The sequence below is a fragment of the Nyctibius grandis genome, chromosome 1, assembly GCF_013368605.1.
Source record: "Nyctibius grandis isolate bNycGra1 chromosome 1, bNycGra1.pri, whole genome shotgun sequence".
NCBI classification, from domain to species: Eukaryota; Metazoa; Chordata; class Aves; order Nyctibiiformes; family Nyctibiidae; genus Nyctibius; species Nyctibius grandis.
In genome coordinates this window covers 28,480,622-28,552,710 of record NC_090658.1, presented here as the reverse complement: position 1 = coordinate 28,552,710, position 72,089 = coordinate 28,480,622, and the positions used below count along the sequence as shown (strand labels likewise).

The 72,089-nt window shown below is 40.7% G+C and overlaps 1 long non-coding RNA gene across 1 annotated transcript; it reads left to right on the top strand.

Moving 5' to 3' along the window:
* The first annotated feature begins 23,966 nt into the window (after nucleotides 1–23,966).
* LOC137665964 (uncharacterized) lies at nucleotides 23,967–71,783 on the top strand. Its single transcript, XR_011048568.1, has 3 exons — nucleotides 23,967–24,242; nucleotides 65,192–65,260; nucleotides 70,549–71,783. It is a non-coding gene; the product is annotated as an uncharacterized lncRNA (long non-coding RNA).
* Nucleotides 71,784–72,089: the final 306 nt, after the last annotated feature.

Below are 72,089 nucleotides of genomic sequence, written 5' to 3'. Positions count from 1 at the left end.
TCCTGGAGCAGCCCTCACTTCAGAAAGAAAAGTAATCTTAAGTCATTGAGGTGAACCCTGAATTTCGTGAGACGCGACTCTTGTTTTGGTTTGTAGAGCTGTGCTGGAATTGAAAAGACTCTTGGTACAATATAGGCCTGAATAACAGCTTTGAGATTTGGCCCCTAGGAATTTCCTGTTTAAAGAATGCTGGGCTTGGCCATGAAGTTCATATATGCAACGCACACAACGCCAGATGCATTTACTCTCTTTTCAAAGCTGAGGGAACTGAAGGCACTTCTGGATTTTAGCAGGATCTGCAGAAGCTCTGACAGCTGATAGATACTAATGTTGTATCCATAGCTTGTGAGTTGCCATAATAACATACACAGTACTGCATAGCAATCAAGTATAATCTGTAGCTTTACTTAGGATAGCTGGAGTTTAAATATAACTCTTAGTACAAAACATTTTTTTTTTTTCTGCTTTTTTGATTTATTTCCTACATACGTAATTTTCAGGATATGGAGCAGCAAAGCATGATTTAAAATGTTAATTTGGAAATAAGTGTGTAAGCTTCCTGTGGTTCTTTGAAATAAAGTAAAATGAGTACATGATCGCAGGATAATTTTTACCCCTCTAAAACTGGTTGATCCTGAGGTGTTGCAGAAGCTGTGTCAGAATCGTCACCTGACTATCTATTCTTAAAACAAAGCTTTGATCCAATTACAATGTGCCAGACATTTAAAAGCACATCTGATATAGCCCTGAATCCAATAAACATTTAAGCAGAATTTACCAAAAACCCCAACAAAACCACCTAGGAGAAACTGTCACCCAACTGGATGCTTCAGCCCCTGGGACAGGAGGAGCTAATGGCCAAAGGCTCAGCACAGAGGGATTCAGGCAGAACTTGGATTGTTTCTCTTTTGTATGGAATCTCACAACCTTTCCACTTACCTTGGAGGTATCAGATGTACAAAGTTCCCTCAAAATACATGGCAGATGCTGTTTTGCACCTGCAGTGTATTATAGGATAGGGCAACTGTTTCTGTTGAATTATTCCAGGCTGATTGGTGGGGGTTTTTAGGAGTTGAGCAGCCCCCCTGTAGCTTTGTATGGTTCATGTTTCTAGTACTAGTGGCTTTTTTACACAACCAGCTTTGTGTCTGTCTTGTGATTGTTTCCCTAATCTGTTTATAAGAATATTAAAGGGCTCAAGTAAGATCTCACAAAAACCAGTGTTTGTGTGTGTATACATAAAGTACATGCATACGCTATCTTCTCCTTATGGATATATCTCATTAGTCAACAGAAGAAATTAGATTAATGTTGCTTTTGTTCTTATTGGCAATCACCATTTCTCAACCCATTGCACGCTTTAGGCTTGTGGTGCCTGCTGGTGTTTGGTGCAACAGTTTCTGAGCGGTTCACAGCTGGCCTCCTACCTGAATAAGTTAAAATAAAACACGTGGTAATGGTCTGACATGTATGATTACATTACTTTTAGGGTTCCTGGTGGCCTTTTCAGTTCAAGACTTCAGAAATGACTGTTGTAGATCTGTTTACAAATTGCTTCGTCATCTATGTGATACACAGATAGATATTAACAGGTCATAGTTCCTGCTGTCCTCCAATGCTGTTACTTTTCTACTCCCTAGATCTTCTCCTGCCTTTTCTCACCTTTAGGCTTTGCACTCTTTGTTCTCTTTTGAGCTTTTGGTGGAGACATTTGAAATTGTTGAAGCTTTCTAAAGAAAACTCAGTCAATCCCTGCTGGCTAGAATTAATCTTGTCTAAATATTATTAAGGTGTTCTGGCTGCTATTCCTTCTCCCCTTAAGTATCTTAACGGGTTTAAGCATATTTTCACAGTTAACACTCTGTAGTAGGAGGAGGAAAGCTCCATCTCCATTGGGCTGTGGTAATGGTGGGATCAGCTATAGTTTGTGATAAAAGGCAGGTGTAGTTTCCTACTAGCTGGAGATATTTCAGGGCTGTGAGCCCTTACAGATGATCATATTGCTCAGCGCCACCTCCTTTTCTGCATTTCCTCTTGACTAACTTGGGTGGCTTCTTGCCTGACATTTTTTGTCTGAATTGCTGTCTTTGACACTAATTACTTCTGATGTGCTCTGCAGAGAGTGTTGGGTCCTAATTGAGAATTTTGGATTTCACTAGACACCCGTCAGTTTTTAAGCACAGGGCTGAAGATGAACTTACTTACTGTTGAGTCAGGCAGCCTTGAAAACTATACCATCATCGGACTAAAAGTTTTCCACTATGTTTGTGCTTGAACTGGCAAAACCTCATGACTACTCAAAAAAAGAAAAAAAATTGCTCTTACCCAACTGCAGGATGATAAAGCACTCTGTTTAACAATTAATCTCTTTGAGCTAAGCTGGGTTTACTTTTCCTGACAGTATCTCCTCCCAGAGTTTTACTGAGGCCTTGTCCATGCTTGCAAACTTTGCTAACGCTGTCTGGGAGCTTTAAAAAATAACAAAAACAACAATAAAAAAAAAATCCAGGAACTATGCTGGGTAAATTTGGATTCAGAGACGGTGGCTGAAAACTCCTTTTGCCACTAGTGCTTGCTTTGTTCAAGCAGTGATATACATAGGGAAAGGGACCATTTAGTAGGTGTCGGCTTTACCTCCACTGAAAGGATTTGATGGCAGACAGATAGGAGCTCTGCTTAAACTGTCTGCATGTGAAGTATGGATTATGCAGGGCTTCAAAATGGATCTACTAACTTGGCTGAGAAAGGCCTCTTCCTTCCCCCCAAGGGGGCACATTCAGGGTATGATTACAAATAACAAAATGACAGCCCTGCACTGGATGTAACGCACCACAGGTCATGCTCATACACTCCACAAGCAAAAACAACTGGAAGCAGGAGCACAGTAAAAGAGAAAAGGGGAAAAAGTCAGTTCCTTAACTTTTATTGCACCTTCAAATGATTTTTTGTAGGCACACAGTAATATTGGCACCAGGATTCCTTGTTCCTACAGTTGTCATCAAATACATAGGGATGTACTGAAAACATATGAAGTGAGAGACTTTTTAAACTGAGTCCATTTTCTCAACCCTGTTAAAATGCGAGAAGAAAAAGAAATAAAGGGGGAATGGAGAATTAAAGAAAGGAAATGAGGAACAAATAGAAAATTGCAGAGAACATGAAGGATAAATGACAATGGAAGTGGGATGATATTAGAGATGGGTAGAATGAATGACTGAGAAGGTCCACATCAGTATTTTATACATTCTTCACAGTGAATGAAGGGTTTCATTGAGTACTGCACCCTCCTCCAGGGCTATATGCTACTAAGTATTATAATTCTCTCTTGGTTTTGTCCCCCTTTCCCTCATAGGAGAAAAGCAATGAAATACAGTTTTCTGGCAAAATCTTCAGGATGACTCTGAATAAAATATTTGCTTTTGTTCTTTTTTCCTGTCCAGATTTTAGCAACGTGAGACCTCTTTGCTGTGAATGTCAGACATGGGTAGCTGAGTCATACTGAATAAAAGGGAAGTACAGTTGACCTGCCATTGTTAGAGTGCCCTCATCACAGCTGTTTTTCTTACTCATATGAGGTCTTTTCTTCTTTGCACTACTAGTCTAGGTCTGTCCACTTAATTGTGTTGAAAACTAGTCCCTTTCTCTAAACCATCTAAACATTCACGGTGCAGAAAACTACAAGTAGACTAAAAGCTTAGATGCAGATCTGAAAAGGTACAAAATGTCCCACTTCTACTTACATAAATTTCACTGGGGACCAGAGCCCTATTGTGGACTGTAGAAGCAGCATCAGTGAATGCTGAATTGGCATCATCCTACACCTGAATAATCCTCAGTGGCTGAGGACAGTGATAAATACGTTCTGTCTCTTTTCTGCCCACTCGCACAGTCCCAGGTCCTAGGGACCAATAACTGTCACAGTGGGATCCAAAAAGGGAGGGAGAGGACTTCACAGGTAGATCCCTCCCTATGTTGCCCACATTTCTCACAAGTCCCACAGTGAGATCCTCTTGCCATTAATTCTGGAGAGACGTGTTGATGCTTATAGGTGTCTGTCCCTAAGAAATTTATTGTTAATGATAAAGAGCATCCACTATAGTGAACTATCCAGATATGCTGTATCTACAGCATTTGAAGAAAACAATTCTTGCTTATTCATGTGATGCCAGCATGTGTAATTTATGTACAGCTGGCTGGAAGGAGTTGAGGAAGACCACAGGTAGGCAATATAAACCTGAATGTTACTTGTGTGCAGTTCACCACGTAGCAGTGCCTGTAAAATATCAGGTAGACAGAAAAACTGGCCCCCTGAAAGAAACAGAGTATGGCAGAGAAAGATGAGTCATGTTGTTGCTAGACAATACTATTCAGTTTGGTTTTCCTCCCACTAACAATTGGAGATTTGGTTCAAAATTCAAAAAGTGCTGTGAGAGATTAGGATGAGATGTTATATAAGAAAAGAATTATTAGAATGATATTTTCAGGCTAGCAATCTTATCTTTTGGGGCGCAACATTGCGTATGCTTTGCAACAAAATGGTAATGAATGTAAACTGTTGACTCAATTTTTAGAAGCTTTTTTTGTTCATGCTTTGTAAACCATTTAATTCCCACCCTCCCACCTGCCTTTCCCAAAGACTTCATGGGTGCAATGGTGTAAAATTAGGTGCTGAATCTTTGGAGGGAAACTACAGGAAATGGATTATATGCTTTCAGGCTGGACTTTCAAAACACTTCCCCAGCAGATCATATTTATTCTGTGTTGGATATTCAAACGGGAAATAGTAAATTATGTTGTTGTGTCCCATGGCTGAGGAACAAACCAAATTGAATTGAATGCATTATGCTGGAGCAGGGAGTGCAGTATTTCTCTGGGGTGGGCTGTGGCTGAAGTTGTTCACTTTGTCCTAGATTCTGGAGTGAATGTCCAGAGAGATGATTTCACATAGCTCTATAATAAACGACATTTGGAAGAAGCTCCTTCAGGAATGCTAAAAATATCTTGCTCTATTTAGCCTTTTTTCGTGTTCTAAACAGGTCAGAGGGCTTGACAAGGAAGAATTTTGGGGGGAAAAAAAAAAAAATGGGGGGTGTGCATCCTTGCATCTGTATTAGGGATATAGGAAATTACTGCCAAGAAGAATTCCTAGACCTTCAGCTGTAATAGCATCTTCAGCTCTGTATTTAGAGTAGCCTTTGTTCTTTCCTCAAGTAGGCATGCTAAGGACAAGATTGATCCCTGTCTCATGTTTTTCCATGCATTAGTAACAACTTATTGATTCATAATGTATTTTCCTTCCATATAACATGACAGTGTGTGGATATACTGAATCATTGCATCATTATCAGGAAGGAGTAGGGGTTCAAGGTATGTTATTTCTGACCTTCTGCCTCTCAATGCAAAAGGCTGCTGTAACTACAGATTCTGGTCAGATTTCGGAGATCATATGGGAAGAAAGTATTTATTCCTCCTTTGAAATAACAGATGATATGTGAACACTGGCATACAGATCAATGTGGACTCTCTTAGTACCTGCACAAGAGGTCAGGCTGTAAGTGAACATTAAGTTCACTGCAAGGCACATGTACAAGGTGGGGGTTTTGATGGCATAAGGGAGTGGGTATCCTGGGAGTTGGAGGCCTGTACATCTGTCCTCTCAGCATGTAAACTTATCTCCTCTCTCTAATTTTCTTTTCTTTTTTAAAAAAAATTAGAATCTCTCAATTGTTTGATATTTCCCATTTTTCTGCATGTGCTTTGACTTAGAAATATGCAAACCAGTTTTTCTTTGATAAGAATCCTCAAGACAATTTTTTTATGCATCTCAGTTTCTCGATCTTTATGCTGTGTCTGGAAGCAGATTCATAGGCTTTTGCTGTAGTTTAACCCAAGCCAGCAACTAAGCACCACACAGCTGCTCACTCACTTCCCCCGCGGTGGGATGGGGGAGAAAATCGGAAGGGTAAAAGTGAGAAAACTCATGGGTTGAGATAAAGACAAATGCCATAACTCCGAACATTCCCTCCTTCCTTCTTCCCAGCTTTATATGGTATGGAATATCCCTTTGGTCAGTTGGGGTCAGCTGTCCCAGCTGTGTGCCCTACCAACTTCTTGTGCACCCTCAGCCTCCTCGCTGGTGGGGTGGTGTGAGAAGCAGAAAAGGCCTTGGCTCTTACACTCAGCAATAATGAAAACATCTATGCATTATCAATGCTGTTTTCAGCACAGAAGCAAAACATAGCCCCATACTAGCTACTATGAAGAAAATTAACTCTATCCAAGCCAAAACCAGTACAGTTTTGAAGACAGAGAGGACTGCTGGGATCACCTCATCAGATCTCTTATGTAAGACTTCCTTGAATTATTTCTGTCTGGAACTAGAGGAAGTCTTTCAAAAACAATGAAGGCAAAAATCTTCCAGTCTTGATTTTAAGTAGAGATTTCCTTTATTAAAAATAAAAAAAAGTTTCTTTGATTTGTTGAGTTTTGGAGAGTCATGTGTAATCCATAGCATTTTAAGGCAGTTCTGATTGTTCATATTTTTAAATTATAACCTTGCTAACAAATTTGTTTCATGAACAATAGGGTTAGGAGAGTCAGCATTTGCTATGGATATGTAACCTTTCAACACCTTTTGCTCTTCCTTTCTCCCTAGTTACTCCCAGATACCCTGGCTGAGCCAGGGACTACTGCACCATGCTAATTCAGAAGAGTTTATGTGTTGACTGCCCTGACATCAAATGGACTTGCTGCTGCTGTTTTCTGCCTGCTTTTCCTCAAGTGGAGAGCACAAAGTGAAATCTCTTAGCCATTGATCTTTGAGATTTCTATCCAGCTTCTAAACTTGAAATTGCCCAGACAATTCAAATCTGACTGGGGAGAGGTACAGGCAGGAGGGGAACAGCCAGACTGGTGATGGTCACGTCTAAGCCCCATTGCCTTCCATGTCTAACTGATACCTGGTAAAATCTTAAAAGTTGGAAGTGTGAAAGATTCAACAGTTCTTTTATGGCTTTGAATTGAGCCCGCAGATTCAGATGTTCCCTAACTATATTTCATTGGAGGTGCAACTTTGCAGCTGGCTCCAGTTCATGGAGGATGTGAGCATGATTATCTTTGGGAAGCCTGAAGTTGAACTACGTGTATCAGGGTCTCTCTAACCATATTGTCCATGTCTTTGCCAATACAGTATGATTTTCTCTCTGGGCTTTTTCATGGCAAATGTAATATCCCATCTTCCAAATTTTGTTTCCAAAAGCTAAATGTGTTGTATCATTTCATTTACAAAATCTAATATAATTTGAGAATTCAGTACCACATAGTCATGATAGACATAGAATTTCACAGACATTAAGATGTTTTATGGCTTTTGGATTTGCTGAGAACTATAATTGTAAGAGGCACCAGCCATTAATGAGCATGAAAATTAAACTGCTGCTACGCTGCGGGAAGGAGAAATTATTCCTCCAGGTCATGGGTGAAGTGATGAAGCAACAAACTGAAAGGAGTTGACAGCATACTGCCCACTGGCAATTACTTTTGGACTGTGGCTATAATGATTTTCCATATGTTACTAAAAAGACCTTCCGTCTTTATTATAGACAGAACCAGCAATAATAATAAGAATTCATCCCATTACTGAAGGTAGAGTCTATTTGGGCAGTTATCAACATTAATTTAAATTCCTCTGCTGGAGATTTAAACTGGCACAGGCAACTATTACAGAGGTTATAAGTGAGCTGCATTTCTGTTGTCCTAAGGTGGCTATCCAGTCCGTTGAGTTGCGTGTGTACACACTATTTTTACAGTACTGTCTATTGTTGCCCGTGTTGATGATCCAGAGCACTTCTGCCCAAAGGAAACAGGCTCTAGGAATGAAAGCTATTTCATGAGTCTTTGCCTTTTTCACACACAAAAATAAAAGTAATAATAGCCTTGGCTGGCTTATACAAGGGACCATTAAAATAATCCAATAGAGAACATTGAACTCGCATGTTGGAAACCCAGTTATGAATGGAAATTTGATTAAAAAATAGTTGCTGTCATGTCCAAATTAGCAGAAGGCAAATGAATGTTTCTGTCACTGCTGTTAGATGAAATAGCATATTTGAAGAACTGCCATTTAATCCAGTGACAGGGAGACAGCCACATTAAAAAGAAACAAGTACTGTCATCCTCTTTCTGGCATTGACTTTAAAGTCAATTTTGTGAGTTGTCCTGTGGCTTGAAAGGAAATGTGATGACATTGAGTTTACGTGAAGATGCCATTCTGGATTGGGTCCTATGTACATGCAGGTAAGCCATGCTATATGAGTAATAAGATATGTGGAAGGATGTGTTATGTTCTGAAGCATACATGGCAAACTTATTGATCTCACTTTGTAGAGATCCAATATATGTTATCCTAAGGAGGAGGAGTTTGTGTTCTGTGAATTTTGGATTCCAACTTTCTTTTGAAATTGAAGTAATATATGAAGCTGCTATCCTGGTTTGAGATCAGATTCATGAGAATCACTATGACTGTAAACAAGTTGACTTTTTTTGTATCTAGGAACTAGCTATATTGGTTTAAGGCACTAGCATCCCTAATGCTTCAGCAGTTGCAACCTGCAGTGTGCATAGTTCTTCCCTGGCACACAAAAAGAAACTGTCTGAATTTGCTTGCAGCAATGCTCTAGTGGGTCTTAGGTCAGTAATTGCCAGCATACAGATGGTGATGAGCACCACAAGATGCTTCCATTTTTAGCTTGCCCAGCTCTTGACAAAATTAATACCTTTGTACAGCTTAAGCAAACCTGGATTTCTCTTTGAAATCTGTAACTGAGCTAGATCATTAGAAATTCAGGCTCAGCAGGTTTGACTTTCACGTTGCTATTAAAATACTTCTGTAATTTACGAAACTTCTTTTTTTTTTTTTTTTTTTTTTTGCATGAGCAGCAGTAACCATAATGTTGCTCCTTCCCTGTGCTTGCACAGGTGTTTGGGTGGTTTGGTTTTCAGATCCTGTTTGCCACATACAAGTGTGATGGTGCAGTTTGCACTAAACAGTGTGAAGGTGTGTATGAGTGGCCAAGAGCAGAGATGGCTTAAGATGACTTGTGCAGTATTGTTGCTGAATGTGTAACCACAAGCTCAAGTTCATGCTGCTGCTAGTAACAAGACCAATTCAGAGGCTCTGGTTTCTCCCAGGGTGGTGGCTATGGGAGGGAAGGCTAAAAACAGCTAAAAGGTATTGATAGCTTAATACCTTGAATTTGCTGCAGTTATGACTCCAGTTTACATGACACTCTCATAAGGAAAGTGAGGGAAACAGAAGATGAGATTCTTCCAGACAGTGACAAACTAATTGGAAGGAGAATGTTATCAATGATCCTTTGTCATAACAGCGTGCCCCTGAGAGGGGCTCTGTGGAGGTCTCTCTGGAGCTTGGATTTGTTGAAAATTTATACCATCTAGAAGATCCATTTTAAGTTTGTTGATAACACCAAAACTGAACGTGCTGAGGAATGGCTAAAATTTGAAGAGAAATTGAAGAAACAGTCTGAAGAAATGGGATGTCGTTCAGTAGGAGTAAGAGCAGAGGAGGGATGACTTGAACAGGCAGCAGTACAGATGCAGGACAGAGAGTAATGTAGATAGCCGTTCTGTAGAAAAGAGCCTGGTGCTGTCATGGCTAAGCAGCTGAACAGGAACTGACAGTGTTGTGTGATTGCAAAGAGGAAAAAAAGCAGGTGCTATAGAAGTGTGTAAAAAGACACAGCTTTGCAAGCTGCAGAAAAGGATCCTTCTGATCTCACATTACCCTCCTGGGCTTAAGTTTTGGATGCAGGTACAGATCAGTTGGGGAGAAGAACTAAAATAGAGGCTTAAGGGATTAAAAAAGATCTGCATGGAAAGACTGAAATCAGGCTTTCTTAACCTACATGAGAGAATGAGAGAGGAAATCAGAGTTTTGAAGTAGGTACTAAGCAGCTCCAAAGAGGAAGGGATCAATCTGATAACTATGTCCCTGGTAGTTAGGAGAGGAAGTTAATGGGCATAAACTATCACAAGAAAGGCTCAAGTCAGTTTTTCTACTGGTAAAGATAGATGGTAAAGCAGTGGTAAAAGTTGCCTGGGGAAGCTGTAAAGGACCTCCAGTGATAGAAATCCCAATAGACCAGATAACCATCAGGCAGGAAAGACATAGGTAGAGTTCATCTTGCCTTGGGGCAGTGGAATAACCTGAATGACCTTTTGGAGACTTTTGCAGGCTAATTTTTCTATTAATCTATAACCAGTTGCCCACACTTGTTGAGTAGCAGTGTTATTGCACAACGAAACTCCAGAAAAAATACTGCTTCATGTGCATTCAGTCCAGACATAAACTACTACTTTACCCAACTTAGAGCTGATATGCTCAGTGTATGATGACTTGCTGGCAATGTCCAGAAGCTGTGGTCATTGGCACCATGTTTTCACTTGAGAAAAACAATGGCATTACATACAGGGAAGCAGAGAAGCAAAATTTTAATAAAATGCTTTTTTCGAGACCAAATGGATCAAAAATGAATTTGTTACTTTTTAAAATCCTTATAAAAATGTCATTCAGCTTTAAGAGTTAACCTGGGAAAAATATCTGTATCCACAAATACTTGTTTACTTTGTCATTTATGTGTCGCCACTTTATAAAGCTAATAACATGTCAAGCCAACTGTAATCCTGTTTGAATTTGGGGTGAAGGGTGTTAAATAGACTGAGAATTGTCACAAATACTTGATTCTTGACCTGGGCCAAACAGATTTAATTTGAAGGATTGTCTGGTATATACATTATACCTTTGCGAAGCACGTATTTGTGGCATCCATCTAGGGTAACCTCTGTGTGGAGGCCTGATGCTAATCTGAATAATAATGGGATGCAATCTGACATGCAGTATTTATTACTGAACCTGCAGCTTAGTTGATGTCAAGGCTGGTGTTCCCTGCAATATTGTTTCCAGAAAAATGGTGGGGGATGATGGAGTGGTTAGACACAGAAGAAAACAGTGCATATGTGCTGTTTCCATCTTAAAATGAAGAGGCATATAATACTAGGAGAGAAAGAACTGGTGAATGCTATATGATGCATTCAAAGGGATTCCAAGTAAAGCATCTGAATCTTTCATAAGCCAAGCCATGTCTCTTGAGCTTCTGCCATATTCCCCACAGTTTCCATCTATGCAGAACAAAGTTGCCCAGTTATAGTGCTTGCAGCAAATTTCTGTCACTTATTTCAGCAAAGCTTTGTATTCAGGGTAAAGGTAGATTTACCATACCAAACTGTGAGTACGATTCCCTGTGATATTCCAAATCATGAAGGCATCAAGTGCTGGAAGGAAAAGGGCTTGTACTGAAAGCTGGTGTTTGTGGTGGTGTATGTGCTGTGAAAGACAGTTTGCTGGAATACAGTTGCTCCTTCGTGGACTCTCCCATATTTTTTTAGGGAGACTGACCTTCTTATCTCTTGATCTCTTTTAAATATCTGCAGATTTATAGGAAGAATGAAGGATATTGTACTCTTTTGAGATATACTGTGTCTTTTCTTTCATATGTCTGAAGTCCCTACATTCAGAGGAAAGACAAAACTGTATAGGCTGATCAGAGAATAGCTCATAGCTTAGTATGTGTATCCTTAGCCTGCAAGCTGCACGTCACTGGATATCCCTAGCCTTACACTAGAAACCACAGTGTCTTTTTCAGAATACAGGCAGATTTGTGCAAACCTAATGCTCATTTATCTTGTGGCTGCCTAATAATTCTAGAGTATTTTCTAAGGCAATGCCAACATTTAGCTAGTTTAATGAGTTTAAATGAGCAAACAGATCCATCTTTTAGAGCTGGCAGAACAAGACTGCATAGGAAACTGCTGATGCTGTTGAAATAGCAAAGATGCCTGATATGCCTTGTGCAAGAGTCCAAAAATGTTACATGAGAAAGCTGCTATCACTAGACCTCAAAAGAAAAAGATAGTTACCATGCTGACTTTATGAGGCGAGTCTATTCTTGCAATGACAGCTGCAGGAAACCATGGTGAGGCTTTCCTCATCTCTTCAGATAGTCTCCTGACCCCTCAGTTGGAGTTTGTTTGCTCCTGTCTGTTGGGGAAAAGAAATTTTTGTAGCAGGAAAGTGTACGGTTTAGAGTGCACTGGTGGTATACGAAGTGCTACAAAACAGCCTGTGCACTCAATGTAGTCTGAAGCCACATGCTGTCTCCTGCCTTGCACTGAGCAAAAGCACATGGTGTGTAATACTGGTGGTGAGAAAATTATACTTGCAAATAGTCACAAACTAGCACTGCACCTTCCTCCCCACCAAAGCTATTTGAGCTGATGGATTTCGTCTAGAGGACGGTAATGGTCAGACAAATGTGTAAAGGACCAGACCCTTAGCCATAATCAGCAATTTTAAAGCTCGAGCTTCTGCTCTTCTTAGCAGAAGAATCAGGCCTTCTAATAAGGCATCTTTTTCTGGAATAGATATCATAAGTTTTGTTATTGAACAAAATTCCCATGGAGAACAGTAAGAGGATCTGCCTCAGGGGTGACCCATCTGCCTGACCCTGTGAGCAGTGTATTTCTTATATGATGAAAGACACAAGACCCACACCATCATTAGGGAACCAGAGGCATTTGAAAAGTGGGAGACAACAGGGCTCAAAGCTTCTGCAGAGCCTGCTCAGGTGTACTGGAGTCCTAGCATCGCTGGAGGAGTGGTGGCTCTGGGTCACCTAAAGCTGGGAATTGAGGTTGTACTGCAGCTTCTGCATCAGGAAGGTGTTGCCCCTACACAGAATTCCTGCTTGAACTGCTTGGAAACCACAGGCTGTGGCTGCCTCTGTTGTGATTTGCTGAAGCTTTAGAGAGTAGCTTTTTCCGCTGACCTTAGATCTATAGATCTCTCTGCCATTTCTGTTCTTTCTTTACTTATTGCCTTCATCGTATAAGAAATCTTATTTTTTCTTCTCATGCATGTGGGTGAAAACTCTGTGGATGAGACTTGGACACCTCTCTTCAAACAGAGCAGTGTTTTTTGATGGGGTTTTTAGATACTTCTGAAATGAGTGGAAGAGCTTAAGGCTGTTGAGCCTGAGTAAGATTTTGAAAGTCTGCTCTTTAAAGCTTTGTGATCCAGTTTATTTCCATCGTCAGTCCTAGCGCAGTTGCCAAGAGGGCTTGAAATTCAGGGGGAAGTTCCCTATGGTTCTTATGCTACTGTCATTATCTAATACCAGCCTTTATTGCTTTCCTCTGAATCTTGCTTACTTGATGAACTGCATGATTAGACCTATGTGGGCATCTTATATTTCATAACGAAACACACAAAGGGGGTAGAATTGAGCAATAATAAATATAGCTGAGCAAGATTTTAAATGGACAGCACATGTTATCTACTTTAGAGATTTGTGTTGTTCTGAGCCTTTGGCAGATGCACCAGAAACTATTGCAAGTTTGTGTACCCCACTGTGATACAGGGAAATAAGCTGGGAACATTTTTCTAATTGTACCAGTGCAGTAGTCAATAGTTGATATGTACATCTAATATTGAACTGGAAGAGAAAAACAGTTTTGTAACTTGTTCAGTAGGCACTTGATGCAAAGCACTCTTGAAATCTAAATGGAGATCAGCAGTTTTTGAGATGTGCCTGACCATATTGCGAATAGCTTACGTAAAATGTGGGTTTTTAAAAGCTGTTACCCAGCTGCAGAATAGAGTTTGTGAGTCTTGTTTATTCTCTATGTGGCTTTTCTGGCAAAGTGAAGAATTAGACTTGTATCTAAAGCCTCATTAATAAAGCATGGTTATATTATTATTTTATTATCTAATTGTCAGTAGATGCCAATAGTCAGGAAAAATTAATAACTATTTGGGAAAAAAAATCCAAGTCATGGGAGGTTCCGCATAAATATGAGGAAAAACTTCTTTACGGTGAGGGTGACCGAACACTGGAACAGGCTGCCCAGAGAGGTTGTGGAGTCTCCTTCTCTGGAGACATTCAAAACCCGCCTGGACGCGTTCCTGTGTGATATGGTCTAGGCAATCCTGCTCCGGCAGGGGGATTGGACTAGATGATCTTTCGAGGTCCCTTCCAATCCCTAACATTCTGTGATTCTGTGATACATTTTGAGCTCCAACTGAGGGTCCTGGATGTTCAGTGGAACAAAACAAAAAGCATCTCCTCAGATACACACTATCCCTCTTCACTTTGTCCTTCTCCTGCATCTCCCTTCCTTCCACAAAAGGAAAGAAGTAGCGATATTTTCTGTGAAAATGAAACATTTCCTTCAAGACTTTGTGAGACTTCTAGTTGATCAATGTGAAGACAGATGAACATTCATATGGCACCATTCCTGCTAAACTTGATGCATTTGGGTAGTTCTATTGATCTCTATGGGACTATTCCTGTGCTGTATTTTTCGTTCAGTACTTACCAGTTTGTTCACTTATAGTTTGGAAAGCTATTATAATTGCTACAGGAGAGTCAGAAGGGCAGAGGCAGTATCTGAAGCTAAGAAACAAGTCAACACAAATTCTTAAAAAGGCTTTTCAGAATAAATGTAGAAGACTGGAGCACCTATGGCTGTGCGTCTGCAGTGATGAGGGATTTAATTGGTGCTTTTCAAGCTTTTTACATTTCAATAATAGCAATAGTCGTGAGTGGATATTGCTGTGGTGTGACACAGGACACAACCAGTGCTAAACCTATCCCTGATATCACCATAGTGTAGGGCAGCACAGTTTTAACTTGCACCCCAGAATTCATCAAGCTGAAACAATTGTGGGGCTGCTCACAGGCTGTAAGTTCAGAGCACAGAAAAAGACATTTCAGTATATATAAAGATAATTCAACACAATCTGTCATCTAGGCTTTTCTGTTTATTAAAAGGAGAGTGCTGGGAATAATTATCTCCAAGTTTGGAGAAGCATAATGAAAAGTCTGAGCAAGATCTTCACTTTATTTAAACTTAAGTTATTTTTCTCTGCACTGCTGGTGATTTATCTAAAACACATCACCGCTCACTGGATTCTTGTGGATGAGAATAAAGTTGATAAACTTGTAGATTAGTGATTTTATATCTATAATGATGTATGCACGTGCACATAAACATATACAGACACCATTGAGACAAGTTTCATGCAGCTAGTTCTGCAAATAATCTGCATGGAGATTTCATTTCTCACTCTGCTATAGTTACCAGACTATGTCAGATTTGTCAGGTTGCTGTTTACTGATGAACACTTTGTTGTGACATCCAGATTTATAGTTCTGATCCTTTCATTTTCAAATGTTGCCCACAGCCAAACTAAAGACTAAGAAGCTACACAGCTGCTTATATTCAAATGTTTTGCTGGAGTGGAAAGCCTACCTTTCCTACCCTGTCTTAGAAAGATCCTGAAGCGTCGTAATGATGGCACTCGGCCACTTTCATGTTGCAAAAGGTATGCCATGCCACTGTGTATGTTGCTAACATTACAGTATTAAAATCATTTTGGCAAATCTCTGCCTCCTCTGTAATTAATTCTCTGTGAAGGTGTGGATTTACTGAGTTTCTGTCAGCTTCTTGTGTTGCAGTTGGAGGTGGTGGAGTGTGCCTCTGCCATGTGGTGTGATTGCAGCTACCCGGCTGCTCCAGTCAAATATGGACTGCATTTGCTCTTACCTAACATAAAATATAGCAATGTGCTTTTTGTGTCTCTCTCTTGAATCTCAACTCTTCAGCAGGAATTGAAAACAAGTCCTGCATCTGATTACCTCTTCCCCAATACCTGTACTCTGAGAGTGCCGTGGAAAGTTATGAGCAGGAGAGCCTTTGGGATAGTGAGGGGAGAGTTATGGATTTCGGGGACCAAAAGAAAAGGGAGCTCGGGGATAAACTTCCTCTCTGTGCCTCTGGCGAACATGAAAAATGTTGCACTCTTGCAGAAACATGGTTTTCTTTTTACCCATAACCTGTGGGTTATACATGTGATAACACTATATGTAATATTTCCAAATTGCATGTGCTTAGGTTAGTTGCAAAAGATCAAGGTAATAACAAGGCTCATGTGGAACTTGTTTATTTGAACCTGATATCATCAAGATGCTTACAGGACTTCATTAATGATGGGTGGCTGAATGACCCTGACTTCTGTGGATACCAAGGACTCAGTCCAGTTCTTGCGCTTTCTGCTGTGAATCTTGACAATAGGGATTACAGCTGGAACAGGTTATGAGGCTTTCTGTAATACAAGCCCTAGTCCTGTTAGAGTGATGTGGAGAGGACTTGCTTTTGTAAGACCCTTCTTGTACTTTTCCTTCAATTCAGTTCTTGAACGTGAGGTCACAGTCTGTTCCTCTGCATTTCACTCACTGACATGATCAATGCAATACCGAAAATTTTTGTTTCAATGGAGTTGCTTGTGTGATTCTTTACAAAATCAGGGCTCTAAAGTTTGGTTGCCTGTTCTCCAAAACTGGATTTTTTTGTTTCAAAGCAAGATAAATGAGTAGGTCCACAGATGCAGACCTGAATGATGCTGGAAAGACATTTACAACAAAGATGATTGTCAGGATCAAAACAACAAAAGGCTAAATTTAAATCTGCATTACTTTATTCAAGTGGGTTTTGAAATATTTACCAGCAGTTTTGAAATGTTGCCAACGGGCTGTTCAAAATAATAACAAACAATGATTTCTCACTTAGAGTTCATATAAATAATCACAAAAAGAAACCCCTCAACTTTCCAGCCTTTCATTTTTCCCCTCATGATACAAACCTACTATCTGCTTTGTCACCAATAACTGCATTTCCCCCCTTTATTCATTGTGCTGTTTCTCATTAATGATCTCTTGCTGGCTGCAGTCTTCTATTTTGAGAAAACGAAGAACTTTCAAGAGAATTGTTTTATTAAATGTATGTAAAAGTGTGGTAGGTCAGGTCTGTGGTACGCCACCCTTGACAGTCTTTCTTGACACTTCCCTATGCGTTAAAAATAGAATTACTTGGTATTGTGGTAAGGAATGAGTGAGAGGATGAAGAGAGGAACTTTTATGAGGTGAAGTCAGGGACATGCCTGCTCAACATGACAGAAAATAGATGCCCATTCTAGATGCTTCGTGTTATGGAAATGGTTGTCAAGGCTGTGAAGTGACTTAGCTATGGCAGACAGGCGACTTAGAGCCATTTCCAAAGTACCTTGAAGGCATTCCTTAAAAAAAAAAAATAAAAGATGATGATGGATTTTGAAGATTTTTTTTTTTCTTACCTGTTTGCTGCCAAAAGAGTTGTGTAGATCTTGGCTGATGGCCTGTAGCTCTCGAAGAGACTGAGAGTGCCTATTAGGAAGATCACACCAAGTGCATAGTTTAAGCTTGCATATTTATCTTTTTTTTTTTTTTTTGACGTGTCATACATCCTGTACTTCTGGAGTCTATCAAATACAATTACAATAATGTAAAATGGCCTTCTGTGTTTTGTTTCTTATGATCATTTATGTACATAAAACATATGTGACTCTGGTTGACCAACAGTGCTTGTGATTTACTTATTCCCTACAAAAACAGAGGAAAATATGACAGCCAGGCTCCCCCAAGAAGACTTTACTAAAGCCTTTTGAAATGCCTAGTCAGTAAGCACCCATCTGGGGGCTGGAGTATGCGTTTATTGGGTGAATCCTGAACCTCTAGGACTTGCTGATTGAACTAGTTCATTAAAATTTGGATGCACTCTCTGCATCAGGACTTTGGCTCCCTTTGGCCACTTTACATTTGTCTCTGTCTTATGACTCTCAAACAGTCTGCTCAGCCTGTCTGCTCTTGAACTTGCGTTGAGAAACTCTAGGTGGCATTGCCAAGTGTCCACTAACTCAAGGAAGTTATTTGGTTTTGATTGTCTCTATGACATGCTGTGAACATAGAAAAAGAAAATTGAGCTGGGATTTTGAGATACTTAGAAGTTTAAGGAAACACTCTGCAGATTTATTGAAACAATTTAGAAAAACAGCAGCTGCTGACAGTGTCCCTTTACTTGATACCACAATTGACAAAATCACATGCATTTAATTCAGGGTGTGATCTAAATGGGATTACAGGAGGTCACTCTGAGACTTTGTTTAGTTTCAGAACAGGGATCTCTGTTCTAGGGGTATTAACAATGTCCCGGTCAGTTCAGGTTGTATCTGTGAGGCTCACCTACCATCCTGCACAGAATAAAGAAGAGGGAAGAATTAGAGCAATTCCTTGTGCAAGGAAAGAAAGTTATCCACGAGGTGCCAAGAGACGAGCTGTTCAGAGCACATCTACCAGCTGTTGTTGAGATGATACAATAGAGAAGTGAATTGGGACAGGCGGTGACCCTGGCTTGGGTTTTAAATGGAATTTAGGCATTGTTTGAAAATTGCAAGGCCCAAGTGACTCCAGGGTCTGTCTGGTTTTGGAGCTGATTTATACTTCTGGGTGCAAAGAACATGTCTACACCATGCAAAAGGAGGTGGCAAAAAGATGTCTGAGTTAGCAGAGAAGGTGCTGGAAATGGAAAACTTGTAGCTGGATTAGTGTGGTGCTATAGCGAATGACGCAGGACCTGCTAAATTGCTGTACAGACGCAGCTGTGCGGGTCTTTGGGTGTAAATCGGTGGAGCTGGGCTGTGTGGAGGTCCCGCTTTGAGCTGGTGCAACCTCAGATGTTTTGAGCTGCAATGTGGCTATTGCTCTGGTTTTCCAAAATGTTTCTGAAAAATATTGTTCCTGTTCCTACATGGCTTAGACCTTGCAATACCATCAGAAGCAACTCTTGTGCATCTTATTAGCTGGGTCAAGTGATCTTTTCATTTGGGGAACTCAACCTTTTAACGTGTTGTTATCTTGGGGACCAAAATGAGTCAGAAAATATTTCTTAGCTGTGTAATTTTCTAAATAGTCCTTGTCATGGGGATTTTCTAACATTGTTCGCTTTTAAATGTAATCTGGCTGGTAGAGGCTATTCTATTCCAGGAATAAGTTACTCTCAAAAGACAGTGACTTAGTGTTTCCACCATTACCTTCGTATGGTGGAGGATAAAAGCTATATTTTCACCATAAAATGGGGAATTTTTTTTTTTCTCACATAAGAATATTGATCTTGAGATAACTAGCCCACTGTAAAACCAAAGCAAACCAGAAAATCATTCTTTTCCCTCTGCCAAAAAAAATCCCCTTCTATTCTTCCCCTCTTCCCCAGCAGTGTGATGACAGTTTATACGTCTGACTGTAATTATGCATACTGAGATAAAAATAAGCCACGCTTCTTCTCTGTTACTTATCTCAGTGTAAAATCCTATTTTGATATAACAAAAGATATATTTTACTGTTAATATTCTCTTCACTTACAGGAGAGCTTCTGGTCTTGCGGGGTGTGAGAGGGTGTTTTAGTGACTCTATATAAAGGGACATACTCAATACAGCAACATACAATTTTTGGGCAGCTATGGGATTGCCAACTAATGGGCAATCATATTGGCCTACAAAATAGCGTTTCCATCATTGAAGATCCCCGGAAGGCTGAATTCAACTGCAGTGATGTCAAAGCCCAGAATGACTCAATAAGGCCGAAGCAGCACATGGATGCAAACTGCTTTAGAAAGTAGTGCATGAAAATAGATGGCACCAGATGTTGATAGGAAGATGTAAGGAGATCCAAATGGGTAACTGCATGTGGAACCTACCTGAATGATACGCTCAGAGTATGTGCAAAGTGAGACTGGTGGGACTCTGGCTTTGGAGTTAATGGACCGCTTGAAGCAGATGATTGTGTGTGATTGGCTTTGCATGCAGAAGTAAATATGAATGAGAGGAAGGATGTTTAGATGGGAAATTGAGTTCACAGTCAAGCTTTATTGCTCACATGTAACCACTGTGCCTCAACTTCCCACTTACAGCATGGAACCAAGAGTGCCCCCCATCCCCCAGGTGAGGGTGAGAACAGATTTTACTCTGACAGGGCTTGTTAGAACAAGATCAAACCTTCTTTTAGATCAGTATTGTTATTATTTTACACAGCGTATTGCCCTCAGCCTTCACTTGTGCTCGTGAAATCTGTGTTGTTATTGCATTTGCCTCTGAAGTTTCATTTAAAATGTCTTCACAATTCAAAATGAAACTGTCAAATTTTTCCCCGTTTCACCTAGTTGTGACGTGAAACTGCACATTTCTCATGGCTCTTTAGATCACAAAGCTCTGCTTGAGGTTGGGCCCCAGTTGACTGAATAGTTATGCAAACATTAGCAGATTTTCCCTTGAGCTAAGTTTCACGTTTGCGATGAAACCTGAACTCAGGCAAATTTTGTGTGGTTTTCATTGCAAACATGTAGGCAATGCAAGAAAGCTGTGCGTTTTCCTGTCTGCCCTCTGGAATGATCTCATTTTTCATTTTTCTCAAGCCTCCTATGTTAATGCCATAGCAGAGTTGTCATGGATTTGCAGTTTAATATCTTCATGTTAGCCATTAGGTAGAGTGTTTGCTGTAATTTTGCAAGGCATTTTTAGTAATTTGGGCAATTAGAGTTCGACTGATGCTTTGCATATTAAGATTTTAGCCAAAGCATGAAAAAGTCTCCTTTTTCTTCTTGGCATAATCTGAAAACCCAAATGTACTTTTGTTTGTTTCTTTACAAGCATGTGTCATTTGAAACAGAAGGCCAGCTGATTAGTGTGAAAGTCTAGTCCCCTTCTGCCAGATTTTATATTTGGGCTGGAGTAGTGGGTGGCTGTTGTTTTTGTAGATTGGCAAGAAGTGTAATTACACAGAACCCTTCCACCCCCTTATGGCACACTTGGAGTGTTTAGTGCCATGCTTTTCAGTTCGCAGAAATCTGCCCTCCGTGCAGGAACCCTGCCAGCTCTGACCAGTGCTAATCGAACTTCTGCCACCAGCAATAATTATCAAGAGTTCTACCTCAAATTCCCCAGTTGTACAGTGTACGTAATATGCAAGGTCTAGGTCGTTCCTGCTTTTTTTTTTTCCATTGGAAAATGATTTTTGTTTTCTGCTCCATTTCAGTTCCTTTTTCAGCCAGTTAAGAAAAATTAATTGCTTATGCATATGAACAGCCTATGGGAAATCCTGCACCTTCCCCCCCACCTTCCCTCCCTCCATAAGCTCAAAAACGAGTACTTGTAAGCTAGTGCATGAGTTGGTAATTTTGATTTATTGAGCTGAGATACCTTTGCCTATGTGTTATTAGAGGCAAATTAGGAGTTCTTGTTGGTGCTAGTTTGCAACCCCAGTCACATAGCTTTGAACAGAAAACAGAGCAGCAAAGTTTGCAGCAGTCCCGAAGCTGCAGAAGCTGCGGCTGTTCTTGCCCTGTGCTCTGTCAAAGGCTCTCCCCATTCAACAGGGTTTGAAGAAAGCAGCGTGTGCCCTTAGTGACTTCCAGGCATCGTCTGATCTGTTAGCTTAGATTTCCAGTGGAAGTGATGCATTCACAGCGAAACACAGGCGTTCGCAATGAAGTGGGTAAGGTGCAGACAGTTTTCTTTTATGGGTCCTGCTGCGGTAAGGGAGTAACCTTGTGCAGAGTGATATGCTGGGAGGCTGAGATTACTGTCTGGCCCTTGTAAAACACTTAACTGAAATTACTGGTGAAGTACTATTTATCTAGCAGGACAGTTCATAGTGCATTAGTCTCTGAATTATTTTATCCCTTGCTAGCTAAGGATATATCATAAAAACACAGGAGCTGTGATTCTCCAAATCTGGCTGTTTGTGTCCTAGTACCCAGTGAGCAATGAATATCCAGTGCTTCCCAGCAAGAAAAACTCTTTATGAGCAACTCTTCATTGCACAATGCAGTGTAGAGGGTATAAATTAGACTTGGACTGTTGACGGGAATCAGTTTGTCTCCTGAAGCATAGTATTTAGAGACTTATTTAGATACAGAATGGCCCTATTCTTTTTATTTATAACAAACATAATATTATAACACTTAAATGTATTAAAGAGTTCTCATCCATTCAAGCCCGTGCACAGTAGCCTTCATTGGGGATTTTGTTGGTTATCCCTGTGCTCCCAGAGGCAGAAACGAGGCCATTTGGACTGGGAGCAAAACGAAGCTCACAGGGGGAGGTCCTTTACAAACTTACGGACGTTATTCTTGTTTTCTAATGCATAACAACCAAATACTGTTGTTTTGCTAGTATTATTTTGTTACCTCATCCCTCTTCCCCCCTTTTCCTCACACCTAAATGACCTTTCTCTGTCCACAGTCTTTCATGTGAATATGGATAGTCTTTGAGATGAACATCCGTCTGATGAAAGTAAAACAGAAGGCATCACAGTGACGAAGCTACAGGTTTAAAGTTACTTTAGAGCGTGCAACAAATAGATAAAACCATACAAATACATACATTTATGCTTGTTACAACTCTGTATGGATACGTGATTTTGTACACAAGCTTCTACCCAAACATTTGACACTGTACACTGGTTCATCAAACAGCAACAACCCCCTCCACCTCCTCACTCCCCGTATGTCTATGCAAGTGTTTAGGTGAATTAAATGGCGTGCAGTGTGAAGATAAGGGTTAGATGTAAGAAAATTATGTGAAACATTAATGGAAAATCTTGTTCATTGGTAGTCATGGAGAAAAGCACAGCAGGCAACCGTGTGCTACCTAGATACATGTAGAGCATGTACATACTTGGGCTGTAGCTGTTTAATGAGAACCTGATTATGCCTTTTTGTCCATCTGTCCTCCAGCTTGGCCATGCAGGCATGGAAGAAACTGTAACATGCAGAGGATGTCACTGCAAGCAATATAGTCTCTTAACCTTTGCTTCAAGTACAGAGCCTTGTTCTCTTGGAAAGGCTGCAGTTAGTGACAGCTAGTAGTATCGGAAAAACAAGGCTTTGGGATTTTTCAGGCTTTGCTTGGTCTGTTTGCTGTTCAGCTAATATTGTAATTTTTTACATTTTTAAAAAATTTTTTTAGCATATCTTCCCCGCCTTCCCTTTCTTTGTCTCAGAACTCTGAACCCTGCTTCCACTGCGTCACCTCCACAGCTTACACTAAACCTTTCACCATTTTCATTGCAATGGAAAAATTGGAATTGACACACAAGAAGTCTGTGTGATTCTTGTACCACACTTGGATTGTCTGCATACTGTGGCAGCATTCACTACTCTGCAACAGAGAAAGAAGCAGACTTTTATTGCTGTCATTTTACTCGCATTTTCATGAAGAAGCTAGAGATCTACAAACATGAGATAAAGTTCCTCTGTTAGAGCACATAATGCTTCCCTGCATTTATTCATACTAGCTTTGCAATTTGCTGTGAATTTTTAAAAAAGACTTGTGATTTTGAAATTTATATGTAGTCCCACACTTGTGTACACAAACTTGATCTGAAGTTCACATACCTCCACTGAATGATACAAACTGGACACAATTGCTGTCTGCAATTTTTCTCCTGTAACGTCTTTCTCCAGCTGCTTGAATACCGGGGGAACTTCAGCTCTGAATAGTTTGTTAATGTTTAATGGAGTTCAAAGATCTCTGGTGCAAAGATGCTTGCTTGCAGTGTACAGTTCTGTTTCTATTACAATTACAGGTGAAAGAGGTTCTAACACTTGGAGGATATTTATTGTTTCAGATTAGTATTACTAGCTCAGCTTACTTCGGGCTGATCAGATCACTTGCTTTCTATGAATCTCTTTTCCTGCCTCCCTACACCCACCGTTTGTTCCTATGTTTTTTTTATCTTTTTTTTCTTTTCATCTACACATGTTTTTTCTATTTCTTTGCTGCTTAAATCAGAATTTCCCCTGATTTAACATAGTAAACAAAACCAAGGACAACATGGAAAACATCTGAAAAGATTAATGCCAACTGCAATCATGTCAGCAGTGAAGTTTATATTTAGAGGGGAAGCGTGCTGGAGAAGGGTTGAAGAGTTCAGAGTGGGATTCAACCTGAGTGCTTGGATTGGAGTGAGGAAGGACTGACTGCTGCTAGGATTGAGCTGGCCTTCCCAGCTCAAGTACATAGGGTTGCTTTCAGTCTATTAGCAGAGCTTTTCCCTCTGCAGCCTTAGAAAAGCTGTTTGGAAAGAGAACGATGCACCAACACCCATCCTTTTGCTAAGAAGCTACAAGTTCAGACAAAAAGAGCTTTCGATGCTCTCTGTTCTTGCAAGTTATCCGGCATAAACCTGACTCTTAATTCTGTATTCTACTCAGTGGACCACAAGTCTCCGTACTTACCGTGAGTTTTACTGTCTTGAATCTTACATGCCCCTTTTCAATGTGTGTTGATCACTTACCCCAAAATTCGTGGCTTTATTCCTATAGTTTTCTTTCCATGGAGGGGACTATTTATGGATCGCCATGTTATAGATGAGGCATTGACGCTGACAGAGTGATCACAAAACAAAATTCCAGCAGAGCAAGAACGGAGCAAGCCTCTGAATTTTGATAGAAAAATAGCTGAAATTTTACCCTTTATGAGGTTTTGAACTCGACTATCATATCAGTATCCTTTGTTGCAATATTCCTCTACTTCTTGGTGATCATTTCAGGAGAAAAAAAAAATCCAAGGCTTTTTTCAAATGTTACACTGTGTCTGCTTCTTGCACAATAAGTACAAAAAGAAAGTTCTTTAAACACAGTTAAATGCACGCAGTGAAGCATTTATTAAAAGGGCTTATTTCCTACCTTTTTAAAATAAGAAATTCAATGAGATGTGTTGGCAAGGGAATGTTCTTTCCTCAGTATTGTTTGCACAAATATATTGTTGAAAAGGAAGATTAGAGGTTCCAGTGGAACTGGAAAACCTGAAATAATAGATTTGTAATATTATGATTCAGAAAGATAAGAAAATCATAGCTGCCTGTCTGTTATCACTGCAGCTAGTCTAGCATCTAGAAACCGGAAAAGAAAGCCATTACCTCAGATTTATTGGCTGAAGGAAGTGAAAACTTTCAAAAACTGACCTGGAAGCAGTATAATTAAGCATTTTTTAAATTATTATTTTAATTTTGCATTTTGGGAGACTGGGATGAGCAGGTCTTATGCCTGAATATTTGAGGAAAATAGTTGTCTTAATTGCATCAGTATGGTTTAATGGCAAAAGGCTTTATAACCACAGTGATATCTATTACCTCTTAAATAAGACTTCTAAAATTTCTGAAAATATTAAATCTGAGTGGTAGTGTATATATCACTGTCAGCCAGAAGAAATATCCCTTCCTGAAGTTTCCTAGCATTCCCTCTCCACACCCCCGCATCACCTCATATGGAGGCATCCTGCAGTGAAGGGGTTAAGAATGCACAAGGGTGAGTCTGGTAGCTGAATTTATCTTGGTAACCCAAGATCTTCATGAATGTGGAACACTGTTACTACCGCAGCTATTCTTGTATTGGCTTCCCCACCAAGTCCTGACATGCTTTCGTCCATGCCTGCTTCTTGAGTTTCACTCCAGGGGGAAGTTTGGGGGAGATCTGGTGACAAACAGGCCTCAATCCGTTGCATGCTTACTGAATCAAGTTGTTTATATTTTAAACACATCCTGCTTTTGTTATACTGGAACTTTTATTTCCTTGTACTTTACTGTACTCTTGTGTACTAATTAAGATTGCAAATTATTTGAGTTTCCGTTAGAAAGCAGAAAACAAGTATGAGCCTTGGATTTTTTTATTTATATAATCTAGCATTTAAACAAACAGACATCGGAAAACTGTTGCTCGTGCTCACAAGAGTACAGTGGATTGATGCATTTAGACATGGACTCCTTGTAGATGGCAAGTATAGAGCTGCATTATTGTAGGATCGTGTTGGAACGCTGAGCTTTTCCACTAAATTTGGCAGTTCCTGGCCATCCTGGTGATCTTCCAAAGGGCAATGAATGCTCCTCTGAAGACAGCAATTTCTTATCTTTATCATGTGAAAAAAAATACTAAGTTGTTCTATTTGCTGTGGATACCGGCTCATGCCAAAACCTGATTCAGAAGATGCTGTGGGCTTGGGAGACATTTAAATTGCATTTCTGCAAACTAACTGTCTCCCTTTCGTGTTCATTTTCCCACTAGAATCGTCTTATACATCGGGCTAAATCCTAGATCCAGATATGTCCACCAATACAGTGTTAAACTTCTCTGTCCAGCCAATCTGGCATGGGATATAGCTCTGCCTTCTCCTGGTGCTAGGAGATATGTGTTTTAATATTACTGCCAGAGTGAATATTGTATATGGGAATGTTGCATCGTATTTGCTTACCAGAGTGTTGTATTCAAACACAACTCAGCTAATGTCTAGAAGCACAGTGTTTATGAGGCAAATGAAGTATATTGCATATGCTCAGGCTGTTTTTCAGCTCTTCTTCCAAGCCCTGAAGTTCAGGAAGCAGTCAAACTGGAACAGTTTGTACTGGAATAATAAAATGAAATGTTGGGTTTATAGACTAAGCTAATATTTATCATTTGTGGGATTGGTATTGTAAGAGTGCTGTTGCTACTCTGATACCTGAAGCAGAATTTTGCTAAGTCATCTGAAGTCTTCTCTTGTAAGGGAAATTTAAGATAGACTTTAGATGAAACTCCCCTTTCATCCAGAATAAGAACATCCCCAGAATGAGGATGTTATGCTGTATTTTCTCTTAAGTCTCAGAAATTTATTAACTTCAGTAAAGGGCTTTGTAGGGAGAACAATCTTTGGGATTGACTGGATGAGTGGAGCAATGGAGGTAGTTACCATTGTTCTTGGTCCCTCTCCTAAAAAATGTCTGTGCACAAGTGTGTATGACTGTGGATCATGCTCCTTCTTGTGGGGGAATCTTTCTTTTTATACTTCTTGTCAAACATTCAGTTGTACAGAGTGATAGTTGGTCGCCATCTTATGTGTGCAAACCACTACATGTATATCTGTAAACTTGAATAAATACTTAGGAGAAACTATGCCTAAATAAAGAACTTGTAGCTAAATTATCTTTTAATTTAGCTGGAAGACTTTGCGTTAATCTGAAAAAGATATGAGTGTCAATATTTTCAAACTAAACTTTAATACCCAAAAAGAAGTGCTGAAATTCAGAGATATTGAATATCCATTTTTGAAAATGGATGATGGAAGTTTTCTGTCACAGGAAAAGCAAACAATAAGCTTAGAAGTCTAACTCTAGGCTCCTGGTTTTGACAATAATTCTAGATGCTCCCTTATCTCTAAAATTGGTTATCTATTCAGAAGGAAAGTTGTGAACTTGCATATGCTCTCATTCTGAGAAGTGCTTTGAGATTGGTGGGTATGAAGTGCTGGAGAGCTGTAGCATAGAATTATTCCAAATGAGCAGAACACTTTTTTGATCAGGAGACAATATTTTTAACCTGCTCCCTCAAAGCTGGAATGATGTTTGCTCAACTGCTAACATGATTGTGGTGAAAGATACAAATAACATAAAAAGGAAAAGCAAGTGCCTTGATGAGGTCGGTACTAAATTCATCCAACAATGTTACTATTATGAGGAGACTTCCTTTTTTGGGAGAAAGAAAATTCTATTCAGCACAACATCAGCAGAAGTTCCTTTCCTTCCCAATTCTGTGTGAGAAGAAACTTCACAGTTTACAAGGCTGTGGTCTTTTCAGTAAGCTGATACAAGCAATGCTGACTACATGCCTTGCCCAGCAGTATGTGGTCAAGTGTGTATTAATAAAGAAGAAAACTCTCAGTGGTTTGGCCCAAATGATTTTGGCTCTATAGGCACTCCTGTGCTGCATGTAGGAACGGGAATCGAAATACTTTGAAATCCTACTACAGTTGAGTGCAGTTTTAGACTACTAGACTACTGCGAAAGGTGAGAAAGGGAGCTCTCACTCTGCAGACAGACATCTCTTCTGATTTTTCAGCAACTTGATGTTGCTTGAGATCTACTATCAATAATAATGTCCTTCTAAGGGTAAAATTTGGCAGATTGAAAAAAGTCCATCAAGGGACAGATGGAGTGGGGGAATGCCTAAACTCCAGTGCATTTCTCAAGGGCAACCTAGGAGAGTGCCATTGATTTCCTTCTTTTGCATCTCTGTAAGTTTCTCCCATCTGAGAGCTCTTTGGTGGGATGTTGCTAGGAGTCTCAGCTCTGATTTGACGGCTTGCTCAGCTGGGATGAGTTGCTGAGGTGCCAAGTTCATGGATAATAATATGGATGTTAATGGTATAAATGCCAACTGATAGTATCAACAAGACTGAAAATGATTCCTCCTTCTGTTCCCTAGGATCAAAAGACTAGGGTAAAGAATATGTCACACCTGAGGTTTGTTCCTTTTCTTATAATTTAAAAATGAAGTATAATGAAGGCAAGAGTCCTTATTCAGTAAGATACTAGTGTGGTTAATGAATGGAAATGAAAGCTTCTCAAAGGACCTTTAGCTTTTTACCGTTGTTGAATCTGTTAGGCATGGAGGTCAAAAGAAGGGGTTGCTCACACTTGATTTGTCTAGATGGGCTTAACTCATGCTAAGGTCACAGGATCTGAGTGCAAAATTGTGGGGAGCTTGAGTGTAGTTATTGAAAGACATGCCCATCAAGGGACACCTTAAGGGGCTGGGCTCACCTCAGTGAGCAGGTGTGGGGGTTTCAGTGCTTCATCCCCTTTGAAATGAAAGTACTCTCAAGAGTCCTGCCCTGTGGCCTGATTTTCCCAGGTTGCAGACACCTGACAGCTGCCATTGTGGAGTTGTAAGAGTTTGCTTTAAATTTGAGTATTCATTGCTCTGGAACAGCACTTTCCTGCCTTACCTGGAAAAGGAGAGTGGCTTCCCTGTTCTGGAGACCATTAACAGCTTTGTCCTCCATCATCATGTATCTCTCAGTACGGGAGTGAATGTGAAACACAGGCTGTTAGGAACAGGAAATCAAAGGATGGACTGAAGTGGGGAATGGGAGTGAAGCATGGGAACAGAAATATGCACTGGGAGGATGGCCCATGGGCTGTTCAAGTCAGCGTTGTGAATATAGGCAGGGCAAAATCTTATTTGTGTATAAGTCACTGGGACAACTAGCACGTATTTAGTACATTGAGTTGGGTTAAGTCAGTTGTAGAATCACAGCTGCCTCACGGTATTTTCAAAGCCCTTTGTAACATGAAGGAGAAAGATGAACCTGTGTATTAAGTAAATTTGAGAACACTTGCTATGGTACCTGGTACTTCAGACTCTGCATTTACAGGGTGTGCTTTTCAGTAAGCTCATGTCACCTACCCTCCAAGTGCCAACTCCTTTAGAAAATTCACTGTATTAGAAAACAAAATCAAAAAACAACAGCCCCCCCTTCTCAAACAGTGAGCTCTGTAAAACATGAAAGCTATTTTGAAAAAGCTGACTACCGATCAATTTTCTCAAAAGCTCAGTATTTAAAAAGAATGTATCTGATTCATCTCAGCACTACAGACACATGTCCCACAGAGCCTGAGCTTAAGAGCAGTTGGACCAGATCTCCACGTGCTGTGAATCAGAGCGGATCTCCTGACATGAATGTAGTAGTGCCAACCTGTGGCATCTTAGGATTTGTGTAAAAGCAGGTCCCTTTAACAGAAAGCCAAAATCATGTTCTAATGCAGTAACTGCCTTTTGAACCTTAGCTAATTTTTGTGGTTTTTTTTTCCCTTTGTTAGCTCTTTTTGACCTCTTATGTGAACTTGGGTAATGGTGCTTGAGGAGAAGGGAAAAAAAATCTTTGAAAAGAGGAAAGTAAACCAAAACCATCTATTTTGAAATTATATGGAAGAGCTGACTTAATATTGCCGAATTCTTGTTTCAGAGCTGATGAACAATTTGTCCATAATTTTGTCTTTTCTTTCTTTCTTTATTTCTTTCAAAATCTTCTTTTATTATTGCAGTGTGTGAGATCACATAAATTGCTGTAAGCCTGTCCTTTGCTGAAATGTTACACTATGCTGTTCCTTCAAGAGATGCTGCTCAGACCCTGACACAGGACTCCTCTGCTTATGTACCCCTCTGCTTTTCTCCCCCAGCCTCCAAGCAGGTCCTTTTTACTCTCTTATGACATGTTTGCTATTGTGAAGTAGCAGAATCAGGTCCCAGTTGGCCAGTTAAGACCTTCTCAGGTGTAAAGTGGTGGAGTAACTACTACAATCTCTCTCTCTCTCTTTTCCCAGCCAGGGAAACAGGAGGGTCTGTGTTGGAAATGTTTCAGAGCCAACAGCAGTTATATAGTGCTCTGCTGGCTTTCAGCTGATGTACAGTTCTGGAGTGAAGGCAGCTACATGATGTTTGTTAAAATAGACCCTGTGGCTGGAGATGCACAAGTCCTTTCACGGCAGCAACTGAAACGGCTGAAGAGATTTAATATCTCTGCACCAAATGCAGAGACTAACCCCTACTGAAGGCTACAAACTTCTCTGTGTTGCCAGTTGTGTTTCTCTTGATACAATTCCCAATTACCTTTTTCAGTCAAAATGAGCTGCGTTGGCACAGACCAACATTTAAATTTCTTAAATTATCTGGGCTTTTGAATGAAAGAGACTAGGGATGACCAGTGAAGCAGCTCATCCAGCAGATCCGAGGAGGCAATAACCCTTGGCAGAAGGGCAGTGATGAGTAACTGGTGCTGGGTTAGAGCCTGTAGCCTCCGCAGCTGGCACTGTTGCGACTGGAGGGGGGTGGCTATGGACAGCCCAGTCTGTCCAGCTTCTGTCTGTGAGCTGGGGGCTTGTGTTCACTGCTGGATCCTTGCCTTTGCTGCCTGAGTAAGTCTAAGAGGGGATGCTGGATAACCATCTCTCTGCTCAGTGTGTTTACCAGGCTACACAAAACGCAGCAGTCCTTCCTCTTCCCTCAGAATAAACAACTTTTGTGGCACACCCTTAATGCGCTGCTGGCAACACCAAAACAGTGTGTGGCAACTTTTGCCACACTGCTGTGTGGGGCAAGGTAGAGCTGCAGATACCCTGTACCAAAAGTCCTCTTTCATACTGTTCCTAGGATCTCAGCCCTTTGCATTGTCACTTGGCTTCTCAGAGAGACGAGAAAATTATTTTTCCCCTCTTCCTCCTCGTCACGTATTTCGTAAGGTGCTATAAAAGCCCTCTCCTTCACCTGCTTTCATTCCCTCTCAAGAATGAAACTGCGCTTAAAGCTTCCTCTCTTCTCTGAACAGTCTTGAAATCTCTTCCTTTCGTTTGACAGCTGATTGTTAACCCTTCTTCTCACTAGTGAGCAGTTACTTCAGCAGTGTCCTCCTAGAAGTCTAAGGGACTATATGTCTGTAACTAGCTCTTCTCTGGCAGTACCAAAAGGATCTACAGTTTGAGCCTGTTCAAATGCTTACATCACTTGTTTTTGTGTTTTGCAGAGAACTACTGAAAGAATAAAAATAACCGGGGAGCTCTAATTTGCCATTCACTATTTGACATTTGCATTTCTGTTTCTATCATAAACCCAGGCCAACCAGGCTTAATCACATTCATGTTCGACTGCTACATCTCAAAGAAGCAGTGGTTGTCACACAGATGTTAATGGGAGATTTTCTGCAGCAGCCCTTAGCACAGGCAGAGGAGAATCTTCAGAATTTGGCCTGTTGATTCCTTCTGTTAGTAACAGCTTCCTGGGTTTCTCTTCAAAACTTCCAGCCTCATTTTCCATTTATTTAAACGAGAAATCCATCACTAAGCTTTGCAAACATTTTGACTAAAGCTGGTTACACTGATAGTTTTTCTCGCATGATTTTTGTACAGACTAATCTGTTCTCACTTGCTTGGGCTAGCATGATCCTCAGGAAGTGTGTTGCAGGTTGGGATCAGTGGACGTGCGTTGTACTTGCCCAGCTCAGTTCCCCTGCCCTAGAATGCCTCTCCCCTGTAGCCAGTCAGAACAAGACCCTATCTCCTGTGGGGAGCAGAAGTGTGAGCACAGCTACTGCTGTAAGGTCCCCTTGACAGCAAGAGTCCTCTTCACCCATGGTTGGTCTCTCTGCAGTCCATGGAGAACACACAGGACTGAGCAAAAGTCTTTGATCTTGCTTGTTTCTTAATCAAAAATAACAAGCAGCAAACCATGGTTGGACTGTCAGAATTTTGGTTTCAGTCTTGTTGCTTGAAATTTCACATAAGACACCCTCATTTCAAGTGAATTCATTAAAACATTATTGCACCCACGGCACTGATATCTTTTGGGTAGCATGGCAGATTTCGTCTACAAATAAAATTGAAAGATCTCCCTACCCCATATGCCAAAGGAATCATAGGATTCTTTCCAGGCCAGCATGAACCCTGAACTTCTCCAGACATTGTGTGGGACACACAATAGCTAGACGTAGACCCCTAATTATGGCACGTTGCAGGGTGTGCTTAGAAATTGATAGCAATATTTTTGAGTCTTTCAGGCTTTCTTGGAAAATGTATCTTGCTAACTGGATGTCTTTTAAGTAAGTTTTATTGGTCTCAGTACTACACATAACTGTGCTTTCAGGAACTGGAGCGAAAACCAGGATGCAAAAGGAAGTGAGTGCACTGATGGTATCCCTTAGTTAAAATAGCAGATGCATTATGCAGATCAGCTCTAAGAAGGGTAAACATGTGTCCAAGGTCACTGCTTCACCCTTGGCTGACTGAGGTCCTTAGGGGAATTTTGGTTTTGCCAGAGCGTATTTAGAGTCTCTGTGAGTTGCATATCATTTCCCAGGTGCCTCTTGTTTTCTAAAGTCCAGCTTGAGGCTCTGTGTTCCAAATTGCCTCTTTCATAATCAGCTTTGGCAGAGCGTGCTGCAGAAGTATTCTGTGTTTTCGTGGACCCTCCACACAGAAAAAAACTTGCGTTCCTGAAAAGAGACCGTAAATGAGAAGGACAGTAGTACAAGTATGGACATGCATTATCAAGTATTGACAAATTTCTACTGATTTCTGTTAAGATGATAAATACATCTGTAGAAGGTCAATAAAAGGAATAAACATCACATTTTTAGAAGGGAATCAGCTGTTGCACAATTTCAGCTTGTCTTGATTATGGATGAGAAGAATCTCACTATAGTTTCACAAACTGCCTTGAAGCATTGCAATGTTTTTTTTTCTTCCATCTCTTCCTATCTTTCTGAATAAGCTGCCTCCTGCCACCCCAGAATGGTCAGTGCCACCCCTTAATTTACAGTTAGGAATGCAGACACAAGGGAAGGCGAGAGGATGAAATATGGTGTCAAGTTTGTATCTTTTCACATTTCACACACTAAGGAGACAAGACCCTTTGGCCAGTTGCCATGGGGAATTTTCTTGCAGAACTAAATAACTCAGAACAGAAAGAACTCAGATTCATACTACCCCAGCTGCAGAATGTCATTAAGTCTCAAAGGATGCTATGTGCATTGTGTGAAAGGAATTTTGTAATCTGGCTATAACTGCAGTTGCAAAACTATGCTTGAGTTTAAAGCTTTATTTTAAACTTTTAATTATTGACTTGTTTCTTGTATGCTGTTTAAAGCACACATTGTCTTATAAATAGTTTCTATTTTTAAACCATAAAAAGGTTTAGATTGCATGTTTCAATAGCAGATGAGTGGTTGATTTTGTTTTGTTTTCTTGTTTTTTCCTGTGCCAACTGAACTCTAATCTCCATTTCTTAATTCACTTTTTAAGGATGCTTGAAAAGCGAATTAAATCTACTGAGGCACTCAAAATATAATGTAGATGGCTTTTTATTTTAAAGTGTCATTCATTACATGACTTTCTGACCCCAACAACCTTCCAAACTTATGTTTTTTTTGTTTTGTTTTGTGTTTTGTTTTGTTTTGTTTTTTCTTAAAATGTCTGAGAAGAGAAAGCACAGGCACCTCCCTTCCACTAGTAGTTAGCCAATTATTTTCCAGTCTGAGTTACATGAGTGTGGTATCCATGAAGCTGGTCCTGGTATACAGGGGAGGAGACTCACACTGTGGCTTCATAGTACCAGAGGACAAAATAGTGATTCCTTTGTTCTGGTGGGGTTTCTTGCAGTGCTAGTACCTCAGCTCAGATTGAAATGGGGAAGATGTATGCTTTTAGCACTGATTACAAATAAGCATTTGAAATAAAACCCGTTAGCTGAATAAAACAAATATCTGCTAGAAAAAGACATTTTTAAAGTTGCCATTTAGTCGATTTCTACATCTCTGGAGTAGCATACAATGGCACAACTCACATTACAGCTTTTCTTCAAGTATTTTCGTTGTCTCCGTGGCAGGAGGTGCAATGAATTGCTTGGAGAAAGGTTGACACCTGTGTAGCTGTGATCATTAAACCATGGGTTCATACAGTGCTTTGCATAAGTGCATCGAGCAGCCTGTGCAAGGATGTTCTAACTGAGGTGGTCTTTGAACCAACTGATTGCTAAGACTGTAGTGACTGTAGGGTGCCTGGATAGCGGCAGGGCAGGGGATGTGTCTGCCGACCAAAGCCCAGACACCTGTGCCCCCATGGCTCCCACAGACCTTCCTCTTGTCTTCCAGAGTGATAAGGGTTTGCTGCCAAGACTGCCCCAAACGTGTTGTGTCGGAGGAACTGAGGCTTGGATGCGTTACGTGCTCCCAATCTCATGTCCCTCACCTGTAATGACCTCTCTTTAGCAAAAATTTCAACCTAAGCTTTAAACTGCTTTGTACTTTGTGGTCAGAGGGCAAAATTCAGGCCAGAGCCTGCCAGCTACTAAGCATGACATGTGACACTCAGTGGCTCTGTCAAACTTCCCTGTAACCCAGAGAAAGAGGAGTTAGAAATAAAAATACCACCTGGGTGGGAGGGAGAGCACGTGTGTGTCTGTCATCGTCCATTAACTCCCCGAGCTGCAGTTTGGTGGAACGTGTACTGAGCTGTATGCCAGGAGACAGTACATCCTGCTCCCAGCTCTTTCCCCCGACTATTTTTGTGCTCTTCACAACTGTTATTAAGCAAGACCACAGAGTATTTTTACAGCATAAACAGAAGAAGTCTATCCTGCATTTTAGGGCTGTGATGTGTCAATAACCCATGCCGAGATATAAGTATATGTAATGTCTTTACATAATCTGAAGAATGTGCCTGGGATAAAAAAGAATTTGGATGCTGTTAATGTTTTGTTCAGTGTTTGATCAAACAGGTTAGCTCGTCATTGGATTCCATCTCCTCTCCCTGTTTCATTTAAAATGCTTCCTATAAAGTTTCTAAAGAGCTGCACTTCTGATAATAGAAGTGAAACTATGTTTTACTTTGGTTTTGGTGTGGCATGGATTGCATGGGACATCCTAGACTGGGCACGAAGCAATGCTACTCTGGGCTGTTCTGCCTAGACTAATAGAGCCAAGCAAATGCAAACCTCCTGACCTCAGCGTGGTGCGTCTGACTCTACTCCGGTCTCTGCTCTCTTGAGAGTCTCTGTGAAGTCATCTTTATTAAAGCTGACAAGCCAAAATATTTCTTCTGGATCTAATTGCTATTACTATAATACTGTACAAGAATACACTTGTAAAAATGACTAATTTTTAAGGACGCCTTTGCCCAAAATTTGAACCAGTGCTATATTTAAGTCACTGTCTGCTTGTTTTGCTTTCTGTAGAGCTTTATTCTTTATGCTTAAAATGCATAACTGTCTATATCACTGATTTCAGCAAGATTTGTTGAACTTTGAAGTTAGCAATTGCTATCCTGAGTTATTTCCTAGGCATAATTAAATGTTATAGCTGAATGAGAAGCCTCATATTCATTTTTGTATTCCATTTAAGCAACATTTTGGGGTTTGATGCCCGGTTTAGACCCTCTTGAAAACACTAACTTCATTTTCTACACTCAAAATTTTTATTTTTTTCTTTTACATTTCAACAGGGCGATTACGACCAGATGATATAGGTGGGACAGTGCAGTTTGTAACTTATGAAGGAGACAGCTGAAAACAAGAGAGGTTACACAGAGTGCATGCTCAGTAGTGTGCTCCTGAGGACAGACTTGGGGACTATAACCAGGTCTGCTCTGGAGTATTTCTGTGCCTGAATTTTGTGCTGTGGGTGTCACACTATGGAAATCTCTTTGCTGTTTAGATCTCTGTGGCTGATATATTGAAGATGGACTGCTGCCTCCTTTTGAGAATGCAAGGGTCCAATATCTCAAAATTTTTCAGTGTAAATCCAAGATGATAATCAGAGTAAGTGACAGGAAAATTTGACCTTTATTTTATTCCTCAATTTTTCCTTGATCTTAGGCCCTTTTGAGTCGTACTGTTATTTTGTCCTGGGGATTACCGTCAACTGAAGCCCAAGGTTTTGAGGAAGATGGGGGAAAAACAAGGAACTAAATAATGTCAGAGTTATTTGAGTATACTTTTAAAGCATGGAGTAAGCATTAAGAAAAAGGAAGTTAATGACCTATTTCTATGAGACGAGGCAGACCGTAGATTTTGAGGAGGGGAGCTGAAGTGCCCCATAGCAGACAAAGTCATTGCTGAAGAGCCCTGCTTCCCCTTTTGATATTCACTCATCCTCTTTTAAGAGATTTTTGTGGACTCTCAATCTGGCAGCTGATGCAGAGTTAAAACAAAGTTGAAACTTCCCCTCATGTTTATGTAGGATGAAATTTTAAAATGTCAGGGCTGCAGGGGAAGACAAGGCTGGATGAGAGCCCTTGGGATAGCCAGCCGTGGCTGGGGATGGCGGAGGTGGCCACTGTGCCTGCAGCACCGCTGGCCCCATGGGGCTGGGCTGGGGCGTTTCACTCATGTCATTCAAAGTGAGTCAGATCGCTGTTGTGTTTTTTCGGCTGATCTGCTTCAGCTGTTGAGTTGAGTATGTATGTGCAGATGAATGTGGAGCAAGTCAGGGAGCAACTGCAGTGTGGGTCAGCTGGCAGACCATGGGTGCAGTGTGAGCGGTGGGGCTAAAACTGGGCTGGGCAGCAGGTAGGGCTGGGAGCAGGGTGAGCAGCAAGTAGGACCAGGTGCAGGGTGAGCAGCAGGGTGTCTGTTTAGCCTCCCAAGTTTACACAAGTGCATGTGGATGGAGAAGTTGTGTCCAAAACCTTCAGGTTCCTCTTTGGCCCTTTCTGTGATATGGGACAAACCCTGCTTCTTGTCATGCCTTGGTTTTCTTCTCTAAGAGAGAAATACTCTTGAAGATGTACGAATGAAAGGATTGATCTATGCCCCACTCCCTCCGTGTGCAGCGGCACAGCTGGGAGCAAGGACTTCTTCCCCAGGAGGCAGACAGCTCTGCTCCATGCCCTCTCCACCGCTTACACAGCAGTAGGAACAGCAAACCTCAATCTCTGCTGCTTTCCTTCCAGGCCCACCCTTTTCTCTGCCTTGCAGCTGGAGCGAGCCTCAGCCCCTCAGCAGGAACCTGACCTGCAGCCTTGCCAGCCTCCACTCTTCTTCCCTCCATCAGCTGCCCAATGCCACTGCCAGGCTCCTGTCATTCTCACAGGGAGAATGAGTTATTTTGTCTTCCCTGAAGCAGCAGATTTGTGTTTTGCCTACACATCCGTAATGGTTTCTCTGGCTCTGCTCCTGTCCTGGGTGTGCTGCAGGACTCCCGCAATGGCCAGGATGAGGCTCCCCATGCAGTGTCAGCGCCATGGGTGGGCTGGAGGAGACGGGTCAGGGTGGAAATGAGGAGGGCTGCTTGTGCATTGCTAGGAAAGATCCTGACCATGGTGGGGTACAGGGTCTAAGCAGCCTGTAGGGAAAGTGTCATCTGCCAGAAGATCCTCTGTGCAGTCTCATGCTTACGGCAGTGCAATGCAGAGTCCAGAGTGTGGGGATGGGGTTTAACATTGACTTTTGCTGCCTTGGATTGGACTGTCTGTCCTTCACTCCTTGCAGTCTCTGCTGCCGGTTTTGGGTAGGATGCCTTGAAATAAGTGTTGTCAATAGAGAGGACATGTCTAATGCTATTACTGCATCATTAGATCCACTGAACGACAGTAGAGATTTACCTTCAGTTGAGAAAAGTCAATGCTAATTTTGGTAGTTCTTTTACTTATGTGTTAGCATTACTCAGAATATGTTTAGCTGAATGTCGTGACACTGTATTTTTACTTCCACCGGGTTTTCTCTTTCACAGATGTGAAACCTTTAGTTGTCCCTTTTGAGAAACGCCACTGGGTTATTCAGAGTTGTTAGATTACTGTTGTAAGTAAGGATTTTTGATGTGATGCCTCAACATGGATTTGACAACATCCAACGACCTTGGATTGTGTGTAACACTTATCACAAATGGCTCATTATGTTGGTTGGGAAGGAAAGTGTGGTGGTGTTGGCTTGCTTTTCCTGCACCCCAGGAATTAAAGGAACTGGAAATGGGCTGTATGGATTTTGTGTAACAAGTTCGTGTTTTAAACGTTTCTCTGTTTGTCTGGAATATGATCTACCAGTACTTTTGTTGTTGTTGCTGCTGTTGTTAAGCTACACGCAAGTGTTTCTTTATGAAGTGATATTCTTAAAAAAACCTCCGCTGATTTGAAAGATTTGGCTGAATTTTGTTTTCTCCTCTTTTTTTTTTTTTTAAACATCCCCCCTGCACCCCACCTTACTCCCTCTCCTCCATGTACCTCCTCTGCAGGGCAAAAGCAGATTATAGAAAATTTTTCTGTGATAATAGATCTAGAAGTGGCAAACGATGACAATGAAAGAACACAAATAGGATCTTTGATTAGGATTGCTCTGATGGCTTGTAATTTTTGTGTGCCCATCTTTACACAGATGCATTGTCCAGTAGGGTGCATTTTTTCGTTGTGCATGCTGGTCTCTTCAGTGCATGCCAGACCTCTGAATACGACCCTGGTTTTCACTCTGTAACAACATGCGAGTCCTAAGGAGATCAACTTTTAGGGAATGTTTTTGTTCCTTTTGACTATGGAGAAGTCAGTGTATTGCGTGAGTGCTTTTAACTCTTTACCCTGGCAGTGTGTCCCATGAGCAGCAGCCCGGGTGGCTCAGCCTCCCGCACAGCCTTACTGCCACAATGGGCAGGCATGGGCAGGGGGAAGGAGAGGAAGCTGGTCCCATTATCGGGATCTTATTAAGACTTTTGCTTTTTAAATTTCTGATGGTGTCAGCAGAAGGATTTTAAGTGAGTGTGCTGGCCTTTCTCGAGGCATTTATATAATTTCTTTCTGTAAAATGTAAAACCTACAAACTTGTCGTTGCTGTCGTAAGGGCTGCCTGTTGGAATATGGGGAGTGTTGGTTAGGGTGGCTAGAAGATCTGGCTTCCAAAAATATTTCTGAAGCTAGGGAGCCAAGTTTCGTCCTGGGCTACACCCATGTAACCTCATTCAACTACAGCATCAGTGCTGCAGGAGCGGGGAGCCTGCGAGCAGCAGGTCCGTATCAGTGGGGGATGGCAGAGTGGGGCAGAGGAGGCAGAGAGCCCAAAGCATCTTTTTCCTCAGCCACCCACTTTCCCAATGGGGCCGTGAGCTTTTTCCACCTCATCTTCCAAAAAATCGGGTGGTAAATGGGGCAATATTCCCGAGTAATATAATAAAAATACTGTGAAACGTGTGAGAGGTGTCCAGGTGATCTGGGCAGCGTCACTGACACGCTTTGGAGAATGAGCGTGCGGGGAATGAAAGCAGGGTGCTGGCTCTCTTAACAAGACTGAATTTGTTTTTCCATAGCCCTTTGAAATACTTCTGGGCAGAGGCTTTCAATTGTGATGTGCTTAGGAGGAAATTTAAAGCAACTTATGGTTAGGCTACATTAGAGGTTCGAACAGGAGTTGTATCAAATACCTGGAAGGAAAGTATGACTATTTTGGTCTGCAGGACAGCCTAGATTTCGCAGAGAAATGCCATTTCAAAGCTCTAAGGCAGACACAACAGTTTTCCTGAAATAATACCGGCAGTAATCCCCTCAAACATCCCTGTGTATTGGCTCATGCATGTTTTAAAATTCCTTCTCTGTTTTGTTATAAAAATTTGCATATTTCTCTCCCCTTCACCATATGAAAATCTTCTAAGAATTTTTTATGAGCTTTTGTAGACTTCAGAATAAGCTCTCCTTCCCCTCCCCTTCCTTACTTTCTAATCCAATTTAGTCAGATAGTTACTTCAAATCCCTCAGAGGCCTGTAGTTTGTTCATTCTCCCACAGTGCTGAGATTTCCCTCCAGCCCAGCTGGCAGGAGTTTTTAGAAATAACAATATCTCAGGAGGAAGGAGCTGAAGATTGAATGGGGTCTTTTGTCCAGATCTCTATGAAGCCAGATTAATTATGCATTGCAGAACACAGTTTAAAGCTCTGAATTAGGTCCTCATGGCAGTGAAAGGAGAGCACAGGCTTGAAAACTGAAAGAATTCCCATTTCCATCAGAGGGACAGACATATAATGACTGAGAGCAGGAAGAATTTTTGAAAATTTCAATTAAACAGTATTTTGTATTTACCACTCAGTAGCAGTTGTTTTAAACATTTACAAAAGTGATTCTTTGACATTTCATCACATGATCGCTCCATAGGTGGCTGGACTTTGAGGATTTTCAAGTCTTTTCTGTGTTACTAGGCTACTCTTGAAAGTACTTGTGCTTGGATGAATGAGAGTGGGGTTTTTTGGCCAGCACTTACCTGAATAGAGGTCTTTAAAACCTCAGCAGTACAATTAGCAGTCAGTCAGATGATACTGATGGTACAGGAAAAAAGCAAATGGTTTTCTCCTTTACTTCTGTGGATTTTCTAAAACTATCTGACCCAGTGTGATGTGCAATAACAACATTTTTCTTGGTTTCCTAATGCACTTTAATTCCAGTTTGAGGAAAGTAGAACTCTTTCACGGATAATAAGTGCATAATGTTATACAGCTGCCAAATAAAAGTTGTCCACAGGCATTTGTATTCATAAAGGCACTTTCTGTCAGGGTGGATGATTGTGGCAAACCACAATCATCAGGTAGAGGACTGGACCAAAAGAGGGATAAGTTTAAGGAAAAGGTTAGCTGTGAAACCTCTTACATTAAAGATCCTTAGTACTCTCAGATATGACCAAACTGGGATAGATGGAGTGTGAGCAAAATAAACTGATTATTTTTTTTTTTGTCATCTTCTTGAAATCCCATATATGGAATAACACTCTAAAATAACTATAGCATATTGAACTCTGCAGTTCAATTAACTTTAATTAAAAATTATCAACTGTAAACATCCAAAGAGAAAGCCAAATGCATACTTAGGAGGACAGCAGTGTTTTGGGGCTAAATAATTTACTGAATCACACTAGAAAATCTACAAGTAGGAACTTAGAGCAGAAGTCATTTGATTCGAATATTATGCAGGACAAGCATTTGTTACAGAGCAAACACATATTAAGTCATAGCACTCTTTTACGTTCAGCATTACGTGATGAACATAAGCATTGTCTCGTAGCTGCAATCTGTCCAGCTGTCTGTTGTACTATGAAAAAATAACAAGTTCCTTGTTACTAACCTGAGTACGACTGGAATGACTCTGGTAATATACACAAGGCTGACACAGCTCTGTGGGCAAAAGTCCCTCAGTTGTCCTGCTCCCAGGCACGCCAGTTCTGAGGGGTCTCTGAGCTAACTGTGGAAATTAATAATGTGTTTGGTCAACGTTTGCAGCACAAGGTTTGTCCTAGATTGTCTCCACGTTGCACCTCTGGAAGCACAAAGAATTCATTGAGAGCTGTGTTGCCCAAAAGCAATCGCTGCTGGCAAGGAGTGGAGGAATGGGCACCTTTGGCAATGGTCTCCTATGGTTTGCCCTAAAGAGGGCACAGCATCAGAGAAAACGTGGCTGTGTAACATCAGTTCCCAATTAGTGTGCAGTTATGGAGAAGCTACCTCCAAATGGCCTAATTTGGAGTCACCCTGTGTTGCTCTATTTATGGTGCCCGAATGGGGCTGGCTGAGAGGAAGCGAGACGTGCACTGTAACCTCTTGCTAAGGCACATCCAAGACCAGTTTACTGTGTACCTCTGCTTCTCTTTGCTTCTGCTTTGGGTGTGCTTTGCTCTCTTGCAACTAGAGGTGAAGAGCGTTGTTTTTCTTCTCTCTGTGCTTGTCCTGGAATGAACCAGCTGGAGTAATTAGTACTTCCCAAGCCTTTTCCAAAACTCAAATTAAAATAAGGTTTCTGAGATTTGAAAGAAATGCAAGTGCTTCCTATCGTCATTTAATTTGCAAGCATCTATGCCAGGGAAGGGTGGAAACAGCTCCCACTGACTTGAAGTGCTTGGTGAATAAAGGCTCCAGAGAAGTTGATGCCAGGGCTGGAAATATCAAGGTCAACAGGTCTGCAGCAGTGGTCTAGCTCTTAATATCTGCCTTCTGAACCTTCTCATCGGTAGGTTTTGGACCACACACCAACTCTGTCCAGGCAGTCTCTAGGAAACAAGAACAAAACTCAGGTTTCCCGGATAAAATGCAGAGCAACAGTAGGGCTCACCACAGTAGTTACAATGCTGTTCACAAGCGATCTTTTCCATGGCACTGATCTTGAAATAAAAGCAAAAAAAGTTGGTTTTAAGGTGAGACTACAGCTAGAGTTGTTCAGAGCCTTTCCCCACAAAACATCTTCTGTTAAAAAGCGGAACAGGATGAAACAAAGTGTACTGTAGTGTCAGCTTTGATCTGCCAATAGAGGCAAAAAAGGCTTGCTGGGGAAATGTGCTGTTTTTAAGGAAACCATTTTAATTGTCTGCTACACAGCCTGCCTTGCGCCAGTCTGCTTGGGGGCTGCCATAGTTAAGGACCTAGGAGCCTCTCTTGGAACTAGGAGGTCTCTGGGCTTCCAGGTCTGCACCAGTGAGTCTCCAGGCTTGGGCAGAGCTTTTTGGGGCCCCATGATAGACAGGCTCCCAGCCACTGGGCTGAGAGCAAAAGAAAGGACTTTACAGTCTTCCAGAAGCATGTGCTACTTGGTGAATCTCAGTTTGAAAGTCTGTACACGAGGGAAGCATTTCCATTAAAATAAAATACAAATAAATAAATTAATCCTTCTGCCTTGAACATATAGTTAATAAAGACAGCAAAGAGAATGAAGTTAATGCCAGGGCTGGGAGTATCATGTCAGCTTTTTACTTTTGGATGTCCATTATCTGAACATTTTGGACAATCCTGTCAAAAACATTCTAGTAATGATATGTATTTAACCTGTTTCCTCTTCAAACTTTAGTTCTTCCATTTGGAGAAGTTTTGCGTTTCTCCAGCAGAAGATCAGACACTTTTTAGGGTTCTTATAAATGTCACTTTAAAAGAGTAACTGTTCACTTTTGAAAATCCTGTCAATGTATTTTGAATTCCCATTGAAATATATTTCTGTCATTCTTCTCATTGTCCAAATAAAAAAAAAAAAAACAAACCTAAGTAGAAAAACCCCTCTAATCTCTGAAAGTGATCGTTTGTTTTTCCTCTTCTTTCTAAGTGGGCCTTGAAGTTATTTTCCTGAGCCCTATAGGGACAGTTTCACGTGACCTAAAAATGCCTAGCTTTGTCTAGTTTCACTATAAAATCCTGGACCTTCAACACTTGAAAATCCGATGTCTCCCTATATGTGGACGCAGGGGCTCAGCTGCAGTGTTCAGTTTTGGCCCAAATAACCCTCGTCTCTTAGCTGGAGTGTTTGCTTTCATGTCAAGAACTGTGCTGTTGCCACTCAGATCTTTCTTTTTTTTTTTTTTTTTTTTGTGCTGTGAGATTGTTACACATATTGCTCTTACTGGACTAGTTTAGTTTCTGAGTTCTGCATATGTGCAGTTGTAAAGAAATCAAATTATACAGCTGGAAACTGTGAGATCAGCCTTGTCTCTGCCCCGGCCTCCCATTAGCCGTGAAAACAAACACAGCTTTCTTCTCATGTCTGCCAGCAGGAAGGTGGGGGGAAGGCAGGCAGAGAGGCAGGGGAAAGTTTTTTCTTCAAAAAGGAAGAAGGTCAACTATTTTGGGAAACTGAAACCATTCAGCAATTAGAAGAATTCTTTTCTCTCTGCTTAGTGATTAGAGAAGTCTGAAGGCAAGCAGTAGTTGCTGCAAACAGTTGAGCTGTGCAGATGGACGAGAGGTAAATGCATCTCTTTGCCTTTGCAGAAACATGTCTTTGCAGAAGATGAAGTGGATAATGCAACGTATTTTGCTGTGCCAACAGTTAAACTATAACACAGAGTCTATAAATCTCCGCACTGGATAACTTGGTTGTTCAGGTACTGTTAGTCAGCTGATGTGCTGAAGGCAGGGACTGCATGACTGATTCCCACCCGCTGCTTCTGATGTCTCTGTGGGACTTACTGTGTTTCTTAAGGCTGCAACCACCTAGGACAGGGAACGAAACAAATCTTGGAGAAATTCTTACTTTCAAGATGCAAAACAATGAAAAATTGGAATTCCAACTGTAAAAAAAATAAATTCCAAAGCTGGAAGTTCCTTATTTGCCTGAAGAAACTACAGAATATCTGGTTAATTCAGCTTTGTTGTGGGGTCCTTGGGCTAGCCCTGCACCTCCTGCCAGGACTTCAGGTGTCTCTGCACTCTTCTGGCAAGCAGAGCCTCAAAGGAGTCCATACAAATATTTAGACATGTTCCTCATGACTCTCCCTTATGTGTTTGTGATGCCCTTAATTTCTTTAGGTTTCATTTCATGCTGATCAATAGAAAATTCTAGTACAGGGTTGGATCTGAAAAGTGTATTTTTGCAATGACCTGTTAAAGTCGTCTAGTCTTCTGTTCTGCTAATGGGTTTTCACGCAGTGAAGATTCCCTTGTATTTTTTAAGACATTATTCCAAAGCCTGATACTTTTTGTTCAAGAATTTTTTTTCTCAATAGATACATTACTTTTCTGTGTCTACAGTTGTAATTTGTTCCCTTTGTTCTCGGTGTTCACATTGCAAATACTACCAGACTGCTGTTTACAGCCCTTTCCCTGAGAGCTCTTAGATGTGCTATAAATGTGTTTTATCCAGAAAATTAAATAATTATCTATTACAAAACATTCCTCAACTCAGAAACTTCCTAGTTTTCATTATATGGTTCTGGTAATCTGATGCTGAACTGACTGTAGTGTTCCATGTAGGATCATACGGGAACTGTATAAAATTGGACCCTTAAAATGTCCAGTCTACACTATCTCAAGATGCATTTGTGCATACAAAGTTGTATTGATTTTTGCAGCCGTGTTGCAAGCTGTTGTATAATTCGCTGTCTGCAATTACTCCTAGGTGTCCTTTGTTCTTCATTCCTTTAGGTTTTTCATCTTATTGTGGACATACATGCGAATGTCTTCTTCCAAATGGATTCCACTGTTTGTGTAGTCTTCTAGTGGCCATGCCTCTTTTTTTGTTCAGTATCATCTGTGGAAAGCATGTTTCCACTTCTCCCACATCCTTTAGGAAGAACTATTGTACTGTAACACAGAACTAATATGGCTTTCTTTCTCTGCTTTCAGTGAGGGTTTAGCCAAAATACCTAGGAAAGATTTTCAAATCATGCTGTTCACTGTACCTATCTTGTGGTTGCCAGAAGTGTGTGCCTCAGTGTAGATGCGTCCTGGAAGACATCGTGAGTCCATGACACTAGTAGGGAGTTTGTAGCCTTTTCTTCGTCTTAACTGGAGCTCCTCCTGCAGCATTTGCTGTTTTCTCAGCCTCTGGAGCAACTGTTTCCTTTCTCCCTCTTGAAGATAAAATAATTCCTGCTCAAAATGTACTCTAATTGAGATTTGTGCTGCCTTCTCCATTTGCCTGCAATACTGTGCCTATTTACTGGCTTTACAGGCAGTGAACACTGTATTTGGAGAGGAACACACTGAGGAATGACCAGCAAGAGTCCTGAGAGTAAGATCCTTCCTTTGTGTTGGGTGTGCCAGCCTTCTCAGGCCATGTCTGCCATAGCCTTTTCTTCCCAAAATTCCTATTGTTATTACCAGCATTTCTGCTTCAGACATGGTGTTAAGCAGAAAAGTTCTGTGGCTGTTGATGATTTTATTACAGCATTTCCAACCTTTTCAGAGCAAGTTGTGACAACATTTGCATCATCGTTGTGTTAAAAGTTATTTTTACGTTTTATTATTTTCATTAAGTATTTAAAATATATACTATATTAGATAATATAAAAATTACAATACTTTAATATAATTAATTTAAATTAAAAAAGTTACATGTCTTCTGTAGCGTTTTGCTGCCAATAGTAGCATGGAATGGAGGAGAAAAAAAAGTATGTGGGAGATCTTATGTGTCCAGCATCTGGGATAGCTGTTTAATTTCTGTCAGGTCTTTTTGAGATCACATACCCTCGTTACAGATTGTTAAAATACTTTGAATGCTACAGGGGAAGAAGGAGGGGGAGATTTGGGCCAACAGTCAGATAGCTGTCTCAAGCCTTTCATCTGACAGTGCTTTTACCTCTCCTGTGCTGATCACAAGATCATTAGATTATCTTGGAAGACAATTAGTGACACTAGCTATAAAATTCTCTGTCACGTGTTGAGATTACTAGGCATTTGTCAGCTCCTACATCATTAGCTTAAATTGGCAGTTTGTTGGGATGCATAATTATTCCGCTTTGAGTTCATTCTCTTATTTTTTTGGATGGCTCTGTGATGGGACTGCCACTAGGCAGGAGTACTGCTGAAAGGTCTTAGAGAAGATCCAACCAAAGGTTAAAAAATGGCTGTTAGTATAATCTAAACCATTTATTCTTTCATTGCGCATCTTCTCTTCTCAGATATCATCCTATGAATGCAGTATGGCACATCAAAAAACCCCAGTAAACCCCTCCAACAAATATTTGATCACAGTAGGTGCATGATTCATGAGTAGTTGTTCTGCCAGCATGTGGACATGTTGGTTTTGTCCTGTTTATTATTAATTACTTGGAATTTTATAAACTTCTCTAATATTGCACTTTTTCAGTGTTTATTTTGGAGGTTACAGATTTTCCTTTATTTGAGATGCTATAAACAATGCAATTTGATGAATTACTATGCTGTAGGGACTGGTGTAGTTAATGTTTTTAATAGAAGTCACTGGCATGCATAAGTTGTTTCTCACTAATGGGTGTTGATTTAGTGTGGGTTTTCTCACCATGGCCTAGGAAAGTCCATGGTGTAAGTCTAAGATAGCCTGATCCAAAGTGGATGCCAATCAGTAAAGGTAAAATGCATTTCACCTACACTTAATGGTCTAAATTTGGCTTTAGAGGCACATGAGTCATTTACATTTTTCCTTTTTTTTTTTTTTTTTTTTTTTACCATTAATAGGAAAAGGACTGTGTCCAGAGAGTGATTCATCTGAACTATGTAAACCACCTAAAATTAGGACAAGATGATTGCTCTCTGGTAGTCCCTAATTTTCTCTTTTGAATAGTGTGCAGGAATCCTAGATGAGGTTTGGAGCAGGTACCCAACTTTTACCCAGGTAAAAGCAGATGGGATGAATCTTGCCAACAAAGAAAGCCATAGCATTCAAACAAATGTAAACTCTAGTACTTCAAGTACCTTCTCACACTCTAAAATGGAGTGAGAGTCAAAGAGGAAGGAACTGACACACACCACTGAAATGCTTTTTGGCACATGTTTCTGAGAAATATAGAGGGATTTAATGAAAGTATGGTCCTGAATAAAAAATGAGTTTTCTCTATTCAATGTAAGTACAAACACAACAGTGCATTATAATTCCTTGACTAGTTGCACAAAATTAATGTGATTAACTTGAAATGTAAAATGGGTCACAAAACTTGTGATGGTTTTGTATTGCTGCTTTCTGAGTGTGCAGAAGCTTCAGTTTAGAAGATGACATTCTAGTGATAGTCTTCTGTTTCAGAAAGCAGGAAAGAAACTTTACCAGGGAATGAGAGTTTGCCATGCTCTCTTCTGATGAAAATCTTTCGAGTGAGCCTTAACATGATGGTGTTGTGAAACTGAGTGGAGCAAACTGGTGAAAATAGCTATTTTCACTGCAGCGCTTTCCACGAGTCACCCAGCTTTCCTAAATCCATTGTGTACTTTGACTGTAAGGCAAGTAGCCGGTGTTTTCTGAAATTGAGGTTGGACCTTATGGACATGTTGTAATCATGTTTTGAAGATTAGATACTAAAATAAATTCTCTTCCTTCAGTAATGATTTTGAAAAATGTCCAGATTCCTATACCTTTATGACTGCTGCTGAAGTCAATGGTACCAGTCAGAAAGTGGTTTGTTGCAAAGGGTTTATTTCAGGACTGTTTTTTTTCACTCTGGTTTATATGGTCATAACGTACTTTCTTACTCATGTCAGCATCTAAGCTGGTTAATTTCTGTTTTCCATAGCAACGTATTAAAAGCACGGGTGGTCTCATTCTCTTTTCACTCTAGAATCAATACTGAAGTAACTTCTGTTTGGTAGTAGTGTCAACACCACTAGGCCCAGGTACATTATTAAATGCCTTGTTTAAATTCAGGCTAATTCAAGCATACCAGGCAAGTTTTCAAGTATTAGCTAACATTGTATTATAACTCTTGCAGCTAATCAACAATTTGTTCAAAACGTACTCCAGAACCGGTATTTAGGACTTGAAGAATTTGTTGGTGGTTTCCAGCATAAGCATTAACTGTGTTTGTGTGTTTTCTTTTGCCTTGCATAGCCAAGAAAATCTTTAGCAAATTGCTGTTTTGTGTAGATTCATAGGCAATTGGCATTATTTTACAAAGAATGTGCAACATAAGTGAGTCATTAAGATTTCAAAGTTTAATACGCTGGATAGAGAAAAGAAACCAAATTATATAAACCCTTGTAGCAATGAATATTTTATTTTGCTTATGTTGTGATATTCAATGACTGTAAGCCATACAAATCAGAATTTCTATTCTTTGCTTATGCAGCTGCTGCTTTTACATGTTTCATTCACAATGCATGAAGCAGCAAGCTGACACTTGCCAAGTTTTCTATTCATTTTTCTCAGAGCTCTAGCTGGGGATGACGTAGTCTATGAACCATGTTTGAATCTGTGAACTATGTTTGATTTCTGTAGGCATAGGTCCAACATAAGTATATCTCCGTGCTGTTTTGATCTGAAAAAATTCAAAGCATTTAAAAAAGAGGTTGGTACCATTAGGCCTATTTTGTAGTTATAAAAACCAAAGCAGGTCTTGTCTAGCCTTGTGCCTATGGTCAGTTAAGCAGTATTGCCTGGATTTCACCAGGAACTCATGGAAGTAAGACTCACGAGGTTTTGAAATGGTTGTAGATTTGAGGTCTGAGTGACTGTAAGCAGTTCTTGTTGTTGTATTTCATTTTAAGGTATTTCTTATAACTAGGAACTTGAACCTGCAGCATATGAGTTCTGTTGCTGATTCTCTCATTGACTTGGGAAGACGGTCAACATTTCTGTGCCTCAGGGAGGTATAAATTAATCTCTGTTAGCTTCACTGCAAGAATTAACTAATATTTGGAGCTGCTAAAATAAAGTGAAAAGAATCTTGATTAAAGCTTATCCTTCTGTGTTTTAGTAGTAGTGATTTTAAGGGTTCCTTTTATTGAAATAAAGGGTGGTTTTCCTCCATGTATATGGCTTGAGGCTTGTTAGACCACAAATTAATGGAACAGAAGTCCTTGTGACCTCTGTCTAAAACTAAGAATTGAAGACTGAATTAAGGATAAACAGTGCCTGACAACTTTCTATTCCATTCTTTCTGGGAATCACCACTTTTAACTCTAAAGGAAACTAGTAGGAACAATTAAACAAAATCTCTGAAATTTAAGATAAAACATTTGAAGAAAAAGTTCCTCATAAATTTAAGATAATTAACTTATTTAAAATTTAACTGTGTCTGAAAGAATAATAAAGCTTTCTGCTGCTGTTTCAGCAATAAGTTCTATATTCTTCATCTTTTAATCTCCTTTATTTCAACACATATGATGAAATACATTGAGATTTACATATGGATATTTTATCTGCCAATCTAATTGTGCTTTGAAGTTTTCTATCAGTACATTTTTCCAGTACCTTGTAAATCATTACTTTAATATTAGACACATCTTTCCCAGATATCCTTGCTCCAAGCATCTGTGTTGAAGTCTGCTGAAAGGAATGGGAAGCCTTTGGCTCAAAGAATGCGCTGTTTGTTAACTATATTCCCAACTACACTGGAAACAGAATTATAAGGAAGCACACTTTAATAGTCTTTAAAGTTCAAGCCTGTATTTTGATGAGATATTTGATAAGGGCATTTTATACTAATTCTGACTCTTACTGCAATTTTATTTTTTTAACTTTTATTTTTTCTATTTAAATTTTACCAAGGAAGCAGATTGCTGTTATTTACATGCTGAAATGTATTGACTAATACTTACACATTCATGTACTGGCATAAAAACTTTGAATATGGATTGAAAGAGAGAGCTGTCCTGCATGATTTCCTCTTTATGCACTCTAATTTAGATACCTTAAATAATTACATGCTCTTATCTATGTGCCTGATTGATTTTAATGATATCAAAGTGGCAGAGTGACTGCAAATGAAATTCCTCACTCAACAAGTCATCCAGTAATTATTTCTGTGAAAAGTTGCAGAATTTTCCTGAGAAGTGCCTCAAATGATTCCATCAGGAGTAAGCACATTTCTGTGAAGAAGATTGCTCTGAAATTTAGGTATTTACTCTCAAAATTGGGTCAGAAAAGCTATTCTGTCAATACTTCAGTGTGATGAATATACTTCTGATCGTAAATCCAGTGTTGCTTTTGCACTTACCAAAGAAATAAGGATTTTCCAAATGATGAGCAAGGAAGACCAACCGGTTTCAGAGGCACAGGAGGGGCAAAACTACATGCGTCCTTCTTTATTTTTCTTTTCCTCTGGCAAAAGCCAGTGAAGGGGTTTAGGGAAGAGAATAGTCTCCTTAGAAATGGTCAGAGATTGTTGTGATAGAGAGAAAGAGAAGAGATTGAGGGAAAGCACAAAGTGCTACCATTGGAGAGGGCTGAGACAGCTGAATCAGGGTGATACAGACTTTTCATTATCAGAAACAATTACTCCAGCAAGAACAGCATGGGACTTCATGAAATGTTTTTGAACTCGGATTCCTGATAGGAGCACATTACATAACTTGTGCTTTGTGAATGCTGGCAACCGGCAACCTACAGAAAGACACAGCCAGAAGCAATGCGCTCAGCTGCTTGCTTTTTGAAAAAAAAATATATCTGGGCCAAGCATTAAACAGACAAGCCTATCTTTACCCTTCCCCCTGTCCCCTCCATCAACAGAAGCCTGGTTTTCATCACAGATTAATAAACGAAACCTTCTATCGTTTTACTGTGCTTCCCACAGCCTTTTGGTAGGAGTTAACAATGCTCCGAGTCAACATTGCCATAGTGCTTGAAATGTCTTTGCATGTTTGTTCACTGGAAAGAGTTGTGGCGATGGGGTTAGAGAGAGGGGTTTAAACTGCTGGTGTGTACAACCTCAGAAACTTTGGGATGGTTTTGATTGCGTTTGGTTTGACAAAAATCTGTTGGGGAGTTGTCGCTATTGCTTTTGTCTTTTAGTTTTATACTAATAATTTTTTTTTTAAAAAAGAGACCATGTTATATATTCTGCTGTCTTCTGAAGTGATTATTTGTATCGTTTGCTGTTAAGGAAATGTGTCTAAGTGCTGAGGAATTCTAATTAAGCAGGCTCAGCTGGAGTGAATAGCTGGAGGATTTCACAATATTGTTCTAAAATTATTGGAAGGCCCAGGAGCCAGGGAAATTCTCGAATTTTGGGGTTTTACCATGGTGGGCATAGTCACTAAATCTTACTTATTTGTTTTCAAATAAATGGGTTTGTAGACCATGTTATTTCACAATCCCTGTGAGTGGTTGTTCCTCTTTTTTTTACTTTCTCTTCCATCTACCCTAAAAAAGATGCAATCTTAGACAAACGAGCAGAACCTCTTCCACATTTCTAAGAGAAGTGTTTATAGGACTAAATACCATAGAATTTCATTGGGTTTGGATGGGTTACTTATGAGAAAAAAATTGGTTTGTTGTCCTTGGAGGTAGAGACAATCCTGCTGAGCCCTTGAAGGGAACCACATTGTAGGTAATCGCTGAATTTGTGAAAATTTAGCAAAAAAAGCACGTTAAATTCTGCTGTAATATATCCTTTTCTGTGTAGTATGCTCATAAAAAAACAAGTTAAAACTTTTCTGTGTTGTATAACTCTTTAATTCTCTATTTATATGTTCAACACTTCTTGTTTTGCTTTCCAAGGGCCATCATTGCCTGCCTGCCTAATCAACTGTTGCTAACAAAAATGACAGTAACAAACCAGGGAGGAACAGCCTTCTCTGGCCCTTTGTTTTCACTCTGCTAGGTGAACACATGTGTTTTTCCCTTTGCCTTTTCTCTTTTCTCCTTTTCTCTTTGGGGAAAGGAAACTATTTGTATGCTGCACTAAGGAAAAGTGATTGAAAAGTGGAAGCCCATACTTTTTTCTTTAGCAAGCGGAGATCTGTTTTCAGTCTGATGTTTGGTGAAAGGAAGCTTCAGAGCTGCGGGCCAGCTGCCAGGAATGTCTGATTTCCTTTCCACCCACTCCTATGATCCTCCCTTTTGGCAGTGATTACCGATGACCACAGCTGTCATACTAGGTCATGGTAAGCTGTCAAGGAAGGTAGTACATGAGAAGTACAAGGCCCAGTCCTTGATCTGCACTGAAGAACAGGATCTTAAACTGAATCTGGTATCAGGCAGTGCGTGAGCACACCACAGCAAGCAGCTTTGGGCTGATGTCAGCTTGTCGTTCTGGTTTCTTGAGAAGGTGGGCAAGCAGGAGGTGCTTCTCTAGCCAACAGAAAGCTTCTTCACAACTTTTCCATAGCTAGTGACATCCTGAAGCATGAGGAGGGGTTGTAATTTAGTCAGAACGGATGGTTGTCTAGAATGGGTAAGTCCTTCCAGCCAGCTGAAACTAGAAATAACACTTTGGGTTGCTCTCACCCAGTAAGTATGTAATAATACAGGATAACTCCATAATCAATGATCAGAAGAGTAGCATTCGGGTGATTGTGCTGCATTCAGCACTCTACGGGTGACCGACTGTCAACATCATGGATGTGGCTGAAAATCACCACAGAACTGCAGACTTCAGAAAATGATGAATACTGTTGTCAGGGACATAACTTCTATAAATAGGACTTGCAATCTACATAAGGTAGTATTTTGTTAAGCTTCACATGTTCAGTGCCAAGTGCATAAATATCTTTGGAAGGGGTAGCATTTTACTATGTTTTATACTGTTATGCTGGCTTCATAATGCACTATTTGCTGTAGCATCTGTTCCTCTTTTAACAGTATATTAAATAACGTGACTAAAATCCATTAGGTGTTTGTTCTGTATGCCTTCCTCCAAAGGGGGAGGCATTTGCAATGGAGTGTTTGTTTTAAAAACTTATAAGAACAGGTTGCTTTCTGTTTCCCAGAGAAAAAAAGGGCAACACTTGGGGGACAGAAGGTCATAAATGCTGCAATTGTCCATTGTTTTTGTGGGAGTTTATTGCAGCTTTAGGCTGGCACAGCCAAGGAACTTGCCTTCAAAATAGCCTCAGGGTATGTGGATGTAGGTGATGCTGATTTCCTTTGGTTCTCATTTAAGATGACAGGATCTGATCCTTGTAGTCTTGCTCCAGTTGGAGGGGTGATCACCTTAGCAAGTCCCATCTGAACTTCATTTGGGACGATTTACTTCAGAACCGTAAACATGATTTCCGTTCTTTTGCTATTTGTTCTCACAAAACACCTATGATCTTGTAACAAATCTTACATAAAACTGAATTTGATTTTATTAAGCTATTACACAAGGTTCAGAGAAAACTCCAGGAACCCTCTGGACAAGAGCCGTTTCTTTACAGATTTCTCCTGGACAAACAAGGCAACTAATGACTACTTTCACAAGGCTGGGGAATCCACAGCTACAGCTAAGAGGGGTAAAAAAAATGTAATAAATAAACGAGTCTGTCCACAAACCTTTCCTCAGGAAACCAGCATGGGAAGCACAGGCATTCCAGCATGTTCTGCCAAAGAGAGACTTTCCAAAACAGCTGTAGAAATGGCTAGAGATTCCTTGAACGTCCATTTTAATAGCATTATAGCCTCAACTGTTTATATGTTAATCTCATTGTTTTCATGCTGTCAGCCGTATCTATTGCAATTATATAAAGTTTTAAACCCACTGAAGTAACCCTCAAGAGGGAGTGACAGACTTCAACAACAAACACTCTGCTGTCCATGAACCCAGCTACCTTCCAGCCTCCATTCATTCAGGTACAGTCGGTTTTGAGGCTGTGACAGAAGCTGTTGTTCAGTCTCCCTGTGGGATACCACATTTGCTTCATTTGTGCAGAAAGCTTTTCATAACTGTCCCATGTCTGGAGCACTCAGGAATGAATATGCTTCCTCTCTTTGAATAATGGCTGAACTCCCGGTGGAAGAAGAGGTATTTAAATAACCACGTTGCCATGTAGAGTATCTCGTGATTTCAATCCTCAGAGTCCCTGAGCTATCTGAGCACATATTTATAATCAGCCTGGTGAATGCTCTCTCTCGCTATTTATCAGCTGTGAGCCTGTATTTCCATTTCACAAGTGCAGCTCTACAACGTAAGGATATGGAATGTCTTGTCGTTAGCAGAATTTTTTTTTGTCTCCAAGAACAGAAAGTTCCCAACATAGGGCAAACCTTCTTTGTGTAATCTTATATACTTTCTTCTCTTTGCTTTGCTGTCTTGAACTGTGGAACATAATTGCTGAGACACGAAAGGATTTCTGTGTCTGGCCCTCTCCGCCACATTAGTGAGTTTAGCTCTAAATGTATTTGCAACTGGGAGGACCTGTGTCCATACTATTGAACTCTCCTACACGCAAAAACCCAAACTAGCTTTTGGGAGCAGCCTCTGACCTATACTAACTCCTGAGCTGTGGCTAGGAATTAGCTGTAACCTGGCACTCTCCCAAATGCTAGCTGACCCAGACTAAAACCATGTCAGGGCTGCTCCACTGCTTTAACAGGAAAGGCATTTGATGTTGCTTAATCTACCAGTATACGTGCAGCTCTTAGCTATATACAGACCTGCCTATACTGGTCAAAGGGAGGACTCAGGCCCCTTAAGTGAGACAGTCTGAAATTTCAGTTCAGATTGAGAGTTTGCAAGGCCATCTGCAGTCATAGTGGTTTCTGAGAGCCCAGAGACACAATTTTGCTGATAAATTCCTTAAGTAGCGCTGCCTTTATTCAGAAGCAATACCATTTTGGCAAGACTGAGTGTCCTAGCATGGTGAAAGCACCATCAGAAGTCACAAAACAGGCTTCCCTGATTTGACATCTCCTGAAGGGTCGGGTTTGGTAGGTCTGCTTGTGGTGACAGAGGCGGTTTGAGCAGAAAAGCGAGCAGCTGTGGCTGCTTCCATTCAGGCACATGAATAGGGCTGGTAGTGAAACACTGAGCTGTGTGTCAGAGCTCCCACCCAAACTTTCAAAGCCATATCCTTCACCTCAGATTAGAACAACTGAGGCTTACATGGGAGTACTCTGGGGTTTTCTGCTGAGTGGGGGATATGTGGATTTAGGATCCTAAGGGTGCTGCGGGTGTAGGGTCCTGGTTGCCTGTTTTCTGCAGAAGTCTTCTGTCCTCTGCACTACAGCTTAACATGAATGGTGATATTAACACTGGCTGCTTAAAACAGAAGAGTGGTCTTGATCTAGTCATCCTCGCCTAAAAGGATGTGTGAGGCCCCTGAATACAGGAGGGATTAGTGAGTAATTCCTATGATCAGCAGTGAATTTAAAGAAGCTCTGTGGTGTACAGAAATGAGGGATTTCAGACACACTTCTCCATTTGGCGTTTACTTCAGCAGCTTGGCCGACTGAGGCCTCTGGCTGCTGGGAATCCCATCGAAATGCATCTAAGTGCTTCATGATTGCACAGGAGTTGCTACCTGGGCTGAGACTGCACAGCCTGCTCCAGGAGCTGGGCCCCTGCAGCAGAAGTGAGCATAACATCATCATGTGAGAGTCCCACTGAAGATGCAAGCAGCATTGACCCAAGGAAATTGAAGGCAGATGTCCGGTGTTCTCAGGTAATGCCTTGGCAATGCAGCTGGCTGTCTGCTCAAGGGTAGATCACCTTGCTGTACATAAAAGTGGTGCTTTGAAGTGAAGATGTTCTTGTCTGTCTCAGCAGAACTTGTACGAGCAAACAAGGAATTTTCTGAAAAAATGCTGCAAAGAGACCTTCATGTTCTCCATCTGTCAACTCTGCATGAGAATTATCTACCACTTGCAACACTTCTCTGCATTTTACTTGTCTTGTCAGCTAGTCTTTCCCTTGTATTTGAGAAATATTTGCATCTCATATTTTCTAGCTGGGTGTCCGTCAAACAACTGCTTCAAGATAGACTTTGGACTAAGACTCCTGTGTTGGTCAAAGCTTATATATACTATTGATACCAGTAACTCCACAGGTTATCAGGGAATATTGAATGCCCACTTTTTGAAGGCTGCAAGTTGGCTTGTGTTGGATAATCAGAAATTAGATTCAATACTCACTTTTGAAAGCTTAGATATACAGTTGTAAAATAAATCTTCCTTCTTCCAGCACGTTATGTTATGTGCATGGTAAGGAAGGAGTGTTAATTAAAAACTGTGTATAAGAACAACATATTTTGCTAACAGAAACTGTTGTGAAATGTGGATTGACTCAGACATTTTATGATGTCCAAAAACATTAAAGAAAAATATTACTAAAAGTGCATAAAATTCTACTTGCTTGCTATCTAAATAGACATTCAACTGAAGTTAAATGGATATAAATTTCTGTTTAGGCCTGCTTCAGTAGTTTGACAGACACCTGGGGTAGGATGTGAACCAGATTTAACAGAAAACTGCTTAAAACTTTGTGGAGAAGAGCCTTCCACTAGGGTTAAGAACTGGATTAGAAATGACCAGATTTCTCACGAAGGAGATGTCAGCCATGATGTTTTATTCCTCTGAGTGCCCTCAAGAGACCAGGCAGATCTGGTCTGCGAGGAGTGCTGCTGACTCAGGCTGCTGCGGGAAGGCGTCCAAGGCCAGCCAAGGAAATCTCTGACCTTCACTTCACTGCTGACCATCACTTGGGTTTTCCTGCCTGGAAGAGAGGCGGTGGGCTGGGGTAGCTGGGGAGGAAACAGAGACCAGAACCATTGACCTCAATCTAAACACAATACAGAAAAAGACGATAAACTTCAGGAGGAAAACCACAGGAGCGATTTACCTAGGAGGAAGTGAGAATATTAAATTCTTTCAAGTAACTTCAGGAGGTGTAATAGAGGAAATCTATTGAAAACACACTTGGATATCTATTATATAACTCATATTTTACAAATTATTGAATCTGTGAATGCCATGGGATTATTGCAATTGTGCATTCATATTACTTTTCTGTGTCTGTAAAAGCAGAAAGATTATAAACTGTAACAAATTAATCCTAATTTATCTGTTCATCTGAATTACATTCAATGTGGCAAAATTGTAAGCCCACTTGTCCGGTGTTGACAAAGATTTTTAGTGTGGATCACAGTGACCTGTGATGAAGTTAGTCTCCTTGAAGGTCTGTTTTATCAATTTTACCTACTACTACTACTACTTCTTCTTCCTCACCCTCTTCTCTCCTCTTCCCTCTTCCGTATAGCCAAAAATATGTCGTGTTTAATACAGAGAAGAACTGTAGCTATACGAATTGCCAAAAACGTGATAAGATTTTGTTTTTTCCTTTTCCGCAGAGTTTGCACAAGTGTGTCACCTTGGCTTTAGATATTCACAAGACTTCTGCTCTTCATGCTTATCCTTACCAGAGGGTGAGAAGACCTTTTTGCAGTCAGGCCTCTTTTTAACAAAAATGGGTGAGCGGCTGGAAAGTCAGTTTGTAACAGTGGACAAGTTATAAATAGTAACTTACAGAATCACACTCTGAACAGAAATTCTTTGAGTTTATACAGTACTACATTGACACTGGTTTCCATGTACCAGAAGTGTGTATCATATCCTTATCATATCCTTAGGTTCTTAGACACAGAGATCAATTAACATACATAAAGGGTAATACTTATACTCTTAACTGCGTGTGGCTGACTAACAGCACCTACGCAAGTGGAGGGGACAGCGCACCAGAATTCAGGTCACTTAAAGGAATTGTGTCCTGTCAGATGATGAAGATTAAATAACGGAAAGTATTCTCTTTCTCTCCAGTCTCTTGAGTTTGATATTTTTATAACTCTTAACCCAGACTAAATATTCATGCATTTTGAACATGAAAAAATATAGAATTTCTGTCTTTTGTAAAGTGCACATTCATTAAAAAGGAACCCAGAAAACCATCTTTAGATTAATTCCTTCTATAAGAGACAAAAAGAACCAACTTATCATCCGCCCCCCAAGCTAAACCTTAACCGCACAATTCTGTAATGAAAGTGAAACTAAATTTTACTCCTTTCTCCTAATTGATGCCAGATTGCCAGATAATTACAATCCTTTTTGTATGTGTGCCTACGACATTGTGCTCATGTTCAGTGCTCTGAACGAAAATCCAGTAAAATTGCAATGTTGAAAGCAGTTCTTGTTTCAAGGAAAACAATAAGTTTTGTCAAGTCAACAGTTATGACTAAGTGTGCCTAGGTACAAGACACACTGATGATGTGTGTCCAGGTAGAACAACCACTGGTATGGTTGTAAGCCTCTTCATTTTGTGCCCAAAGCACCCTGAGAAAAAGTGTTTCCAGAATCTACCATATAGCATATGGGTAAAGGAAGAACATACTGACTTCTTACTATTGATGTGTCTCATCATTCCATACTTGTCACATCTTTTCTTTATCCTCTGTACTAATATTTTAAGTGACTGAACACATGGAAATACATCTTACCATATCAATATTTCCTTGACGTTAACAATGTCGAACAATGACATCGTAAAAGAGGGAACTGAGAACAGCTTTGAAAAAGAATCATTGCTAGGTTTAACTCTCTGTTGACTCGCCAAAAATGAAAGAGGGTTTAACATTTTGTTTATTGTTGTTTCATTGTGTGTCATTAAGGCTACATGATGTGTTTGGGCGACCTAGTTCTCATTCCCATAATTAAAAGCGTTCCTGAGTGCAGTACTTCTGGAAAAGCAATAGAATTAGATCAGTAGAGGAGATTTATGTGAACTACTCTCTCTCATACATTTTGTCTCCAATCCTCTTAATTTAGGAAGATCTAGATGTCACATGCGTAGGAATTTTGTAAGACGTGCTTTAGATTCAGGCTTATTATGGATTTAATTTCACTAGGCAGTTCACTGCCCTCCAAATGTCTAGAGTTGAGGTAGTGTGTAGGTGCCCAGCACGTTTGTAGAGTCTAATAAGTGGTTAAACCTAACTTTCTAAAAATGATCATGTCAAGTGTGGCGGTATGACCAATTTAAAAGTCTTTGAAAAGTTCTATATTTCTTCTTTAGAGAATATAAACTTATTTTTCACCTCTGTGAGTTATCTTGACTCTGAGTCCTCACGCAAATGAACACCAACTCGTAGGAATACTTCCGTAATTGCAGGGTGACATAATAAATAGGGGTGAGAAATTTCTAAAGCTGTTTGCATTCTGGTTCACAGGCCTGTAGTGTTACATTTTTCTTGTGCACTCTGATAGCCTTTGCTATCTAAGGGAGTCTGCATCAGCTAATGGCAGAATTAGCTGTAGCAGTGTGGCAGACCTGTGATTATATACTGTAGCTGGAGAATCATCATGGATACAACCCTGGACCTATACCTAATGATAGACCCAGTGTGCATGGCATCTCAGTGATGTGTGCTTGATCAGGAGGAAGGTGTGTTGTGGGTCTTTGGAAAGGTTGTGCTCCAAAAGGCCATGTGCCCTACAGTAGGATCTGGGTGGATATGGGGAGAACGTATGGTTGGGAGTCTGCCTTAAAAAAAACCCATTATACTAAAGGAAATTTTGTGTGCTGTCAGTTGGCATCTACTTACAGCAAGAAATGAGAAAGTAGAGCTGCATGCCAAGTCTCCTGGTCATCTTCTGTGTTTGCTTTTCACACTGTGCAGGTAGAAATATATAACCTTAATACGTAGTTTGTGTAGTGTGTATAGACTCAACCTGCTCTGTATTTCAAATGGTGAAAGAAGAACTGTGTTACAGGCAAATTCTGGAGAAGATAAAAGCAAAACAACAAAACGCGTGAGGAAAACCAGGCAAAGGATTTCACGTTACAGAGCTGAGAAGCTAAGGCTGACACACAGCTGGAGCAGTGGGCTGGGTACTGTGTGCATGACCAGTGCTTCCAGTGTTGTTTCATCCTTCTTAAATCCACTGGCACTGCTGAACAAACCGTGTAGAGTACACTCAGCTTTATTTTTGATTGTTATAACTTTCTTCCTTTGGATAATCTAAAATTAAATACTCTATGGATTCAGCTACAAAAGCTTGAATTGTAAATCCCTCCTAGCTGTGCATGTAAAAGAAGACTCCTTGTAAACTGAACGTCCCGCTGCCACAGAGCAGCCCTGGCACTTGCTGTGGGAAGTTTGGTCTGCTAATAGACCAGAGCAGGACAGGGAGAACATGGAGACTTATTGGAATACATATGAAAAGTGATGGCTTATAAAGGCTTACAATAAATAATAAATGCCCAAGGTGATATTCTTTCTAATGAAGATTTTAATGGTTTCTTTTCCCCAGTAGGGGACTCTCAGACTTCTTAATAGAAGCAGAGGATGAACTCCTTGTGCTGCGGCTGTCTCTCTCCATCACTTTTTGTTTTCTTCTTGCCTGTCCCTTATTTCTGGCTGCCACTGCTTCACTCTGCCTCCAGCTGTGAGGGCAAAGTTTACAGTGTCTTCAAAACCTGCTGTTTGTTTTCTTTGGTTGGGGTAAAACTTGATGAGGCACAAAGCAAAGCGCCTCCCCTGCCCACTGGAATGCCCTGGGCAGCAGGGAGAACATATCTGTGACTCAGCCCTGCTCCCTACACCAAGTATGGACTGGGAACAGAAGAACCAATGCTGCTTCTGCAGTAAAACACTGTTACAGGCTGTACTGGTGGCATGATGATCAGCTGGATAACTTTTTAAACTATCATCCAAGGCAAACTTCAGACATTTTTATGTGGAACCAATGTATCCACAGGGCATCCACACTCTCTACATAACTCATCTTTGTCTATAGATTCTTTGCTAGATGCAGGTTTCTTTCTTTTTTTTTTTCACATTTTTTTACCTAAAATTTCTAGAGGCACCCTGTATGATGGAAAACAACTTCATGTTCTGCCTTGCTGATCTACCAAATTCCATAATATCAGAAGATCTGAATAGTAGTTCTCTGTCAAAGTACTTTGTGTTAAAATTCAGTCCTGCTGGGAGATTATGCCTAGCCACCTTTAAATGGTTAAGAACTGTATTTTTAACTGCAGTTAGAATATTTCCTAAGGAACTTACAGTCTGGGACAGAGTCCAGATGTACATTTGAGATGGCTAAAATGGAAAGTCCTGATTTTTTTATTAGGCATGCCATTCAGAGTGCAAAATGAAGTGTGAGCAAAGAAAGCATGTTGGCATGGCAACAGCAAGTATAATTTAATGCAACAGGTTTTGATTCTGACCTGAGAAAGGAACTATTTGTCCTGAGAGTCAGTTTGTAGCACATTAAAGTTTTAAAAGATGGCAACTCATCTTCACTAAAGGCCAGCAACTGGAGAGATGGGTACCTCAGAGCTCTTTGGCCAACAAAAGAATCTAATTATTCTAATGGTTGTTGTTCTGGCATAGATGTGCAAAAAGGAATTGCTTCAATAATGCATCTGTTGCTCACATGATAAGCACCTGCAGGCAACCTCTTAAGCACAGGGCTTCTCTGTTATTTTTAATAAGGTATGTGATGTTTGCAGAACTGTAAGACATAATGAGACTAGGTACTTTGCAGAAAAATACACACAGTGTCTACTACCAAGATTAAAATTTAGGGTTTAGAAATTCCCATCTCTCAAATCTATGATGAATCCACAATTACGTCCCCACTACTTGTTACAACTATTCAACTGAAAAGACTGAGAGAAGAAACAAGTATGGGAAAGCAAGCTGTTTTCTAGATTAGTTTATTAAGGCTGGAACTAATGGCTGATAGCTTAAACTGCACATCTGTTGCCAGGTATTTGGTTTTGAAGGCCGTGCTCATTTTCCTTTCAAGATTAGCTGCTCTGGATTCCTGAGAGTGGAGCTGGCTGCACAAGCCACATTCAAAACATTTGACTCTCTAATTCCATCTGCTGCCACCTCATCTGTCTCCATGGGAAGAAGCAAATTTACAGGAGCAAAAGGAGGAATGAACTACTTGCCATTTTTTTGACTTACAGGAAGAAATAAGAAATTCTACAAATCTTAAGAGCAACTTTGATCTTCCAGGATTTGCAATTCGCCCTCTGGACTAAAGATGCTTGAAGGAGTTTGGCTAAGGGTAAGGTATAATCTTCCAGAATGAACAAAAGATTCTAGACATGACTCAGAGACTCACCATGGAGAGGCCTTGGGCCACGCCACTGGAAGGCAGGCAAAGCATAGGCATCTGTGCGCACTTTGTGACCTGAGGATCCTTGTATTGTTTTCACCTCGTCATTTGCAGGTGTCTGCATAGAACAGTGGGCAAAGAGATTTGTGCTTACTAACCACATATGCATTGAAGGCAATAAAATCTTCCACTGTGTAGGTGTCAAATGTTTTCTAGTCTTCTGACACACCATGCCATGCTCTCACCATAGCCAAATTTGAATAGCTCAAGGTATATGCAGAAACCGAAGTATAGCCTCGTTGTTGCTCCATGGTTTGTTGTTGTTCAAGACTCGTATGACCCATTCACAGCTCTTTCTCTAGTGGTAAAAATAATAATAAACCACACAAGACTTTGGTGCATTTCTGACACTGTGACTGCTGGCTCTATTTGGAATATTCATCCTAGTTAATATAGCCCTATCCTGGCCTACGTTAACAGTCCCTTTGTCTATACATTTAATATTTTCTTTCATTTAAAAATAAAGGTGCTTAAAATGTTCCAGTGTGGCTGAAAGCTTTCAACAGAGGTACACTTAAAATGCATATTATTTGGTTCATATCCTGTTGAAAGAAGGAAGAACATGAGGTGGGGCTGCAAGCAGTGAATTTCAATGTCTTTTGATGCAGCATGGGTCAAGTGCATGTCATGACCTGAAGTCTGTTGTATCCCTCTTTTATGTGGTGCTTTTCTGTTCTTGGTGAACTTTTTGACATTTTGTCCTGTTAATGAAATTTTTTTTTCAGAAGCATGCATATGTGAAAATTTGCTGTTTAATAATGTCACCTAGATTCTCTCCCATTGATCTTTCAATGGAAAGAGCCCCATTTCATCAGTCTCTTGGAAAGTTCTTTGCAGTTCTGATATTTTTCTGATTGCTGCATTTTTTTCTTGTTACAAGTATTTGCAATATAGCAGGAATCAGTAGTATCTATACTGGGATAATTCATCAATCACATGCACTGTAAATTGCTGCCCACTTAAAATTCATCAGGTAAACACTACCCTTGGCTTCATCACAGTGGGATGCAGCACAGGAATGCAGTGGCTTAACAATGCACGATGAAAATACTAAAAAGATAATATTCTTTCCTTCTATTTAAAGTATATAATGTAGCACTTCCTTTGGAGGAACTGAGAAGTAATTATCATCATACCACCATTTCCTCAGAGTGGCTAGATTAACAACAGGTTATAGGGGTCCAGATCCGGGGAATTTAGCCTTGTTACCATTTATAGTTTCTCTCTGTGTCCTATAATATGCTTTCCCATTAGCTAAAAGTGCCATTTCAGGAAATTGCCTTGAAGGGTCAGTTTGATGTGGGGTGGGGGTGAGAGAAGAAAGCTCTTGCGCTATTCCACTATAGCTGTAGACAGTTACTTAATAAGAAGCAGGTATGTGACTTTCTTATCTGTCAGTTCTTTTTCAGTTATCGTTCAGTAGGGTGGCATCTTCAGGAAGTTCACACAGGCCACTGCATCTCATCCTTTTACAGGCAGTCAGTAATAGGGTAAAAAGAGTGAAGGGACGGTAATAAATCACCTGGTTACAGTTTTCTAGTTTTGTTAGTTGCTAAATTTTATTAGACAGAGACTGGAATATTAGCCTTATTAATATTGATTAATCATAGCTACGTGGAAAGACATTTGCCTCTTATCCTCAGGACTGGTAACTGTCCTGAGATTATTTTCATTTTATGCCATTACTGTTCCTGACAGGACAACTCCTTCTGCTCTGAAATGGAGCAGTTAACAGTCCTGAAGGCCATGTGTAACTTGAACATTTCTTAAAGACCTCAGTAGTTTTGATTTGTGGTTTTAGAGATTTGCTGTCTCCTGTTCCATGTTATTGAATTTATAAATTCATACATGTCCAATAAAACAGTCCCGCAGGTAGACATGTTTAGTCTCAGACTCTAGCCTCAAGCATATTTTCTCTTACTCTGTTTTTGTTTTGTTTTGTTTTGTTTTTTACTTTTTCTGCTCCTGCAAATTCAGGAAGAAAATGTTATATTTTTACATAAAATACTTTTAATCCTGAATGAATGAGATTATTGGGCAAAAGAAATCTAGCAATTGAAACTCTGGATAAATTTGCAAGGAGAGAACCCCATAAATATCTAATTCCTTGCAGAGACATCATAAAGTAACACTAGAAGTGAAAGGCTAGCAAAGGCCTCATGTACTACCTATGAAAGCCAAGATTATTTTTTTTCACTTGAATTATTTGATGTAAATCTGGAATAACTCAATTTAAAATTAGATTACCTGAGAGAAAATGTATCCCTAAACAACCTGTGAAATTCTACTTTCCAACTTTTTTTAGAATACTTTCAAAAGTGAAGATGCTCTTCCAGCAATAAGTTTTGCACAGTCTTCTGTGAACAGGAAAATTCAGTAATGTTCTTGATCAAATAGAATTGATTACTGGAAAAACTGATCTACAAATTGATTTTTATTCTCATGTGACTCATTACAGAGAGTTCATTTTTATGGGCTTTTTTCCCCCATTAATTCAGACAAACACCACACCTAGACATAGAGTGGCTATGGTGACTGTCGTTAGGATTATTGGGGTTTTTGTTTCAATTGTTACATACAGAGTTGAAGCAAGAGTTCTTTGTTTCGGTATAATGTGCATTTGTATTTTATTTTGCATAAACTCTAATAATTCAACATCTTTATTTTCAAGGGTAATTCTGTTGGATTCTTACATCTGAATGCCTCCTGGTCTTCCACGTGACTTGACTTCAGATAAAAAGTGAGTCATCTAGTAGTAAATCTGGTCAGAGATGTTGTGTCACTTTGTTTTTCACTGGATTTTAATTTGACAGATGTGTATTTAGATAGCATGTATCATCTGACTGATGCACAAAACATGTATCCCTCCAAAAAGACTGTGTATTTTCTGCACCTTTTCCATCTCATTTATGCACACGTACAGATAGTGCTGGCTATTCAAAAAATAGCGATATGAAAATGATTATATTTTTTTTTGTAATCAGAACAGAGCATGACTGGAGCAAATCAAGAATGCTTCAAAGACTATGTGGCAGACCTCCTTGACAAGAGCAGGTGGTTGAAGAGTCAACAATATGACATAAGTGCTTTGAGTGTTATCTGAATGAGCATAATTGATTCACTACCACACGATATCCATATACTTTGTGGGGGCCTTTATTCCAATGAACACTGCATTGAGATATAAATCAGCATAGGGGGATGTTTCTACTAGTGCTGATCAATGAGATACGTCATTTATATGAGATGCATCATTCTCTACTTACTCGAGACCTCTTACAGATGCTGCCCCCTTTAACAGTGAATATTTGATGAATATGTTTTGATGAAAAAGAATTCAAAAGTCCTTTTGATTTTTGCATAAAATTCATTTGCATGGTATTGCATGCTGGTACTTGATTGTCAGTTGCATACTCGATGACAAGATCACCAAAATCTCTCAGAAGAAATTGTGCAATGAATGTCCTAAACATTCATAAGCAGCTAGAACACAGTATGGAGAGAATAGCTCATAATTTGTCAAACAAATTATGACAAAGCAAATTAACTTCCTGCTATGATGAGCTAACAGGTCCACAGATACAGGGGGTAGACTAAGTCTCCTGCTCCTACGTTACTTAAGTTTTGGTGCTCCCTTGAATGGTATTCTCATCAGAAAGCTAAGGAAATATAGTCTTGAGAGTAAATGCAAAGATGAACTAAAAGTGAAGCTCAGAGAATAATTACCTAATTTTATTGTTTAACTGAAATATACTGAGAAGTTTCTACAGGGAGTTGTTCTTGATTAATATTGTTAAATATTCTCATGAATGACTTGAATGAGGGAATAATATTATATGCGGTACATTTACATATGACAGGAGATGGGGGGATTCTGAACATGTGGAAAGCAGAATTAGAATCCCAAATGATCTTGACAAATTGGAGAGATCATCTGAAAAAAATAGGATTAAGTTCAATAGGGACAATTGCAAAGTGTTAGGCAGAAATAATCAATTATACAAATACAGGATGGGGTAACACAACAGACGGCAGTTCTCTGGAAAAGATCTGGGAATGAAAGTGAATCAAATTAAACACAAGTTGATGAATTATTAAAAAGCTAAGTGACCAGCTATTATGTATATGAAAACCAGAATGCAGCCTGCAGTAGTCTTCTAGTATTTTATACTGGTAAGGACTCAGCTTGGAGCACTGTAGCCAAGGAGAACTTGAAAAATTGGGGTTATTAAGCACTCAGAAAGAAGATGGAAGGGTAAGGGCAATCATTAAGATGTAAAAAAAACCCCTGTTGTAAAGAGGAAGGGAGTAATATGTCCTTTTTGTTCATGGCAGGCATAATAAGAAATAACAAGCTAAATTACACCAGCGGAGAGTCAGCATAGTTATTAGGAAGACCTTTCTAAACATAAACATAGCGAAGCCTGGGGAGGTGGTGAAGTCACCATCATTAAGAACATACATCTGTCACAAGTGACACAAGTATTGATTCTACCTTGAGGACAAACCAGGTGACCTTTTAAAGTCCTTTCCAGCTCTACTTCCTATAATTTTATATCAAGACAGGAATAGGTTTTGCAACTTTGCTTATCTCAAATAGCACCTAATTCCATGAGAAGATTTATTGAGTCACAGGAAAAATTCTTAGTCAACAAGAGGAACACTTATCCGTGTACAAGAACTATGTAGAACTATGTATTACAGGCGTGACTGTAATACATGGGAAAGGTTTATGTCGTAGGGGCAAAAGGGTTCTGGGACAGGAATTAGCAGGGCTCATTCGGAGAGCTTTAAACTAGATTCGAAGGGGGATGGGGTAGTAGCTGGGCTTGCACCACTGGGGCAACGCTCTAGTGTTGAGGTAGACCAGGAGGCCTCCCATCCCCCTGGGGTGAAATCGGTGTGCCCAGCTCGCTCCCTGAAATGCCTGTACACCAATGCACGCAGCATGGGGAATAAACAGGAGGAGTTGGAAATCCGTGTTCGGTCGGGGGGCTATGATCTAGTGGCAATTACAGAGACGTGGTGGGATGCCTCGCCTGACTGGAATGTGGTCATGGATGGCTATGTCCTGTTCAGGAAAGACAGGCCGCTAAGGAGAGGTGGTGGAGTTGCTCTTTATGTGAGTGGGCAGCTAGAATGTATTGAGTTCTATCCAGGGGCGGATCAGGAGCGAGTTGAGAGTTTGTGGGTGCGAATTAAGGGGCAGGCTGGCAGGGGTGATACTGTTGTGGGTGTCTATTACAGGCCACCGGATCAGGATGAGGAGGGTGATGAGGCCTTCTACAGGCAGCTGAGAGCAGTCTCGCAATTACAGGGCCTGGTTGTCATAGGGGATTTCAACTACCCTGATATTTGCTGGGAGGCCTACTCAGCCAGCCATCCTCAGTCCAGGAGGTTCCTCCAGTGCATTGATGATAACTTTCTGATGCAAATGGTGGATGAGCCAACTAGGAGAGGAGCGCTGCTGGATCTTATCCTCACTAACAATGAGGGTCTGGTTGAAGAGGTGAAGGTTGAGGGCAGCCTTGGTTGTAGTGACCATGAGATGGTAGAGTTCAGGATCTCATGTGGCAGGAACAGAATAGCTAGCAGAATAGCAACCCTGAACTTCAGGAGGGCCAACTTTGGCCTTTTCAAGCAATTGCTAGGGGAAATCCCATGGGACAGGGTACTAGAAGGTAAGGGGGCCCAAGATAGTTGGTTAGCATTCAAGGACTGCTTCTTCCGAGCTCAAGATCAGAGCATCCCAGCAGGTAGGAAGTCAAGGAAGGGTACCAGGAGACCTGCATGGTTAAACAGGGAACTGCTGGGCAAACTCAAGTGGAAGAAGAGGGTGTACAGATCGTGGAAGGAGGGGCTGGCCACTTGGGAGGAATACAAGTCTGTTTTCAGAGGATGTAGGGAGGCAACTAGGAAAGCTAAGGCCTCCTTGGAATTAAACCTTGCAAGAGAGGTCAAGGACAACAGAAAGGGCTTCTTCAAATACATTTCAGGTAAAGCCAACACTAGAGGCAATGTAGGCCCACTGATGAATGAGGTGGGGGTCCTGGAGACAGAGGATAAAAAGAAGGCGGAGTTACTGAATGCCTTCTTTGCCTCTGTCTATGCTGTTGGAGGCTGTCCTGAGGAGCCCCGGACCCCTGAGGCCCCAGAAGAAGTCAGGATAGAGGAGGAGTCTGTCTTGGTTGATGAGGGCTAGGTCAGGGACCAATTAAGCAACCTGGACGTCCATAAATCCATGGGCCCTGATGGGATGCACCCGCGGGTGCTGAGGGAGCTGGCGGAAGTCATTACTAGGCCCCTCTCCATCATCTTTACTAAGTCGTGGGCAACGGGAGAGGTGCCTGAGGACTGGAGGAAAGCGAATGTCACTCCAGTCTTCAAAAAGGGCAAGAAGGAGGACCCGGGTAACTATAGACCGGTCAGCCTCACCTCCATCCCTGGAAAGGTGATGGAACAACTTGTTCTTGATGCTGTCTCTAGGCACATCAAGGATAGGGGGATCATTAGGGGCACTCAGCATGGCTTCACCAAGGGGAAGTCATGCTCAACCAACTTGATAGCCTTTTATGAGGATGTAACCCGGTGGATAGATGATGCTAAAGCTGTGGATGTGGTCTATCTCGATTTCAGTAAAGCGTTTGACACAGTCTCCCACAGCATCCTCGCAGCTAAACTGAGGAAGTGTGGTCTGGATGATCGGGTAGTGAGGTGGATTGTGAACTGGCTGAAGGAAAGAAGCCAGAGAGTGGTGGTCAATGGGACAGAGTCCAGTTGGAGGCCTGTGTCTAGCGGAGTCCCTCAAGGGTCGGTACTGGGACCAGTTCTATTCAATATATTCATTAATGATTTGGATGAGGGATTAGAGTGCGCTGTCAGCAAGTTCGCTGATGACACAAAACTGGGAGGAGTGGCTGACACAATGGAAGGCTGCGCAGCCATTCAGAGGGACCTGGACAGGCTGGAGAGTTGGGCGGGGAGAAATTTAATGAAATATAACAAGGGCAAGTGTAGAGTCCTGCATCTGGGCAAGAACAACCCCATGTACCAGTACAAGTTGGGGGCAGACCTGTTGGAGACCAGCGTAGGGGAAAGGGACCTGGGGGTCCTAGTGGACAACAGGATGACCATGAGCCAGCAGTGTGCCCTTGTGGCCAAGAAGGCCAATGGCATCCTGGGGTGTATTAGAAGGGGTGTGGTCAGCAGGTCGAGAGAGGTTCTCCTCCCCCTCTACTCTGCCCTGGTGAGGCCGCATCTGGAGTATTGTGTCCAGTTCTGGGCCCCTCAGTTCAAGAAGGACAGGGAACTGCTAGAGAGAGTCCAGCGCAGAGCCACGAAGATGATTAAGGGAGTGGAACATCTCCCTTATGAGGAGAGGCTGAGGGAGCTGGGTCTCTTTAGCTTAGAGGAGACTGAGGGGTGACCTCATTAATGTTTATAAATATGTAAAGGGCAAGTGTCAAGAGGATGGAGCCAGGCTCTTCTCAGTGACGTCCCTTGACAGGACAAGGGGCAATGGGTGCAAGCTGGAACACAGGAGGTGAGGAAAAACTTCTTTACGGTGAGGGTGACCGAACACTGGAACGGGCTGCCCAGGGAGGTTGTGGAGTCTCCTTCTCTGGAGACATTCAAAACCCGCCTGGACGCGTTCCTGTGTGATATGGTCTAGGCAATCCTACCCCGGCAGGGGGATTGGACTAGATGATCTTTCGAGGTCCCTTCCAATCCCTAACGTTCTGTGATTCTGTGAAGAACTAGATTTAGTGAAGTTATTGCTTAGCATTCTTGCCATGTGTATTTTGTTAAACTTATATTGACTTATACCTGGAACTATTTTAAGATCAGTATTTCAGGTTAGCACAAGTATAATAAAATAAATTGGAACTTCTGAGACGATTTGATCTACTTAGGGAATAAGGGTGAGTATTCAGTAAAATTAATTCTTACTCAGTGACCCATGGAAAGTTTTGAGAAAAGAAAGGTGACCGACTCACACCACCTTTACATGTACTCTTGCTGTTTCAGGCTGCAGCTGTCTCAGGAGCCTGTGGCTGTAAAAGACCCACACAGAGCACTGCGTACTTTGGTACTGCGCACTACGTCCATGACCCGAACCTCAACATCGCTCCCAGCAGAATGGGAGTAATGAGTTGCATAAAGCCAGTGCACTGACTTTTTGTCACCTGGACTTTGTCTTCGGTTATTCCTTCAAGGCATCTTTTGTGCAATGCAAATGGGGTGATCAAGGGGCCAAGGAATGACCTGTATAAATTTCATCCCTGTGTCTATCTGAAGCTCTCTCTTTTGATAGGAACTTGATGTTCTGAAGCATTGCTTGAGCACTGCTCTCAGTCTTTCGTTTGTTTACGCTGGTGATGAAATGCTTAAAGGATGTATTGGTGTAGAAATATTTGCCCTATCCAAAAATATATATATATTTCTGAATATTTAGGGAAGCTTGTGAAACTCTTTGTACCTTTTTGCTCCTTGAAGTTTGTGGTAACTCTTTTGTATACTGCTTTCTTCCAGCTATATGCACCACATGGTACCAAATTACTGTAGCAGAGACTGGGAAACCTCAGTTTAGCAGGTCTGGTTTATGGTTATGCTAAAAATAGAGGTGAAACATGTAACTCATTTCAAGAACAATTTCTTCACTGAGATCACAGGATCATTAAAGCTGTCCAAACACTTAGGGTGAATGTCCAGATAGTCTGGATTTATTATTATTTTTTTGCAGGAAATCTGGAAGTGGGACAGCTTACTCACTGTAGATGATTCATATCTTTATGTCCTAGTTTGAAGTGTTTCACCACACCATGGTCACAACTCCAGAAGTGTCAGATGATCAACAGGCATCACTCCTGCCTGTAAGACTGATTGATTTTTCCACCTTTCTAGAGTTTTCACGACTTACTAACCTCTCCCCGCAAACCCAAACAGTTTAGATTCAAGAGCAAGCATTAGGAAACTGTTTACAAAATAATTAATATACTAAATTCCCCAATAGACAAAGCTCTTAAAGCCAGAGCTCTGGGGACTCAAGTGCAGAGATACTGTCTGTCTCATGGACTCTTAAAGCACTTTTCCATGTTCCCTTACAAAGGTTTTATCTTTTCCAGTTTTAAATCTTTTTGTCTAGACAGCAGTAAGTAACTGGCATACCTTTCTGTCAAGGATGGTATGGTTAAGTCTTTCAGATAAATATAGCTGGATATTTAAATACAAAAATAAATGTCTAAAGCTCTACTTATTAGGAGCATCTGTCTCGTGCTTGATGTGTACTTCTCAGAAATATTCTAATACCTACGGAGGCTATATTTAAGCAACCTTGTTTCTGCTTTGGTGATCACATGTCATGCGCTGCCTATATTGTTGATTTTGTTGCTAAGCCCTGCTGTGAGTTCTGGTTTCCAGTGTTTCAGGTTACATGTTTAAACCTGGCCTTCCAACTGTTCACACTATCCTGCGTCTCCCCATCTACTAAAGCTGATACTCCAGAGGCCCTCTCTTTCCACACCGGTCCACATTGGCATGAAAAATTGAGTGGAAGGAGGAGTTAGGAT